The 60948-nt window shown below is 49.7% G+C and overlaps 1 protein-coding gene across 2 annotated transcripts; it reads right to left on the reverse strand.

Moving 5' to 3' along the window:
* Positions 1-28630: 28630 nt before the first annotated feature.
* On the reverse strand, positions 28631-60244 carry SMAD7 (SMAD family member 7). 2 transcript variants are annotated; one of them, XM_049900895.1, is made up of 4 exons: positions 58432-60244; positions 57110-57163; positions 50675-50746; positions 28631-30620 (listed from the first exon to the last, which is right to left on the reverse strand). In XM_049900895.1, exons 1-4 carry the CDS (start codon positions 59042-59044, stop codon positions 30082-30084), a joined length of 1278 nt encoding a protein of 425 aa, XP_049756852.1. In that variant the 5' UTR covers positions 59045-60244; the 3' UTR covers positions 28631-30081. The 2 variants fall into 2 exon arrangements, with proteins under 2 accessions (XP_049756852.1, XP_049756851.1); XM_049900894.1 differs by having other exon boundaries at positions 28632-30620; positions 50675-50749.
* Between the last annotated feature and the right edge of the window lie 704 nt (positions 60245-60948).

Genomic DNA, 60948 nt, shown 5'->3' on the forward strand with positions numbered 1-60948 from the left:
TGCCCAGTGGGGGGACCCTGGGAGGCAGGTGGATAGTCCTATTTTTCAGCTGTCAAGACTGAGGTGGAACATGACTTGGAGGCAGGGGATGAGACGGGGTTCTGCAATGGCTAGCTGCTGTTTGTAGAGCAGTCCCACGGAGCCCTGTCTGAAGGGTCCACCCAAGAGGCCCTTCCTGGGGAGGTAAATGAATAATTTCTTTTATAAGAATCAGCACATAGCTGGTTCCTGAGGCGGGGGTTAAAGATGTCCCAAATGTCCAACTTTCTAAAGTGTTCCATCACTCCATCATCTCTAATAACTACTCCCCCTCCCCTCAGTACTCTCCCTCCCATCTTTGGGTTCCATAATTTGCTGCAACATCTCACAGAATTCATGAAACCTATATTACAGTTCAGTAGTTTATCAGGGAAGTAACTTGGGATGGGGATCAACTTGGTAAGTAGCAGGAATAACAACTCAGGACGCAGTTCCTTGATCAGGACAGCTTCTTCTCGTCCTCTGCTGCCTGGCCCTGCTGCAGGCTCCTGCCACTAGGCCCTTACCAAAAAAACACCCACTGCCGCCAAGTTGATCCTCACTCATAGCAACCATGTAAGACAGAGTAGAACTTCTCCATAGGGTTTCCAACCCTGTAAATCTTTACGGAAGCAGACTACCACATCTTTCTCCCACAGAACTGCTGGTGAGTTCGAACTGCTGACCTTTTTGTTAGCAACCGAGCCCTTTAACCACTGCACCAGCAGGGCTCCTAGCTGGGCCTTGCTGGCAGCCTTCTCAGGCAAGTGTTACAACTCTTAGCTCTGTGGGGGCAAGTGTTAAAACTCTTAGCTCTGTGAGTCCTAAATCCCCCACCACAGCTGTCTCACTCCATATTGCTCTTGCTACTGCCTCTCTCTTGGTGTCTCCCTTTAATCCTAGCAGAATGGCAAAACTGGCCAATCCCCTAGTTAGGGTTTCATGCACCTTATTTACATTATTAGCAAGCTATCCAATCTCCTTGGTGGGCCATAAGCACCTCATTTGCATAGTCCCACCCAGTCATTTGTTGGGAGTTAAAAAGACTATGGGTAGAAGGGCCATATTAAGCCATTCACTGTACTGCAGGAGGCCTGTAAGGCCAGGACAGAATCAAGCCCTTTCTCCCGCAGAAGCAGAGTACTGTCTGGGTTTCCACAGAACCTCTGCTCAAAGCCCCTCCAAGACTCCAGAATAAAGAGCTACTGTGGCTTTAACCTGCTATTCAAAGCCCTTCACAAGCTGATCCCAATCTACCCCTCTATCCACACCACACTTCTTAGGGCTTCCTCTGATTAGTCTCCCACCCAGAGGTGTAAGTAAGGTATGGTGGGGAGGGTGTGTGCCCTGGGCACTGCTTGAGGGGTGCTAATGAGCAGTTTCTATTGGCCATGGCAGTTTCCATTGCCAGCTATGAGAGACCATTTAGCAATTTAAAAACTAATTGCCATAGATGCTATTTTCCATAGATAAGCCCTGCCACCACCCCACTGTGAATGCCACTCTTCCTCCTCCTCTGTCTGAAACTTGGCCAGTTTTCAAACCACCACTCCAGCTTCTGTCTTCTTACAGTGCACCCAGGACAGTGCCTGCACCTGTGGGCATGGGGCAAGCATTTCCCAAATGAACAAATGAGCAAGGGGCTGAATGAATAAATGCCTGGCGGGTTGGCCCTGGCTGCAACTGTTCTTTCTGTGCTCTGAACCCTTGAGGAGTCATTTAAGTAAAGGAGCTTTTCTCTGAGTAAAGTATAGGCCCTGGAAGTCAGGCAGAACTAAGCTGTCCCATTCTGGGCTCCAGCCAACCCACTGGGAGCTGAGATCTACTCTCCTGAAAAATGGGGAGGATGGACTAATGGACCACAACTACCACAGCCTCCACCAGACTGAGTCCAGCGCAACTAGACAGTGCCCGGCTACCACCAACAACTGCTTTGACAGGGATCACAACAGAGGGTCCCAGACAGAGCTGGAGAAAAATGGAGAACAAATTTCTAACTCACAAAAAAAGACCAGACTTACTGGCCTGACAGAGACTGGAGAAACCCCGAGAGTATGGCTCCTGGACACCGTTTTAGCTCAGTCATGAAGTCACTCCCAAGGTTTACCCTTCCTCCAAAGATCAGACGAGGCCCATAAAACAAAACGAGACTGAAGGAGCACACCAGCCCGGGGACAAGGACTAGAAGGCAGGAGGGGACAGGAAAGCTAGTAATAAGGAACCCAAGGTCAAGAAAGGAGAGTGTTGATAAGTCGTGGGGTTGTTAACCAATGTCATAAAGTAATATGTGTACTAACTGTTTAATGGAAACCCTGGTGGCGTAGTGGGTAAGTGCTTCAGCTACTATCCAAGAGGTCGGCAGTTCAAATCTGCCAGGCGCTCCTTGGAAACTCTGCGGCAGTTCTACCCTGCCCTATAGGGTCGCTATGAGTCAGAATTGACTCAACGGCAGTGGGTTAACTGTTTAATGAGAAGCTAGTTTGTTCTGTAAACCTTCGTCTAAAGTACAATAAAAAAGTAAAAATTTTAAAAAAGGGGAGGAGTTGGTCAAACCAATGATGGAAATTCTTTTAATCTGCAGTCTCTCTGCCTCTTTATCCCACACACTGTTTTCCACTATTATCCCAGACACTATTCTAAGAACATTAGACATGTTCTCTTTTGTCTCCTGCTTTTTGGCGTTTTGTTTGTTCATTTGTTTGTGTAATTTCGTTTTTTGCCTTTGTCAGATAAGAATTATCAAATGTTTCCTCTGGGTTGGGCGCTGTTCTAAGTGCGTGGCATGCAATAAGCCTTTTAAGCCCTACATAAACCAACCAAGTTACACAGCTCCCAACCCGGGTCAATTTTATTCCCAGGGGACATTTTGCAATGCATGAAGACATTTTTGGTTGTCACAACTGGGAGGAGGAAGGTGTTACTGGAGTATAGTGGGTAGAGACCAGGGATGTTGCTAAACGTACTACAAAGCACAGGACAGGCCCCTGACAACAAAGAATTATCTGGCCCCAAATGTCAATTGTGTCAAGACTGAGAAACCTAGCTCTAAGCCTTAGAGTCTAAGGTAAGGTCTATGATCATCATTCCATTTTACCATTGAGACAGCTGTGGCCCAGAGAAGTTAAGTAACTTTCCCAAGGTCACATAGCTAGTGGTTTTAACTCAAGCAGTCTGATACCACAGTCAACACTTTTGGCCGCTACACTCTTTGGCCTTGCCTTGTGACAGTCTCACTTCAGCCCTGTGGTCAGGATACACTTCCTTGTGGGCAGCCCTGTCTGATTACTCACAGCACTGAAGCCATCTCACAATCAGGGAGAGGAGTGGCCCCCTCAGCATCCAGGTGAAGGTCCCTGAGTGATTAGCCACATTCCACCACCCCAGAAAGCCTGGGATGACCTGAACCAAGCCTTCCCCTGCCCTGCAGCCTCGCTAACCTTCCTTCTCTGACATGGGCCATCTTTTGTGCAGGCCCTTTCTGGAGGGCAGACAAGGGTCAGGGACAAAGGCCATCCCTCCTTCCTCAATCCCACCCACAAGGCCCAGAGCTCTGAGCACACCACGGGGCCTTAGCCAGCCCTCTCTGTTTCACCTACAGCATGAGGACAGTGGGTTGGAGGTCGTGGGTGCAGACGAAGAGGGGGGACAACTGCTGGGCCGATGTGAGGTTAGAGGTGTCAGGCTGCCCCAGGCGTCACAGGGCCTGGGCTGAAGAGGAAGTAGCAGTTGAAATGAGGAACCTGCTGGGGCCTTCCAGACAACAAGGAGGAGGAAGAGGCCCTGTGCAGAGGGAAGGAGATGCCAGGACCCTCTCAGAACCTATCCCCAGCTTGGCCAGGCCTCTAGCAACTTGTGAGATGATTGGTCAGGGTGAAGGTTCCAAGCTGGACCAGGTGCAGGAAAAGCCAGCTGGCTCAGTGAGAAATCTCCCCACGTGCTGGCTTATTGCCTCTGGAGAGTGGGTGGCGAAGAGGGAGGCACCCCTCCTTCTCATCTAGTCTGATGAGCAGGACCTTGCACAATCCAGGGGTCCCAAGAACTCCTCCTATCCACCACCTGTCTGCCAGAGGATACAGTGGGGGAAGGAGGAAAGGTGGCAAGGAGACACAGGCAAAAACAAGATCAGGCCCTCCAGAGGGTGTGAAATTGAGGAGAAAAATCCACAAAGAAGAAACCAAGACAAGGATAGGAATAACGTTGCTCCCTGCAGGAACACTGTAGTAGAAGCATGGGGCCTCCACAGGCCCCTCCACTGGCCTATCCACTGGTCCCTCCACTGGTCCCTCCACTGGTTCCTCCACTGGTCCCTCCACAGGCCCCTCCACAGACCCCCCCTCCACAGACCTCTCCATAGGCCCCTCCACAGGCCCCTCCACAGGCCCCTCCACAGGCCCCTCCACTGGTCCCTCCACTTGTTCCTCCACTGGTCCCTCCACAGGCCCCTCCACAGACCACCCCCCACAGACCTCTCCACAGGCCCCTCTGCTGGCCATTCTATTGGCCCCTCTGCTGGTCCCTCCATAGGCCCCTCCACTGAGCCCCTCTCAGGCTATGGCCACCTGCCTTCCAAGGCTGCCCATTTCCAGGGAACAGTTTCCTCGGGCCTCCCTGGAGTCTTGCTCTGGCCTCTCAACCACCCAGAGAGGGCAGTCTGCTTCCCCTGGTAAAAGGTCAGATCATCTTGCTGCTTCCGGATACATCACCAACCTGAAAGTGTTCTCTCCCTGAAGTTAAGGACCTCCCTCCCACCTCTGCAGGGCCCTCTAAGGACATCCTTAAAGTATGAGAGAGAGAATGAAAGAGCAACAAGTAGTGCATTTAGTATGCTTTACATGTATTATCTCATTCATCTTAACCACGTGCTCATTGCTATATCCCCAGCACCTCTAACAATGCTGAACTCAATAAGCATTTGGTTAAAAATTAATGGACAACTCCTGAGAACAGTCAACTATACAAGACCCAGTGGGCAACATTTGCCCAAAAGCAAAGATGAGAAGGCAAGGAGGGGCTGGGAAGCTGGAGGGATGGAAATGGGGAAGGCAGGGTGGAAATGGGGAGAGTGCTGACACATTGTGGGGATAGCAACCAGTGTCATGGAACAATTTGTGCATGAATTGTTGAATGGGAAACTAATTTGCTGTGTAAAGCTTCACCTAAAGCACAATAAAATGTTTTAAAAAAATTATTGGACCACCTATAAGGTAGGAACTATCGTTATTCTCATTTTACAGGTGCTGAAACTGAGACACAGAGAGGTCAAGTTATTGTCCAGGATCACACAGCAGTTTAAGAGTTTGTTTTTTAATTGTGCTTTAGGTGAAAGTTTACAACTCAACTTAGTTTCTCATACAAAAATTTATACACATATTGTTATTTGACCCTAGTTGCTATCCCTATAAAGTGATAGCACATTCCTCCTTTCCACCCAAGATTTCCCACGTCCATTCAACAAGCTTCTATCCCTTTCTGTCTTCTCATCTTGCCTCTGGATAGGAGCTGCCCATTTAGTCTCGTGTATCTACCTGAACTAAGAAGCACACTCTTCAAGAGTATCATTTCATGTCTTATAGCCCAGCCTATTCTTTGTCTGAAGAGCTGGCTTCGGGAATGGTAAAAGTTCTGGGTTAACAGAGTGTCCAAGGGCCATGTCTTCTGGGGTTCCTCTAGTCTCAGCCAGACCATTAAGTCTGGTCTTTTTACTAGAATTTGAGTTCTGCACCCCGCTTTTCTCCTGCTCCGTGAGGGAGTGTCTGTTGTGTTCCCTGTCTGGGCGATCATTGGTGGTACCCGGGCACCATCTAGTTCTTCCCGTCTCAGGCTGATGGAGTCTCTTGTTTATGTGACCCTTTTGTCTCTTGGGCTGATCTTTTCCTTGTGTGTTTGGTGTTCTTCATTCTCCTTTGCTCCAGGTGGATTGAGACCAATTGATACATCTTAGATGGCCGCTCACTGGCTTTTAAGACCCTAGACGCCACTCACCAAAGTGGGATGCAAAACATTTTCTTAATAAACTTTGTTATGCCAATTGACCTAGATGTCCCCTGAAACCATGGTCCCCAGACCCCCGCCCCGCTACACTGTTCCTCGAGGTGTTTAGTTATGTTCAGGAAACTTCTTAGCTTTTTGTTTAGTCCAGTGGTGCTGACTTCCCCTGTATTAAAGAGCACATAGCTTTTATCCCCTCCTTGTTTCTCCTGGCTCCCTTAACTTTTCCTTTACAGCACTCATCACCATTTGTAATTTTATATTTTTTATATAAAATATATATATGTATGTGTGTATATTTTTTTATTCCTCAAGATGATAAGCTCCTTGAGGGCAGAGACAGGTCTCTTCAGATCACCACATCTCCTTATATTTAAACAAATATTTGTTGAGCCTACTAATAGCCAGGCCAGTATGCATAACCAAAAATCCAACCCGTTGCCTTCGTGTCAATTCCCATATGTTTGCATAAGAGTCAGTGAAAACAGAGTCAGGGTTTGGCTCGTAGACGGTGCTCAATAGATATTTGTGATTTGGATGAATGATGGGTGTGATGGTTAAGGTTGTATGTCAACTTGGCTGAGCTATGATTTTCAGTGGTTTAGCAGTTGTATGATGTTGTGATCACTTCCATGATGAGATTCGATATAATGTGACCACCTCCATGATGGAATCTGCTGTGAGTGCCAATCAGTTGCAAGGGAGTTTCCTTGGGTGTGTGGCCTGCATCGAATGTAAGTGGACATTTTGGCAAGTCTTGTGAGCTTTTGCTTGCTCTAGATCATACGGCTGGCTCCTGTTCGTCTGACCTTTGGTTCTGGCGACTTCAGTTAGCAGTTTACCTGCAGTCTTGTCTGCCAGTCTTGGGATTCTTTGATCTTTGTGGCCTGTGAGTAAGAGCCCTGCTCTCTGACCTGCTGATCTTGGGTTTGCCAGCCCCTGAAGTTATGTGAATCAGGAGATACCTCTATCCTGACCCACAGACTTGGAACATTCCAGCCTCTATAACTGCTTGAGCCATTTCTTGATATAAATCTCTCTCTATATATATATTTATACTTTTTCTGATTTTGCTTCGCTAGAGAACCTAGCCTAAGACAATGGGTAGATGGATAGCAGGATGGGTGGATAGTTAGGTAGATGAGTGGGTGGGTAGAAAGGTGGGTGGTTGGATAGGTGAGTGGATGGGTATGTGTATGGGTGGAGAGGGGGTTCTGGACAAAAGCTGACTGAGTCAGTCCAGGGCCTTGTTCTCCTGACAAAGCTACCTTCCTCCTACTACTTCCATACCCTCCTCTTCAGGCCCATCACATTCTGAGACCCACACCCACTTCACAGCCACTCTTCCCACATCAAGGCTGTCCAAACTTCCTTATCCTTCAGGGCCCTGTCAGGCCCCATCTCCTGCAGGAAGTCTTCCTAGCCTGTGTGGTCTATCCCTTTCCTGCACTCCTTCTATGCAGAGTTTTATGCAGCACAATACTTGATGGACATCCACTATCATCACCAGTCATTCTGGGTAGGCTTTCCTGACCTGATATCCAGATCCAGAGCCCTGAGAGGGCAGGGCCTTGGCTCTCTCCTCCTCTGCTGTCCCCAGGGGCCAGTAAGTGGCAGGGACCGGGTGAAGCCCAGGAGCAGTAGGGGCACTGGCAAGGCCAACTCCAGAGTGACTGCCAGGCCTGACCCTGTGGAGTTTAGGCCAGAGCCTCACCCCTTGGCCAGGCTGGGCTGAGCAGGCTAGAGGGCACAGGTGGGCGGCGGAGGGGCAGCCATAGCAGGGCCAGGGCATGGGTGCCTCCTCCCTTCCCAACCCTGCTGACCAGCCCCCAGGCAGGCTGGAGGCCTGTTTGCCTTGGCCCTGGGCCAGGGCCGCCCCGCCAGTGAGTAATGCGTGAGGACTGCCTGGCTCCAGTTCAAGGGAAACGGGCTGGAGACGGGGCCTCCTCGGCCTGAGAGGGGCTCAGTTCCGGGGGCAGCTTCCCAGGAAGTGCCTGCCGGCCGCCTCAGGACCACTACCGGACCTCCCCCCCCCTTCTCCCCCTCCTCCTGCACAGAGACCAAGGAAAGGCAGATCCTCAGTTCCCAGGAAAAGATCTTCAAGCATGGCCCAGAACCCAAGGAAAAGGAAACTGCTGGGCCCCCAGAGCCCACTGTGCACCCCCTAACAAAACCAACCATTCACTGGTCCACTGTCCAGTTTCTGAGCATCTACACTGTGGAAGGCAAAGCCCTGCTGTCATCAGTTCATGGGACTTCAGGGAGCCTGGCAGGGGCAGGCGGGGAGAGGAAGCCACAGCAGGAATGCTGGGGGCTGGTACTAGAAGCACTAGAGCTGGAGCAGGTTCTGAGTCCATCTGCCCACACCCCAGGTTCAGCGTAAGGAAACTAAGGCCTGAGAAAAGGAGTGACTTGCCCAAGACACACAAGGAGTTATGTGCAGCACAGGGGTAAGAGCCTAGGTTTCCTAAGCTTGGGGGTCCCAGCCCCCTGCTGCTTTGAAGCCCTGGTTTTAAAGCTGTATCACTCTCATGATGGAGAGCCACTGCCCAGAACATTTCTATCCAGAGACTGGGTCCTCCTGGGATGTGTCCAGGGGCTCCTGTAACTTTACAACTATGCCCCTGTTCAGCCGTCTCTGCCTGCTTAGCATTTGAGGAGGATACCATGTCCTGACCACCACCAGGAGTATGGACGTTCCTCTCCCTAACCACCCCACTATGTCCCCCACTGCCACCTACCTCTACCCAAGATCAGTCGTCCTCGTTGCAAATCCCAGAAAATGATTCTACCTGAGTTAAGCACAAGACAGAAGTCATGACAGGCTCCTCCATAGGTCACAGAACAAATGGTGGCTGGAGAACCAGGACCACAGGCTTCACAGCGGGGGTGGCTGCCAAAATCACTTGGCAAACTGCTTGAGAAGCACGCAGGCCCCATACTGAGCCCTAGATAACTTGTCTCTCCCCCGTAACAGCAGCACTGAGCACTAAATACTGGACCCTGCTGCTGGCCGTGTGGTCCCTGCTGTCCCCCAGAAATGGGATGTGGCCGCTGTCCACCACCAGAAAGATTGTCCTGCACTCCTGATTCTGTGCTCCCAGCCCCTGATGCAGAGACCAGAGTGGGAGCACCTGACTGGCCAATCCCAGGTCACACACTTATACTTGGCTGCAAAGGATGCTGGGAAAGCAGGTATCTTTCTGTTTAACCTCTCACTAAGACTTAAATAAAGAGAATTCTCCAAATCAACCAGGCAGAGAGCCCAGATGACATGTAGGCAAATCAACAATAACAAATGTCCTCTTAACTGCCTCTCCCCACCTCCAAGTCCTTGTCCACCCCATTCCTTGCCCATACTATCAAAAGTGAACATGTGCACGGAATGGCGCTGCTGAAGGGGCCTTAGGGTCTGAGATGTGATTGTATTGTGTGTAAGTGAAGTTCTCAGCATGGGGGCCAGCACATGGTGGGTGTTGAACAAAGCCAAGTTCTTCTCCATGCATGCTCGATGGGTGAGCTGAGGTAAGGTGACATGCTGCTCAGCTAGTTGGTGACAGGATCTGGGCTGGGTTACTTGACTCCTCTTTCTGCTTTCCCATGACATACAAGGGGATTATGAGAGAGGGTCATATAAAGTGCTGCAGGACATGATTCATTCTAACAGGAAACTGGGCAGCTTCTTGGAAGAGCAGATATTTGAGCTGGATATTAAAGGAAGAGATGGATTTCATGAGGGGCAGGAGGGAATGTATTCCAGGTCAGGTGCCTTTGCAAAGGTGTGGAGATGTGGACGCGCAGGGCTTTTACAAACAAAATAACTCAGAGCTGGTTTTACAAAGGGCTCTCTGGCTGCAGCTGGGAATATGGACCAGGAGGGGACGAGCATGGGGACAGAGAGAATGGCCAGGAGGCCTCTGAAGTGTTCAGCCTAGAGGCTGAGGCAGCCTGAGCTGAGGCAGTGGCAGGGGAGCCAAGGAAGGGAGTAGATTTGATACCCAGAATCTTCCAGGCCAGATTGAGAGAAAAACAAATAGGGAGGGGCAGAGGGGAAGTCCATTTTTGTGACCACTCTTTATTTTGAGTACTTTCCAACCTAAGGAACTCATCTTCAGCATTATATAAAAAAAAAAACTCTTGTGATCCAGAGGGTTTTCAAAGGCCACCAGGGCTTTCTTCATAGTCTGCCTTATTCAGAAAGCTGTACTGAAACCTGTCCACCATGGGTGTCTTAGTCATCTAGCGCTGCTATAAAAGAAATACCACAAGTAGGTGACTTTAACAAAGAGAAATTTATTCTCTCACCATCTGTTTTAGTCATCTAGTGCTGCTATAACAGAAATACCACAAGTGGATGGCTTTTACAAAGGGAAGTTTATTTTCTCACAGTAAAGTAGGCTAAAAAGTCCAAATTCAGGGCATTGGCTCCAGGGGAAATCTTTCTCTCTCTCTGTCAGCTCTGGAGGAAGGTCCTTGTCCTCAATCCTCACCTGGCCGAGGAGCTTCTCAGGCACAGGGACCCCGTGTCCAAAGGATGTGCTCTGCTCCTGGTGCTGCTTTCTTGGTGGTATGAGGTCCCCAGCTCTCTGCTTGCTTCCCTTTCCTTTTATCTCTTGAGAGATAAAAGGTGGTGCAGGCCACACCCCAAGGAAACTCCCTTTACCTTGGATCTGGGAGATGACCTGAAGAAGGTTTACAATCCCACCCTAATCCTCTTTAGCATAAAATCACAATCACAAAATCGAGGACAACCACACAATACTGGGAATCATGGCGTAACCAAGTTGATACACACGTTCAATCCACGACACCATCTAAGAGGTTAGAAGTCCAAATTTAGGGTGCCAGCTCCCAGGGAGGCTTTCTTTCTCTGTTGGTTCTGAGGGAAGATCTTTGTCATCAATATTCCCCTGGTCTAGAAGCTTCTTATCACAGGAACCTCAGATCAAAAGGACATGCTCTGCTCCCAGCACTGCTTTCTTGGTGGTATGAAGTCCCCATAACTCCCTGTTCGCTTCTCTCTTTTATATCTCAAAAGAGATTGGCTTAAGACACAATCTAATCTTGTAGTTTGAGCCCTGCCTCATTAACATAACTGCCACTAATCCTGCCTCATTAACATCATAGAGGTAGGATTTAGAACACACATCATACATCAGATGGCAAAATGTGGACAATCACACAATAGTGGGAATCATGGCCTAGCCAAATTGATACACATATTTTTGGGAGACAATTCAATCCATGACAAAGGTTGACACCGCTGGTATGTGAAATGCTGGTGGCATAGCTTCCAGCATCACAGCAACACCTAAGCCGCCACAATGCAACAAACTGACACAAGAGTGGTAGAAATGAATACTAGCACCTTTTAAATTCAGTTTCAATACTAGACAACCACGAAAGTGGTGTAAAAAACGCCCCTGATATATCAGCAAGTGTCATAAGCAGGCTGCAATCAATCTGTATAAGGTGACCTCATTCATGAAAATTGTATACATGCGAAGCTGAGGCCACATTCCAAAAGGGGGCATCTCAGACCCTCCACGGCAATTACCTCTGGGGAGTGGCATTGGAGGGCATAATTTTAAATGATGAGATTAGGAGTTATTTTTACTTTTGATGTTAAGTTTTTCAGTATTTTTAAAATTCAAAACAAATGTTATAAATAAAATAAAAACAACCGGCCATGACCACCACACATCATTCCATTACCAAAGGCCAGCAGCCTGGCCCCACTGTTCTTATTTCCCAGCATTATCACCTGCTCTGGAATTACCCTGGGCAGGGCCTTTGGGACAAGTCTCCTGGGCACTGTAATTTCTCTGGCTGCAGGGTGTCATTAAAAGAGCCGGTGCTGATGACCTGAGGCCCGTACACAGCAAAGATTACAGCCCCTGACAGCACAGGACAACCTCACTATCAGAGACATGCCCGGAGTCTTCAGGTGTCTGGGCGGAACCTGGGTCTTAGGATGTAGCTAAGCCTCAAAGAATAAAAAAATAGAAGCCAGGAAAACTACCCTTTCAAAGCTGCTGGCATCTCCAGCCTCCCCTGGGAACTCAGGGCTTAGAACAAGGGCTGTGGAGACAGGCAGACCTATGCTCAGACCCGCTTTCCCACTCTCTAGCTTTGAAGACCTAGGCAACTTATTAACCCCACCAGGCCTCCATTTCCTCCCTTTAAAGTGAGACAATGTCAGTACTTACCTCAGAGGGTTACCAGAAGGCTTCAGACAACATAAAGTGCCTGCCACATAGTTACCAGTTTAAAAAAAAAAAAAAACAGTTGCGATTGAGTCAACTTCAACTCATGGCAACCTCATGTGTGTCAGAGCAGAGCTGTGTTTCTTAGAATTTTCAATGGCTGAGTTTTCAGAAGCAGACCACCAGGCCTTTCTTTCGAGGCTATTCTGGGTGGACTTCTGGAGCCCTTGTAGCGCAGTGGTTAAGAGCTTCTCTGCCAACCAAAATGTCAGCAGTTTGAATCTACCAGCCACTCCTTGGAAACTCTATGGGGCAGTTCTACTCTGTCCTGTAGGGTTGCTATGAGTTGAAATCGAATTTTGGTTTGGTTTTTGGTAGACTTGAACCTCCAACCCTTCAGTTATCAGCTGAGCATATTAACCACCCAGGCACATAGTTAGCCTCCCATAAATGATGGCTGTTTATATTATCATGGTGATGGTTGTTACCACTACCCCCAGAGCTAGATTTTCACTTTCACCTTTTGGGAGAAAAATATGAGAATGCATTCTTTATTTTCACAAATATTGTAAAAGTAAGTACAGAGCCACTGTTTTTGGGGAAAGCTGAATTCACCTGTAACTTGAATGCATATATTTTAGTTGGAAAGTTAAATCGTCATCCAACATTTATTCATTTGAGGAATATTTGTTGAGCGCCTATTACGTGCTGGGCACTGTTATAGATGCTGGGGATATAGCAGTGACCAGAGCAAGCCCCTGCTGTCCCAGAGCTTACATTCTGCTGGGGGACTCAGGAAACAGGCAAACCAACAAATAAATTATACAACGTCAAACTTTCCACGTGGGAAGGCTGTGCCCTTGGAGGGCATCTGGCAATCACTCAAGGGGCACTGTTGGAGGAGGCACTCCAGTTCATGTCAGTTATAGCCAGTATTTAGTAAGCACCCACTATGAACCAGAGCTAGGTTTGTACTATGAGAGATTCAAATGAGTGTGAGGGCTGGTGCCCGACCTCACGGACTCCCAGTCATGCTAGAGATACAAGACCAATCTCCATAAAAAGAAGAAAGTAAGGAAGATTATGTCAAGTGCCTGAGTGTGTGGGAAAGGCCATGTAGTCCTTTGGATAGATGTCATGGATTGAATTGTCATTGTTGGTGTCAGGTGCCGTCAAGTCAGTTCCGACTCATAGCGACCCTATGCACAATAGAACGAAACACTGTCCGGTCCTGAGCCATCCTTAAAATTGTTGTTATGCTTGAGCTCATTGTTGCAGCCACTGTGTCAATCCACCTCATTGAGGGTCTTCCTCTTTTCCACTGACTCTGTACTCTGCCAAGCACGATGTCCTTCTCCAGGGACTGATCCCTCCTGACAACCTGTCCAAAGTATGTAAGACGCAGTCTTGCCATCCTTGCCTCTAAGGAGCATTCTGGCTGTACTTCTTCTAAGACAGGTTTTTTGGTTCTTTTGGAAGTCCAAGGTATATTCAATATTCTTCACCAACACCACAATTCAAAGGCCTCAATTCTTCTTCGGTCTTCCTTATTCATTGTCCAGCTCTCACATGCACACGATGCAATTGAAAATATCATGGCTTGGGGCCATCTAAGATGCATCAATTGGTCGCAACCCACCTGGATCAAAGGAGAATGAAGAACACCAAGGTCACACGATAACTATGAGCCCAAGAGACAGAAAGGCCACATGAACTAGAGACTTACATTATCCTGAGACCAGAAGAACTAGATGGTGCCCGGCCACAACCAATGACTGCCCTGACAGGGAGCACAACAGAGAACCCCCGAGGGGGCAGGAGAGAAGTGGGATGCAGACCCCAAATTCTCATAAAAAGACCAGACTTAATAGTCTGACTGAGACTAGAGGAATCCTGGCGGTCATGGTCCCCAGACCTTCTGTTGGCTCAGGACAGGAACCATTCCTGAAGCCAACTCATCAGACATGGAAGAGACTGGACAATGGGTTGGAGAGAGATTTTGATGAAGAGTGAGCTACTTGTATCAGGTGGACACTTGAGACTGTGTTGGCATCTCCTGTCTGGAGGGGAGATAGGAGGGTAGAGAGGGTTAGAAACTGGCAAAATCGTCACGAAAGGAGAGACTGGAAGGAGGGAACAGGCTGACTCATTAGGGGGAGAGTAAGTGGGAGTATGGAGTAAGGTGTATATAAGCTTATATGTGACAGACTGACTTGATTTGTAAACATTCACTTAAAGCACAATAAAAATTATTAAAAGAAAATATCATGGCTCGGGTCAGGCGCACCTTAGTCTTCAAGGTGAGATCTTTGCTTCTTCAACACTTTGAAGAGGTCCTTTGGAGCAGATTTACCCAATGCAATGCGTCTTTTGATTTTTTTTTTTTAAAGTGAAAGTTTACAAATCAAGTCAGTCTCTCACATAAAAACTTATATACACCTTGCTACATACTCCCAATTACTCTCCAATGAGACAGCCTGCTCTCTCTCTCCACTGTCTCTTTTCGTGTCCATTTCGTCAGCTTCTAACCCCCTCTACCCTCTCATCTCCCCTCCAGGCAGGAGATGCCAACATAGTCTCAAGTGTCCACCTGATCCAAGAAGCTCACTCCTCACCAATATCCCTCTCCAACTCATTGTCCAGTCCAACCCATGTCTGAAGAGTTGGCTTCAGGAATGGGTCCTGTCCTGGGCCAACAGAAGGTCTGGGGGCCATGACCACCAGGGTCCTTCCAGTCTCAGTCAGACCATGAAGTCTGGTCTTTTTATGAGAATTTGGGGTCTGCATCCCACTGCTCTCCTGCTCCCTCAGGGGTTCCCTGTTGTGTTCCCTGTCAAGGCAGTCAAAGGTTGTAGCCAGGCACCATCTAGTTCTTCTGGTCTCAGGATGATATAGTTGCTGGTTTACGCGGCCCTTTCTGTCTCTTGGACTCGTAATTACCTTGTGTCCTTGGTGTTCTTCATTCTCCTTTGATCCAGGTGGGTTGAGACCAATTGATGCATCTTAGATGGCTGCTTGCCAGCATTTAAGACCCCAGACGACATTCTTCAAAGTGGGATGCAGAATGTTTTCTTAATAGATTTTATTATGCCAACTGACTTAGATGTCCCCTGAAATCGTGGCCCCCAAACCCCTGCCCCTGCTACACTGGCCTTCGAAGCATTCAGTTTATTCAGGAAACTTCTTTGCTTTTGGTTTAGTCCAGTTGTGCTGACCTTCCCTGTATTGTGTGTTGTCTTTCACTTTACCTAAAGTAGTTCTTATCTACCAATTAATTAGTGAATACCTCCTCCCATCCTCCCACCCTCCCTCCTCTCGAAACCACAAAGCATGTTTTCTTCTCAGTTTAAACTATTTCTCAAGTTCTTATAATAGTGGTCTTATATAAATATTTGTCCTTTTGCAACTGACTAATTTCACCCAGCATAATGCCTTCCGGGTTCCTCCATGTTATGAAATGTTTCACAGATTCCTCATTGTTCTTTATCGATGCATAGTATTCCATCATGTGAATATACCATAATTTATTTATCCATTCATCCATTGATGGGACCCTTGGTTGCTTCCATCTTTTTGCTATTGTACACAGAGCTGCAGTGAACATGGGTGTACATATATCTGTTCGTGTAAAGGCTCTTATTTCTCTAGGATATATTCCAAGGAGTGGGATTGCTAGATCGTGTGGTAGTTCTATTTCTAGCTTTTTAAGGAAGCGCCAAATCGATTTCCAAAGTGGTTGTGCCATTTGACATTCCCACCAGCAGCGTATGTCTTTTGATTTCTTGACTGCTGCTTCCATCGCTGTTGATTGTGGATCCAAGTAAAATGAAATCCTTGACAACTTCAATCTTTTCTCCATTTATCATGGTGTTGCTTATTGGTCCAGTTGTGAGGATTTTTGTTTTCTTTATGTTGAGGTGTAATCCATACTGAAGGCTGTGGTCTTTGATCTTCATTAGTAAGTGCTTCAACTCCTCTTCACTTTCAGCAAGCAAGGTCGTGTCATCTGCATAACGCAGGTTGTTAAAATGAGCCTTCCTCCAATCCTGATGCCCTGTTCTTCTTCATATAGTCCAACTTCTTGTATTGTTTGCTCAGCATACAGATTGAATAGATATGGTGAAAGAATACAACCCCGACACCCACCTTTCCTGACTTTAAACCAATCAGTATCCCCTTGTTCTGTTCAAACAACTGCCTCTTGATCTATGTAAAGGTTCCTCATGAGCACTTGTGTTCTGGAATCCCCATTCTTCGCAATGTTATCCATAATTTGTTATGATCCACATAGTCGAATACCTTTGCATAGCCAATAAAACACAGGTAAATATCCTTCTGGTATTCTCTGCTTTCAGCCAGGATCCATCTGACATCAGCAATGATATCCCTGGTTCCACGTCCTCTTCTGAAACCGGCCTGAATTTCTGGCAGTTCCTTGTCAATATACTGCTGCAGCCGTTTTTGAATGATCTTCAGCAAAATTTTGCTTGTGTGTGATATTAATGATATTGTTCTATAATTTCCACATTCAGTTGGATCACCTTTCTTGGGAATAGGCATAAATATGGATCTCTTCCAGTCAGTTGGCCAGGAAGCTGTCTTCCATATTTCTTGACATAGACGAGTGGGCACCTCCAGCGCTGCATCTGTTTGTTGAAACATCTCAATTGACATTCCATCAATTCCTGGAGCCTTATTTTTCGCCAATGCCTTCAGAGCAGCTTGGACTTCGTCCTTCAGTACCATCGGTTCCTGATCATATGCTACCTCTTTAAATGGTTGAACATCGGCTAATTCTTTTTGGTATAATGACTCTGTGTATTCCTTCCATCTTCTTTTGATGCTTCCTACGTCGTTTAATATTTTCCCCACAGAATCCTTCACTATTACAGCTCGAGGCTTGAATTTTTTCTTCAGTTCTCTCAGCTTGAGAAACGCTGAGTGTGTTCTTCCCTTTTGGTTTTCCATCTCCAGCTCTTTGCACAAGTCGTTATAATACTTTGTCTCCTCGAGACACCCTTTGAAATCTTCTGATTGAATTGAATTGGGTCCCCCAAAAATGTGTGTCAACTTGGCTAGTCCGTGATTCTCAGTATTGTGTGATGGTATTTGTCATCTGATGTGATTTTCCTGTGTCATAAATCCTACCTCTATGATATTAATGAAGCAAGATTAAAGATTAAATGTTAATGAGGCAGGACTCAATCTGCAGGATTAGTTTGTGTTTTAAATTAATTTTGTTTGAGATATAGAAGAGAGAATCAAGCAGAGAGACAGGGGGCCTCATTACCACCAAGCAAGGTGAGCCATGAGTGCGTGTCCTTTGGACCCAGGATCCCTGTGCTGAGACACTCCTAGACCAAGGGAAGATTGATGACAAGGACCTTCCCCCAGAGCCAACAGAGAGAGAAAGCCTTTCCCTGGAGCTGGCCCTGAATTCAGACTTCTAGCTTCCTAAAGAGTGACAGAATAAACTTCTGTTTGTTAAAGCCATCCACTTATGGTATTTCTGTTACAGCAGCACTGGGTAACCACCCACTCCTTGAAAACCCTATGGAGCAGTTCTACTCTGTCCTATAGGGTTGAAATGAGTCAGAATCCACTCAACGGCAACGGGCTTGGTTTTTTGGTTTTAGTTAACTAAGACAGGCAAATTCCTAAATCTCAGTCCGGTAACACTTAAAGTCAGCTATGGGTCCACTGGGCAGCCACTCAGGGATCCAGGCTGTTTCCATCCGTGTCTCGTCATTTCAAAACATATCTTCTAGGTCCTGGTGGCAAAGAAGAGAGAGCTGGATCACATCCACCAGCTCTCCAGTGTTTTAGCCTACAAGTGACATGCGGCACTTCCACTCACAGCCACTGGCCAGAACTAGTCACATGGTCCCAAACAAGCTGCAAAGGAGGCTGGGAAATGTAGGGGAGGACCTGCTTATTGGGCTAGAACAAAATGACTCTGCCACAGGCCACTCATTACTGCAAGGATCTGGGCAGGCTGGTTGGAGGAAGTGGAGTTTGAAACTTACTGGACAGAGCTCCTGAGTGGTGCAAATGGTTAAGTGCTCTGCTACTAATGGGAAGATTGGTGGCTCAAACCCACTCATATGCACCTTGGAAGAAAGGCCTGGTGATCTGTGTCTGAAACTTCACAGCCCTGAAAACCTTGTGGAGCAGTTCTATATTACACACATGGGGTCAACATGAGTAGGAATTGAGTCCACGGCAATGGATTTGGGGGTTTTTGGTTTTTATTGGACAGAGCAAGTGAGTGCCATGCTTTGGATAAAAAAGCCTGCAGCCCAGTCATTGGAAAGAGCCCTAGGATGGACTTAAGGAGAGCTGCCAGGTGTGACTTTGCTATGTCCTGGCTGGGTGACATGGGCAAGTCTGGCTGGTTGACATGGGCAAGTCACTGATCTCTCCGAGTCTCTGTTTCTCCTAAAATGGGGAGAAGTAGCACTTTTATCTCCCAGACCGCTGGGAGGATTGGCTGCAATAATGTGTGTGAAAGGGCTCTCTGCCTTGGTGGTGGTGGTGTTGTTAGGTGCCGTCGAGTCATTTCCAACCCATAGCGACACTACGTACACCAGAACGAAACACTGCCCAGTCCTGCACCATCCTCACGATCGTTGTCATGCTTGAGCCCATTGTTGCAGCCACGGTGTCAATTCATCTTCCTCTTTTTCACTGACCCTCCACTTTACCAAGCATGATGTCCTTCTCCAGGGACAGATCCCCCCTGACAACATGTCCAAAGTCTGTAAGACGTAGTCTCATCATCCTCACCTCTAAGGTGCATTCTGGCTATACTTATTCCAAGACAGATATGTTCCTTCTTTTGACAGTCCTTGGTATATTCAATATTCTTCGCCAACACCACTACTCCAAGGCGTCAATACTTTGATCTTCCTTATTCATTGTCCAACTTTCACAAGTGTATGAGGCAATTGAAAACAGCATGGCTTGGGCCAGATGCACCTTAGTCCTCAAAGTGACATCTTTGCTTTTTAACATTTTAAAGAGGTCTTTTGCAGCAGATTTGCCCAATGCAATGCATCATTTGATTTCTTGACTACTGCTTCCATGGGGCTTGATTGTGGATCCAAGTAAAGTGAAATCCTTGATGACTTCAATCTTTTCTCCCTTTATCATGATGTTGCTTATCGGTCCAATTGTGAGGATTTTTGTTTTCTTTATGTTGAGGTATAATTCATACTGAACACTGTAGTCTTTGATCTTCATAAGTAAGTGCTTCAAGTCCTTCTCACTTTCAGCAAGCAAGGTTGTGTCATCTGCATAACACAGGCTGTTGATGAGCCTTCCTCCAATCCTGATGCCCCGTTCTTCTTCATGTAGTCCAGCTTCTCAAATTATTTGCTCAGCATACAGATAGAATAAGCATGGTGAAAGGGTACAACCCTGACACACACCTTTCCTGACTTTAAACCACTCAGTATCCGCTTGTTATGTTCAAACGACTGCCTCTTGTCCTATGTACAGCTTCCTCATAAGCACTTAATTGTGTTCTGGAATTCCCATTCTTTGAAATGTTATCCATAGTTTGTTATGATCCACACAGTCAAATGCCTTTGCATAGTCAATAATAAACAGCTAAACATCTTTCTGGTATTCTCTGCTTTCAGCCAGGATCCATCTGACATCAGCAATTATATTCCTCATTCCACGCATCCTCTTCTGAATCCAGCTTGAATTTCTGGCAGTTCCCTGTTAATGTATTGCTGCAGGCACATTTTAACGATCTTCAGCAAAATTTTACTTGCGTGTGGTATTAATGATATTGTTCGATAAGTTATGCATTCCGTTGGATCACCTTTCTTTGGAATAGACATAAATACGGATCTCTTCCAGTCGGTTGGCCAGGTAGCTGTATTCCAATTTTCTTGGCATAGATGAGTGAGCACTTAGAGTACTGCATCTGTTTGTTAAAACATTTCATTCGGTAGCCCTTCAATTCCTGGAGACTTGCTGCCAATGTCTTCAGTGCAACTTGGACTTCTTCCTTCAGTATCATCAGTTCTTGATCATATGCTACCTGAAATGATTGAACGTCGACCAATTCTTTTTGGTACAGTGACTCTGTGTATTCCTTCTATCTTCTTTTGATGCTTCCTGCGTCGTTCAGTATTTTGCCCGTAGAATCCTTCGATATTGCAACTAAAGGCTTGAATTGTTTCTTCGGCTTTTTCAGCTTGAGAAATGCAGCTTGTGTTCTTCCCTTTTGGTTTTCTAAGTCCAGGTCTTTGCACATGTCATTATAATACTTTGCTTTGTCTTCTTGAGCTGCCCTTTGAAATCTTCTGTTCATCTCTTTTACTTCATCGTTTCTTCCTTCTCCTTTAGCTACTCAATGTTCAAAAGCAAGTATCAGAGTCTCTTCTGACATCCATTTTGGTCTTTTCTTTCTTTCATGTCTCTTTAATGACCTCTTGCTTTCATCATGTACGATGTCCTTGATGTCATTCCACAATTCATCTGGTCTTCGGTCATTAGTGTGCAACACATCAAATCTATTCTTGAAATGGTCTCTAAATTCAGATGGGTTGTACTTTGGCTCCCTTGGACTTGTTCTAATTTTCTTTAGCTTCAACTTAAATTTGCATTTGAGCAATTGATGGTCTGTTCTGCAGTTGGCCCCTGGCCTTGTTCTAACTGCTGATATTGAGCTTTTCTATCGTCTCTTTCCACATATGTAGTCAATTTGATTCCCGTGTATTCCGTATGGTGAGGTCCACACGTGTAGTTGCTGTTTATTTGGTGAAACAATGCATTTGCAATGAAGAAGTCATTGGTCTTGCAAAATTCTATCATGCGGTCTCTAGCATCACTTCTATCACCAAGGCTGTATTTTCCAGCCACCGATCCTTCTTTGTTTCTAACTTTCGCATTCCAATCACCAGTAATTATCAATGCATCCTGATTGCATGTTCGATCAATTTTAGACTGTAGAAGTTGGTAAAGATCTTCAATTTCCTCATCTTTGGCCTTAGTGGTTGGTGTGTAAATTTGAGTAATAGTAGTATTAACTGGTCTTCCTTGTAGGCGTATGGATATTATTCTATCACTGACAGCATTGTTCTTCAGGATAGGTCTTAAAATGTTCTTTTTGATGACGAATGCAATGCCATTCCTCTTCAATTTGTCATTCCTGGCATAGTAGACCATATGATTGTCTGATTCAAAAGGGCCAATACAAGTCTATTTCATATTTCAGGTCACTAATGCTTAGGATATTAATGTTTATGCATTCCATTTCATTTTTTTACAATTTCCAATTTTCCTAGATTGACACTTCATACAGTCCATGTTTCAATTATTAATGGATGTTTGCAGCTGTTACTTCTCAGTTTGACTCCATCCACATCATTATGGTCAACTCTACTTTGAGGAGGCAGATCTTCCTCAGTCATCTTTTGAGTGCTTTCCAACCTGAGGGGCTCATCTTCTTGCACTAAATCAGACAAAGTTCTGCTGTTATTCATAAGGTTTTCACTGGCTAATTTTTTTCAGAACTGCCAGGTCTTTCTTCCTACTCTGTCTTAAAATCTGGAGGCTCAGCTGAAACCTGACTGCCCCATGGGTGACCCTGCTGGTATTTGAATATTGGTGGCATAGCTTCCAGCACCACAGCAACATGCAAACCCCCACAGTATGACAAATTGACAGACGCATGGGGGCTCTGCCTTGGTGAAAACTATTTAAATGCACATTCAATATTGTTATCTATGGAATTATCTATATGTTCATTAGGGTTCACTGCAGCCCTATGATATACATTCTATTCCTACGTTCAAGGTTGAAACCCAAGGGGTAGGTTGGATCTCATGCTTTTTCACCAGGGCCCACAACAGAAGAGAAACCACTCAGGGCCTCGGGCTGCTGCTCAAAGAGACACCACGAGCAACAACACATCCCCGAAGTGTCTTTTTTTCCCCAACAAGTCATGTCAATTTTTCATTTTACTACTTAGTATACATGGGCTTCTCTTGAGATAAAAATACCCATTTTCTTTCTCCCCTGAAGTTTCTACTAAAATGGCAGCTCCAGAGAGATTCCTCAGGTTTATTATCAGCTTTTCTGGGCCCTGGGCACAGTGCCCCAGGCTGAGGCTCACAGGCCCATGGGAGGACCCCAGGGCTGGGGGCTGAGGTCCTGCAGCTCTTGAATCCTGGTGAGGCTTGCCCCAGGGGAATCTCGCATAGGCTCCACAGTGCGCCCTCGCCCACCTCCTCACCCTCTCAAGCCTCTCACCCCCAGCCCCAGCCAGTAAATCGTCCCTGAATTAATCAAAGCGCTTGCACTGGTCCGAATTCACCAGGGGCCTCCTCCAGCGGCCACTTTGTGTTCGGTAGATTAATTGCAGCTGGGGGAGGGGAGGGAATCCATTTTTAGAAAATCATTACTTTCAGAAAGAGAGGGGGGCACTTCTGGCTGGGGGAAAACTGCTGAGCTAGCAACTCGGGCCTGCTGCTCCAGCCGCCAGGAAACTCGGGCTGTACAGGCTGCTCCTGGGCTCCCTCTTCCAGGCCAGGGCACCCCAAACTTCAGCCTTGGCTATACTGACCTTCTCTTCCTGCTGTGGTGTGGGCTCAGCAGTTTGCTGGTACCCTGGGAGGGAAGGGGTCACCCCAGTATTGACCATCCCCCAACACTTGACCGTTCTTTCAACCCCACTTCCTGCACAACCCAGTCTCAGCCCCTGCCTGCAGCTCCAGATTTGTTGTGGTTAGCTGCCGTGGAGTCAGCCCCAACTCATGGTGACCCCACGCACAACCGAACAAAGCACGGGCCAGTCCTGAGCCATCTCTGTGATCAGAGATGGATCAAACCATTGCGATCCATAGGGTTTCATTGACTGACTTTTGGAAGCAGATCACCAGACCTTTCTCCCTAGCCCACCTGAATCTGGAAGCACTGCTGAAAACTGTTCCACAGCATAACAACATCCCAGCCTCCACTGACGGATGAGTGGTGGCTGCACGAGGTGCACTGGCCAGGAGTCAAACCTGGGCCTCCCACATGGAGGTGAGAATTCTACCACTGACAATCAAACTATATGAAATTGCCGTCTTTCGCAGGCCAGAATGGGCAGATATCAGTAATCTCAACTTTATCATATGTCCAGCCCTTTACCTGTATTTTCTCACCAATCCCCATACTGGCCCCATGGGGCAGGTGTAATGCCCATTTGTTGTTTCAGAAGTTGAGGTTCAAAGAGGTTAAATGACTCGCTTAAGCCAGTATTCAAACCCAGGCCTACTGACTCCAAAGCCCATGCTTGTTTTCTATGCCCGGAGTCACATCCTGCCCCATATGTCCTCAACACCCAGGCAGTCTCGGTCGTGAGCTGTGTTTTGTTAGCGTGGTTGGCTGCAGAACATCAGCCTTGTAAAAGCTCCTCTGCAGGCTGGGCGTTGGGGGCTTCACTGACCCACCAGGATATCAGTGTTTGCTGTGGCCTTGGGTGCAATGGTGGCTCAGTGGTTAAGAGCTCGGCTGCTAACCAAAATGTCAGCAGCTCGAATCCACCAGCCGCTCCTTGGAAACCCTACAGGGCAATTCTACTCTGTCCTAACGGGTCGCTATGAGTTGGAATTGACTTGACTGCAACGGGTTTGGTTTTGGGTGCAAACTCAGCCTCCCCCACAAGCAGTATGGCAAATCTCTCCCCCGTTAGAGGGTCCAGTTCCTCCTGGGTCAGATAACATCTGCCCACAAGGTGCTGATGGGAACGCCTTAGAAACCCATTCCTAACATCTGGGAAGGCCCTCGGTAAGCGGGGCTTGTGGACAAATGTCCGTTGTTGTTTCTATTGCTCAGCGATCAGATCAGGTTGATCCTTCCAGACTAGAACTTGTTTTAGAAAAACAAGTGCCCAACACAGCCATTCCTTGACCCAGCCCTGCCCACAGACATTAGACAGCACAGAGGCTATGAAATCTGACTCTACCATTTCCCACCTGGGGACCTTGGGCAACTTAACCTCTTTGAACCTCAATTTACTCATCTGTAGAATGGGGATGATGATAATAATACCTACTTTAGGAGGGTTGTAAGGATTACATAAGACAATTTCAATAGAAAATGCTTGGAACACGGCCTAGCACATAGTCAGAACTCAACCAGTGATGGCTGATATTATTATTCCCAGACCAAGCAAAGCCCACAAATCTGTCTCTCCCTCCCTGGTTCATGGGACAAGAGCTGCCTGAGCACTGTGCCAGGAGTGGTTAGGGTCATGGATTCTAACCAGGGCCCCAGCTGAGATCCCAAAGCACTAAGAACTTTCGGTTCAGTAGAGGAGACGGAATTCTATACCAGCAAGGATGCTTTTAGAGTCCCTGGGTGGTGCAAATAGTTAAGCACTCAGCTGCCAACCAAAAGGTTGGCAGTTTGAATCCAGTCAAAGGCACCTCAGAAGACAGGCCTGGTGATCTAATTCTGAAAAATCAGCCACTGAAAACCCTATGGAGCACAGTTATACTCTGACACAGATAGGTTGGCCATGAGTCAAAATCATTTCCATTGCAACTTGTTTTTCGTTTAATGGTGCTTTAGGGCAGGAATTTTTTAAGGGGGTGGGGGCATGGAGCTTTCAGGAGGAAGCGTGGCCTGAGCTGAATTCTGAAAGAAAAGGAGAATGGAAGAATGAGCTGGAAAGCACTTGTGAAGGACTTGCATAAGAAAGGAATGTTTCAGAAACTGGATGCCTAGGACAAAGACAAAGGGTCTGTGTGTGCAGAGGGGATGGTGGTTAACGTGGTGAGGCTAGCAGAGGCAGATGGTGAAGGTAGAAAGGCCAAGGAGAGTCTAGAAGGCTCTGAACTGAAGAACGTATGTGCGAGATATTTGCAGTTTATAATTACTTGTCGAATGAGGCAAGGTAGACAAGATCTCGTAACAGAGGATGAGGGCAAGAGAGGTGGGAGAATCCAGGTTTCTGGCTGGGGCAGCTGAAGCACCCACAGGTGACAATGGATGAACCCACCAGAGTGATGTCCGTGCTCAAGCAGATGGTGTAGAGTGAGAAGAGAGCTGGCTACAGGCAGACCCCCTAAGACACCCCAACATTCAAGGAGTGAACTGGGAAGGGGCAACCAGACTGGAAAGAGAACCACGCTGTAAAACTTCCCTCCAACAGGAACACTTTCTCCTCCACCCTCCACTCATCTAAACATCACCAGGCTGAAAGCCCCGCCCCCTCAGAACACCTGAGGCCCTATTCCCACACCTGTTCCTGGGTACTCATCATAATCAGCCTTGTGCTGTTGGTGACCATCTCAGGTGTGTGGGGGTCTTGTCCTCTAGCATCATTTGAGGGCAGGGCCTGGGTTGGGGTTACCTCTGTGTCCGCCACAGCACAGCCCCTGGGCACACCAAAGATGCTTAGGGGCTGCTTGTGGGGTAATGGATACTCTGGCAAGGGGATGAAAGAGCTGACGCAGCACCAGCCACCCTACCAGAATCCACACCCCTACCTGCCCCCAGCTTCCTGAGGCTGAAAGTTAAGTCCACAATAACACAGGAGAGCACAAGGGTGTTGCTGCCACAGCTCTGCCTCCTGAATCCAGAGACCTTGCTCAAGCAGTAGGGCCAGGTCACAGCATGGTGGCCCACCTTCTTCCAACTTTGAGGAACTATAGGACTGGAGCCATGTGGGATCCCCTCAAATGGACATCACAGGGCGTGGGCCAACGAACCAGAACCATCAACCCATGGTCAGATCCTGAGCTCTCTGGCTGCTTCCTTGCCGAGTGACCTTGGACTAGTCACTGAACCTCTCGAAGCTTCCATTTTTGCAGGTCCTATCGAGGATTAAGTGATATTCCCTTAGACACTTAGCATCATGCCTGGCACCTGGTTAAGCATTCCATAGACAGCAGTTATTATTATTATTAAAGAGCTCTCTGGCATGCTGAAGCAAGTTGAAGCAAACTGAACCAACTTCCACACCTCTCTAACTTAACACCTTCCACCCTAACCCTCCTCCGCCACTACCACCTTGGAGTTAATTAGAACCCTCCTTGGGTGTCTTCCAGAGATAGGATTTTACACTTACTCCAGGTTACAGAATTAAAATAGAGGTGGGTTTCAGTTCAACTGATAAAAAGCAAAGAGCTGCTTCAAGACCATCTCAGGTGCGGGGGTCTTGTCCTCTAGCAAGGTAGTGAACTCCCCAATGGCCTCATATGTCCACACTGGCCCAGATGACCACTTGGCAGTAATGCTCTGAATCACAAATCTGTTTTAATATTTCTTGCTACTCAATTGTATTATAACTCCTTTTGATGAAATGGTGGTGCTACTGGGCTGTAGTGCTTTGTCTTATAATTTGGCAAAAAAGCTGGCAACCCAAGATAGCCCTCCAAAATGGGGTTTTGAAATTGTACCAGTTTGTGATATCTAAAATCATAAGAACCCTCATGTCATGGATTGAATTGTGTTCACCAAAAATACCTGTCTGCTTGACTAGGTTGTGATTCTCAGTATTACGATTGTCTACCGTTTTGTCATCTGATGCGATTTCCCTATGTGTTGTCAATCCTATCACTATGATGTAATGAGATGGATTAGTGGCAGTTATATTGATGAGCTCTCTAAGACTAGTGTCTTATGCCAACCCCTTTTGAGATATAAAACAGAGAACCAAGCACAGACGGGGGCCTATCGCCAAAAAAGCAGCTCTGGGAGCAGAGCGAGTCCTTTGGACCTGAGGTTCCTGTGCTGAGATGCTCCCAGACCAAGGGAAGACTAATGCATGACTAATGCATCACAAGGACCTTCCTCCAGAGCTGACAAAGAAAGCCTTTCCCTGGAGCTGGTGCCCTGAATTCGGACTTCTAGCCTACAGGACTGTGAGAATGAACTCTTGTTAAAGCCATTCACACTTGTGGTATTTCTGTTGTACCAGCACTAGATGACCAAGACACCCCGCTTCAAAAGGACCGCTTCTGGAGTGTGAGGGAAAGGGCAGAGGCATGAAACATGGTTTCCTTCTGGATCTAAGGTTCTAGACCCCATGACATAGACACCTGCGCAAGCCCACCATTTGGTGCCCAATTTGGACCCCCAAGCCTCACCTCTTCTGCAAGGTTTCCTGAATCTAAAATGCGGCTCTATTTAGGTCAGATTAATGAACAGAAATCCCAGGTCAGCTAATACAGGGGGTGTAGTGAAGAGGCACTCACTAACAGCAAGGGCCACCTTGGGCTGGGCTAGGCTAGAATAGTCAACTTCCTGTCGCTGGCAGCCAGACCCCTCTGGACCTGGCCAACACTCGACCCCTGCCTCCTAAGAGACAGAGCCACCCCCTTCATCTCCCCTAGGGCTTCAGCCCTCAGGGAGCCTATCTTGGAACCTAGCCCAGGAGTGGTCCTCCCCTGGGAGGCATAGTAGGCTCAGGATTTAATGCCAGTGGAGGAGCTAGCAAGCAGGAACAAGGTCCTAGGTTCTTGGAACTACCCCCCCATCTTCTCCTCCAATTCAGCCCCCTTCCCATTTCTCAATTCCACAAGCTTTTGCCATCGATTCTGACTCATGGCAACCCATGTGTTAAGAGTACAACTGCTCCATAGGGTTTTCTTGGTTGTAATCTTCATGGAAGCATATTGCCAGGCCTTTCTTCCAGCACCACTGGATGAGTTTGAACTGTCAACCTTCAGTTGTGCGCCATCAATTCCAACTCACAGCAACCCTAAATGACAGAATAGAACTGCCCCATAGGGTTTCCTGGGCTGTAATCTTTACAGGAGCAGATTGCCAGGTCTTTTCTCCCGTGGAACCGCTGGTGGGTTTCGTTATAAGCTTAGCGCTTAACCACTGCACCACAAGGACTCCTTTTTCAGTGAGTAGTCAAGTGCAAGGAGCTCTGGTGGCACAGTGGTTAAGAGCTCGGCTGCTAACCGTAAGGTTGGCAGTTTGAATCCACCAGCTGCTCCTTGGAAATCCTATGGGGCAGCTCCATTTGTATTCCTGTAGGGTTGCTTTGAGTCTGAATCGACTGGACAGCCAAGGGTGGGTGAAGCGCAAACCATTTGCACCAGCCAGGGTTCCCTGAAGTTGTCCCCATTACAAATTCAGGCCACTCAGGCAGCTCCACCCTAGGGGAACTGGCTAACAAGGATGGGAAGAGATGTCTGTGTAGCTATAGATCTTTCTAGTATATGGAGAACAGGAACTTGAAGACCCAGGAGCGTTTTGGATGCATCCCCTTTTGAGGCTCAATGTATACCTCTATGGCTCACCTCCCCACCACACCCTGGGCTGGGGAGACTTCAACTCAACTGAATTCTGATGGGCGCCCCTCCTGACCCACCTCCAACCAGAAGAAGAAAAAGGAGCTGGAGGACAACATGGAATCAAGTATACATTTTAAAAATTGTTTAATGGAACATAAACCCCTTTAGAAAAACATTCAGCTGGGTGATAACACCCATAGAAAAAAACACCAATCGTGTGTTGATCTTTTTTTTTTAATTTGGCATTTGTTATTTGCATTTATATTAAAGCAAAGTGCATCTTTATTTTTCTTGTTTATACACATTGCACAATACATAAATAATGATGCTTATAAAACGTCTTTATATTTACAAGTAATAATATATTTATATATAACATAAAATACATTTTTTTCTTTAATAAATCTTTTTTTTTTTTTTCCAGGTGTCCTTTCTCTCTCAAAGCACTACAATGCTAAATTTCCAATGAGAATGCTTCTCTTGTTCATTTAAACCTTTGTAGTTAGAAAAATAGCTTATGTTAAAGTCTAAACATGCTCATTGAGCTAAGAACAGTGTCAAAGTATCATACGAGTGTATGAGTTTGTAGGAGAAATGAAAGAACAGTTAGGTGTCAGCCTAGGAGGGTACCTTGGGTTCTGATGGACCAAATCCTTCTTGGTGGGAAGCAGGGCTGCAGGGAGGTCTCCTGCCAGGCCACGCCCCCTCGCTGGTCCAACACACAGTCTGTGGAGAGGACCACAGTGCTGAGCTGGTTTCTGAGTCCGGGAAAAACCTGATGTCACCGGGGCAAGGGAAAGGAGAAAGGGCCGAGAGGGCACAGAATGAGCAATACTGTGACGGTGGGCTGCCCCGGTGGCCCTCGGAAGCCCATCTCAGAGATATCCAGGAGCAGAGGGCCAGAACAGAAAGACACTATAAGGGTGGCAGGGTGGCAGAAGAGGCCTAAGACAGGGAGGAAAACAACTGGTTCTGGTTCAGACTCTAGCAGGGTTGCTTCTAAGAAGCCTGTGGACAGGCCCGTGTCCTAGGAGGGGAGAGTGGTGGGGCTGGGGCTTCCCCGGGCTGGGACAGAGGCTGGTTTCTGGCAGCTGCTGGGACACCCACCGCCAGCTTGCCCAGGTACTGACTCTGCCCCACTGAGCATGTCCAAAGGGCAAGAGAGACACAGCTTGGGGCTACAAACTGCTCAGCTGGGGACATCCATAAAAAATACAAAGAGCACGCAATTTCCCGCATCGGCCGTCATGCACACACATGCACACGGACTCACACTCACTCACTCACACGTACACTTTTGACAAGTGAAATGATGACCCGAAAGTTAAGAGACTGCTTCCCATTCATACAATGTGTTTGGTGGTGGTCTGCTTTTGCTTCCCCTTTAATATTGGGGTGTCCTGCCAACCATACCCCCCTCAGAAACCCCAACAATTCTTTTCATAAGCTATTTCTCGAAGAACAAAACAGAACATAAACAAGAATGACAGGGGGGAGGGGGAGGACAACCAAAGAGTTTGCATGAAAAGCAAGCACTCGGGAGGAAAACATTAGCAGCAAAGTAGTTTGAATTGTGGCCTGCTCGGCTCACGTTCTGTCCTCTCCCCACGCGGCTACCGGCTGTTGAAGATGACCTCCAGCCAGCACGGGCAGCTGCTGATGAACTGGCGGGTGTAGCACTGGCCCCAGCCCTTCACGAAGCTGATCTGCACGGTGAAGCCAGTCCACGGCTGCTGCATGAACTCATGGTCGTTGGGCCGCTGCAGGCTGTACGCTTTCTCGTAGTCAAACGCCTTGATGGAGAAACCGGGGAATACCTTGTGTACCAACAGCGTCCTGGAGTCAGGGTTGTCCAGTGTGGCTGACTTGATGAAGATGGGGTAACTGCTGCGGTTGTACACCCACACGCCATCCACTTCCCGCGTGAGCTGGATGCCACAGCCGATTTTGCTCCGCACTTTCTGCACCAGCTGACTCTTGTTGTCCGAATTGAGCTGTCCGAGGCAAAAGCCATTCCCCTGAGGTAGATCATAAAAGATGTCCAGGGAGGGCTCCTGGACACAGTAGAGCCTCCCCACTCTCGTCTTCTCCTCCCAGTATGCCACCACGCACCAGTGTGACCGATCCCCAGGTTCCAGAAGAAGTTGGGAATCTACAAAACAAAATGATGGACATCGTTGGTGGTGAAAGGGACTGGCCATTTCCTTGGCCTCCTGGAATCAAGACATCTATGTGCACACATGCACACCCATAACCAGCTCGTATGTGCACACATGCACACCCATAACCAGCTCGTCTCTCAGCACAAGACAAAAGGAAGAGGTGATGATGGTGGTACACGATGCTGCAAGCTCTATCATCCTTCCACTGAAATCCTGATTCCGCCGACAGAACAGTCCTGCATTAAGCACGGGGCTCGCTGTGTGTCTCTTTCCTCCACTCCACCCATCCTGTCTGGGACCCAAGACACCAGCACTGTGAGCCCACTGGGCCAAAGGAAACCTCGTTCTTACAGACCACAGAAGCCTGGGGATTCTAGGTCACTTGGCTGATCCTGGTTTTAGGGCTAGAAAGGGCCTTAGGGATGGACTCAAATTACAGACCTGAAAACTGGATGGAACCTTGTAGGCCAGCCGCTCCAGGCCCTTGTCATCCTGACCAGGAACCTAGGGCCCTGAAGGCCTGTCATGTGGGAACTGGCTGATGACACAGCCAAACCTAGAACTCACATCTCCTGGCTTGAGGTCCACCTACTATATGGTCTTCTCTGTGTTTCTTACCCAGTCTCAAATCAGTGCCTTGATCATAAGAAAGGTTTATCTGGTACAAACAGGGGCTTGCGGGGGGGTGGGGGGGGAACGGGACAAAAACATCTATCTTCCTAACAGAAAAATAAGCCTCAGTACGTCTGCAGCAGCTCTGTACACAAAGGGTGAATTCATGTCAAAATGCCAAATCACAACGTGCAGGTTGGTATTAATCCAGACGACCTTAACAGCTTCCTCCAGCCCAGACAGAGGATTATGTGTCTAACATGGTTATGACCATCCTTGAAGTCCCCTCTTTGCCAGCTTCCCCCAACCCTAAAGCCCCCCCTCCCTCTCCACCAGCATGTAGACTTTGCACAGCACGACTTTGCACAGAGCCATGCTGTTCTTCCTCAAGCCCTCCCCTCTCCTTCCTCCCTCTGGGGAAGCCCCACCCCAGCTTTCCTAGACATGGTTCTTCCCACAGGCGGCCTGGGAGACTGGGGTGACTCTGGCAAGGGGATTTTCTTAAACAGGCCCTCCAGGTCCTTTAAAAGGGGGTCATGTGGAGCGCAAGGGAGCCCCAGTGGCTGTCATTCTGACTCCTCCTTAAGCTGAAACAGGCGCGGTAGGCCTCAGACAGGGAGCCATAAATCTCCCCAGCTCAGCGGGCCTGCAGGAACACTGTGGTTTGTGGTGGCAGGGTGGAGACCGGAAGTCTTGTATTTGTTAACAAAAATGGGGAAAGGCAAGGGGAAAAAGAAGAAGGGAAGGAGCCCAGCAGCGGAGGCCTCAACCTACCCTCCCTGTAGCCCTGGGGTTCTCACTCTCTGGTGGCTGGTGGGGGGCACGAGGATGGGGTTGAGTGTGAGGTGTTTTTTTGCAATGACTGGGCTAATAGAGTTGTTGGTAATGGTGGGGTGGACTGGAGGACCCCCGGGTCCTGCTGCCCAGGCAGACTGGGTAACCCCATGTGGCTCAGCGCGCTACCTCCTTCCAACTTTTACAGACATGTTGGAACCTGGGAGGCAGTCAGCTCCATTAACTTTTTTTTTTCAAAGCAGCAGCCAGACTTGGATTGAGGTGTCCTGTGAGTAAGTCTGTACAAATGTGCACACTGCGGCTGGAGCCATGCCGACCACTGAGGCAGCCGCGGACACGTGCTGAGGGGCTGTCCCCGACAGCCCAGCCGCCTTCTCAAGTGCCTGCCCCAGACAGCTACACAAAAGGGGAAGCTTCTGGCTCATTCCTTTCCCTCCATCCCCACCCTGCTGAAAATCAACACGAGAAAGCTGGCCTGCCACCCTCTGTTGTACCCATAAAATACAAGTGTGTGTGTGTGACTGTGTGTGCCACCGAGTGTGAGCACTTACAGGAGTGTATTACATGAGTGGATGCGTGTGCGTCTGCGCACGCGCGCACACACACACACACAGAGGAACATATGGAAAAACAAGAGAGGGATGTGGGCTCCAAGCAGAAGGTGACTCATCAGGCATTAACTTGTTTCTGCAATGTATCCATCAACTGCTAATAAACTCGTGAGCACTGGCAATCTCGGAACTTTTTGCAGAGGGCCTTCAGTTCTGAAGATTACACCAAAGACCCACAAAAGCAAAACCAAGCCCACTGCCATCAAGATGATTCTGACTCATAGCAACCCTGTAACAGAGAACAGCTGCCTCCATAGGGTTTCTAAGGCAGGTAAATCTTTACAGAAGCAGACTGTCACATCTTTGGTGGGTTCGAACTGCTAGCCTTTGGTTTGCAGCTGAGTACTTTACCCACTGCGCCACCAGGGCTCCTTAAAGACTTACAACACCCATGGGAGTAGCATGCAAGCTCAGTGGAAAGGAAAAAGTCCTTTTCTGGGAGGCACAGGGTGTCTGCCCATTTTGGGGAGAAGGAGGGTATTTTGAAACGGAAGAAGCCCTCACTTACTATCTAAACTCAACAACAAACCTGGCCTGGACATGGAAGACTCAGGAGACCCTCAGTGGAGCCTCACAATACTTTGTTTCATGAGACAGCCCTGCTGAAACTTGGCACCAGCTAGTGGGAAGGAGGAGGAGGAGGTGGTGGTGCGGGCTGGATGGGGGTGTATTTGTGCTGGGATTGAGTTGCCCCCATGCTAGGCCGGCCACCTAGAACTGGGGTGGGGGCCTCAGGGGCAGACGAAGCTGTGCAGGGGGCTGGGCCTGAGGTCAGCTGGCCTCACCCCAGCCCCAGCGGCGGGAGGTGGAAAGGGGGAAGCATTCTGGAGGGTTTCTCTTTCATCTGTGCAGCCCGCCAGTCTACCCAGCAATTTGCTGCCAGACATCCCCTGGAAAAAGCCTTTTTTCTGTTGAGGTTAATGGCCCAGCCCAGATAAACGGCAACGTGTGGGTGTCCCTGTGTGCGAACAAGGTCCCTGAAAGCCTGTCCAGTGCCCTAACCTTTCACAGCAAGACCCCTGCCTGCTCTTCCCTCTCCCTTGGCCACATCAGGCTGCCTCTGCTGTCACCCAGTGGCTACTCACCCACCCACCTGAAATAGCAGCTCCACTTTCCACTTCCTGGACTACTTCTGAGCACAAAAACATTTTCTTCTGGAAAATCATGTAGCAATAGTGGAGCCCCCTTTAGCCCTAGTGTTCACATCACACCTTCTGGGAACCCCATACCCACACCGCATACCATGGTATAAACAGAGATCCCCTACTTTGGCCCAAATTCCCCACCACTTGGGCCTCAATTCTGGGAACCACTCAGCATCATCTTCAGAGAAACAGGGTTCCCTGAATTGGGCCCACAGCCCTCAAGAGTCTCCTCACAGAGGTCTGTGGACGCTTAGCTTCTGGGAGCTTCCCAGGGCTGCAGGGTTCTCACACAAGAGAAGTCTCAGTCATTACAAGGGCCTAGGCAATGGTTTAGGTTAGGAAGGGAGTCCCTGGGTGATGCAATCCATTAACGCACTCAGCTGCTAACCTAAAGGTTGGAGGTTTGAGTCCACACAGAGGTGCCTTGAAAGAAAAGTCTGATGGTCTACTTCTGAAAAATCAGCCATTAAAAACCCTACTAAGCACAGTCCTACTCTGACACACACACAGTTACCCATGAGTCAGAGCCGACCCAATAGTCACTGGTTTTTTAGGTTAGGAAGAGTTACAGAAGCCGGACTTCTTCAGCTTCTTAATCTTTGTTGCTGGTATTTAACCTCCCCCCCGCCCCCCCCCAAATCCCAGTCATCTAATTAATTGTCTTTTTCCAGTATTTCCAACAGAAAACTGTACACGGTCTTGTTTTAAAACTTCATGTGTTCACTTTAAAGCATCCTAAAGAAAAGCTGTGTTGTAAAAAGCTAATCAGATGTCTGGTCACATTTCTTTTTTTTTTTTTTTTCCTTTTTATTACAGTTTAGGGAATTTTTGGATCAACACCAGAAAACTGCTGAATCTGCCTAAAACTCCTTTAAGGTATTTTCCCCTTTCTTCCCTTCCCCCATTTCCCTTAAAGCATAAAGTCTACCCTTTAAAGGGAAGGGAAGGTGGGAGCTGAGAAGGAAAGGACTTTGCCCTTCATTTGCACTTGCATTAGAGAAGACCACTTAACAAGAAGTCTGCTTGCTGCCTCCCACAAAGAGTTATTTAATTACCCTGGGCATGAATGAACAGACCAGACCCTTCCGGAAGACCAAAGGCTCATGAATGAATCCCTCACCTGGGGTCTCAATGGCATGGGTGACCAGACCTCAAGGCCACATTTTAGGTAAGCAAGCAATTTTTCTCTTTAATTTTCAATTTGAAGGTGTGAGGAGATGAGGAAAGGGAAAATGGCAGGGGGGTGGGGGAGGCCAAGTTTAGTGCCTCAGTGGTACCATTTCTGGACTCCAGCTATGTATAAAGTCAACCATGAGGCCAGGGTGGCAGAGCTGTTCCGAAAACACCCAGTAGGATACTGAGAACATGGACGTGCACGAGAGTGGGTCCAGCTGGGCCTGGCTGTGTCCAGATACAGAGATGGTACTGATTGGGGGGGGGGGGTCCCTGAGACCCTAAACTTCAGGACAGGAACACACTTGAGAAACAGAACCTGTATAGAGCCCAGCAGCTGGTGTACACTGAGGTCTAATGGGCCCGACTGGTTGAGTACAAGGGAGGCTAGGGTAAAAGACCGGGGGCGGGGCGGGTCTCAACCTGCTCTCATCTCTGTGAGGCACTTGAATTATAATGGGCTATTTCTCTGCCAGAGCCCAATAGGCTCTCCCCAGTGGGCCAGGAGAGCAGAAGGCTAAGGATGGAGAAGTCAGGGGAAGAGGGGGAGCCTAGGCAGAAATGGCCTCTCATGCTGATTAGGACAAACAAAGAGCAGAAGGCGTAGATGCAGAAGGCTTAACCCGGCCGTCCTGAATCACAAACATCACTATACTCGTCAGCAGCAGGTCCAGGGTCCTCCCTCCCTAGGACCCAGGCGCCACCAAAGGTTGCCTCATCTTGTCCTTCCCCTACCTCAGACATCTCAAAGGTTAACAGCACCAGTCTACCCTGCTCCCCACCCAGGTCACGAAACTGGCTGTCCTAAGATCAGCCAGCCACTGAGATAAGAGGGCCAGCCCCGTGCCAATTTATCCAATCCATTCTCATCTCCCCCCAAAAATCTCAATTAGCAAGGATCCTTGCTGGGTGCTTGTTTTTAAGAGGTAAATGACTGAAAAATAAAGCAACCACCACATAAAACTTGTTGAGGTAGGTTCTGGAGTCCGCTTCAATCCTCCACACTTAGAACTTCACCCAGACCATTTCAGATTATCCCAGGGCTCTGCCAGGGTCCTTCAGCAACCAGGTAAGGCAAGACAGACAGCTTTAGGGTTTAGAGCAAGTTACCACCACCCAAGCTCCTTCACCAAATGGATCAGACAATGAATTCTGGTTGGTGGAAGGCTGGACTGAGAAAGTTGTATTATTTTTATACCTCTGCAACATCTCCACATAGGTGGCTAGATTTATGGGTGGGCAGAGGTGCCTTAGAGTCTTCCTTCAAAGGCTGGTGGTGTTCCCTCATGTCCATGGACCCAACCCTGGGTGAATTCTGGCCATAGTGCAGGCATGGCACACCACCCCCTGAGGTGAGCTGACAGGGGAAGAGGCAGTCAGACACACAGGTTCAAATCATCCCTCTGCCTTGTACCTCCCATGTAACTTGCCAGGTGACTTAACTTCATCCCTAAAAGGGGCTCACGGTGCCGCCTCATAGGGTTGTGGTGACGACTCGATATAAAAAGTGCCTTAGCTTATAGCTTGTGAGTGCTCCACTGGGGGTTGGGCTGGCTTAGACACTTAGGAGCGTCTTCTTCGGTTCTCCAGCTGCGCTAAAAACACCAACCCATCACCCACTGCTGTCAAGTAGATTCTGACTCGCGGCGACCCTACAGGACAGAGAGGAACTGCCCCAGCGGGTTCCCAAGGCTGTCATCTTTATGGAAGCAGGCTGCTACATCTTTCTCCTGAAAACACTGACCACCGTTCCCCTTTGCCCTCACGCGTTCCCCCAGGTGGGGGAAAGGTTCTGGGCAAACAACTATACTTCATGAGCATTTCCCTATATACCAGGCTTTGTTCTAAGTGGCTCATAACAATCCCATGAGGTTACATACTATTACCAGCCTTGTCTTCCATGGGGGAAACTGAGGTGCGTGTCACTTGCCAAAGAACAGAGCTGGGACTCCAGCCCAGAGCACAGGCTGGTGCAAGCCGAGGGTAGGCAGCCACCTCAGGCCTCTAAAGCCACCAGTCCCCAAGGGCTCCTCGCCAAATGCCTGAGGAAGAAACCAGCATCCTCCACAAGACACTTTGGAAATGCCACGCCTACTTCTAGAACTGAGCACAGGTCCGCCCTGAGTCCAGTCTCTAGGCTCACTTGTACCACAAAGCAGAGAAGGGATGCAGCCTCTTTGCCGGCAAGTTGCTTTGTGACCATGGCCAAGTGGCTTGCCCTCTCAGAGTCTCAGTTGGACTTGTCCATAAATACTATGAGAGTGGGCAAAACGGCCCCAGGTGTCCCGTCCAGCCCTGACAGTCTCTGGCTTCACCCAGTGACTCACAATGTGCTGGGTCTAGTATTAAACAATGCTGGTTCCATTTATTTTTACTACCTTCCAGAGCGGTAAGAAAATCACTTTGGGGCACAGGGCACTTTTTTTTTTTTTTTGCATTACATTTGCAACAATACTACTACTGCTAATAAAACCAAAAGGAAAGGAGATTTTGAGTCAGAACCAAACTTTTTTTAATTTTGAAAAGGTACAAACTTGCATCACTGACCTCAGAAAAAAGGTAGGTGCCCAAGAGGGGGCCTCCTTAATCACCCTCTTATTTCCACGGTCCGCCAGGCTTGGCGCCTTGACATTTCTCAGGCATTAAGACCCTCCCAGGTTCCTGGGTGTTGCAAACAGATTGCGCTGGACTACTAACCTAACGGTTGGTGGTTCGAACCCACACAGGGGTGCCATGGAAGAAAGGCCTGGTGATCTGCTTCTGTTAAGATTACACCCAAGAAAACCTTATGTGGCACAGTTCTCCTCTGCATCACATAGGGTAGCAATGAGTCAAATTCAACGCAAAAGCAACAGGTTTGGTTTGGTTTGGTTTACCCTCTTCCCCTGCAAACTCTCCCAAGCTTACAAATTTGGCAGGGCCTGATGCAAAATCTGCCACAGATCCTGCTAGTCAAGAAGGCCGATTTGTAGCTGTGTCCTTACAGCCAAATTATGAGTAATCAATTACTAGAGCTAAAATTTACTCCCCTGCTCCTCAACCTGGCCCCCCCCCGCAGAGCCCCTCAAACATCCAAGCCTGAAGCCCCCAGCCCAGGTGCCCCTTCTAAGAACAGTCCTTTGCCATCAGAAAACATAATTGAGGGTAGCACAAGGCAGAGGAGGGAAGCCACACAAATCAAACGCTCCTGTCTGTCTCGCCAGTCAGGCTGACGCGGCTTCCTGTGCCCCAGCGTTCAGCCATGCAAATTATAGTGTACCCAGCGGCCCGCCTGCCCCGGCCAGCAGTCTGAGGAGGCCAGCTCTGCCCGGGCTCCAAGAGAGGCCTCAGAGGAAGGGTGGGGACTCCCGACCTAGCCAGCTCCATTCATATTATTTACAGTAAATAGGCCTCTCTAATGATTTCTCAAGTTGGAACTTCAAGACTCTTCCACTTCATTACGCCCCATACGGTTCCCACCGTTTCTCCAAAAATAGCTCAAAAGCTGTCTTCAGAAAGGGGGTTCCGCTGTTGCATGCTGCACACACACACCTGCACCCAGAGTCTCCAGACCTGCACGGCATGACCTGCTTGCCTGCCTTCCTGTTGGGTAGGGCCCTGGCCACCCTAAGAAGTCCACTCCTAAGAAAGCACAAGAGGTATGACAACCAGCCAACCAGGAAGTCCATCAATGTCCAAGAGAAAGTCCAAGGCACATCTCTAATTGAACCTGCCTACCTGCCACCTGGAGGGAATTCAGAAATTCCCCAAACTCCCTAACTGGGTTCCTAACTGGGGATCCAGCACTAAACACTGAATAATACACACACTCACACAGAATCCAACAAAAGAATCTTCTATAAACCACCGAAAAGTCCCCCATTTTCTTCTTTATACTGACCACTTGTAAGTGTGCTGGATACATGTTAAAAATCTTAATATAAACCAGTCTGAAAAAGCTACATACTACACGATTCTAATTATATGACATTTTAGAAAAGGCAGAAACTATAGAGACAGTGAAAAGCTCCGTAGATGCTGGGAGTTCAGGGTGAACCGGGGAGGGATGAATAGGCGGAGCGCAGGCAAGCTTTAGGGCAGTGAAAATATTCTGTATGGTTCTGTAATGACAGACACGTGACATTATGCACTTGTCAAAACCCACATAACTGTATGACACAGTGAGTGAGGCCTAATGTCAACTATGGACTTTAGTTAATAAGAATCTATGGATATTAGTTCATCAGTTATGACAAATGTACTGCATGAAAGCAAGATGTTAATAATAGGAGGAACTCTGTGGGGAGGGGAGGGTTAATATGGGAATTGTCTTATTTTTTGTAAACCTAACTACTCTAAAAATCAAGGCCTATTTTTAAAATCTTAATAAAAATTGGTGCTAATAATCTAAAATTCCATAAGGACAAAACCCCCAGAGGTACGGGACAGTTTTGCTTAGCTTTGCAGGTCAGGATGCTCTGTGTGATCAAAGAACACCTCACTTTAATAAAGCCCCTGGCTACACTGACCTCCAGGTCCCCGAAAGGTATTAAAAGATCCAGAAGCAGGCCAGCCCTGCCCCCACCCCTCCCCTGCCCAGCTCCAACTCTAGAGAGTAGGAAAACTGAAGGAGAGGTGGAAAAATACAGGGAGAAACAAAAGTTCTCTTCATCTCGCCCCTACCCCAGCTCCCCTTGTTCCATAACAATTATGAAAACTGTTTGGACGGGATGGCATTTTGAACATTTACTGCATTCCGGCCAATAAATTCCTGCCCAGGATCTGATGGGAAAGCCTCCTTCTGGTGAGCTCCTGTGCTCCCCTCCCCCGCTCGCTCCCAGCCTTCATTCCGTCTTTCTTTACAACCCAATCCCTGGGCCTGGCCAGGCCAGGGCTGCACTGTACTATAGGGAAAAACAACCATAGGACAGACTGGAGACAGTGTGCAGACTGGAAAAGTTAATCATTACTTCTGTCTGCCTCCGTAATCTAATCTCTCTGGCTTTGACACACTCACGGTTCAGTCATCCTGGCCCTTTCACCCCCAAAGCACCCAGGACCTCCTAGGCCCCAGGCCTCCCTTTCCCCCCGCCCTTCCACCCCTGACCTCTAGTCAGGAGGCCAAGGGAGCAAAGGAATGAAAGCCCCCCCCCCCCCCCGCCCCCAATCCTGCGGCTGGAACCACAGGCCCCTGGAGTCCCACATACATGGTTGGCAGCTCTGCTTGCTGTGTGCCCCAAAAGTGTTCAGGAGGCCTCGTATAAAAGTGGGCTTGGGTCGGTCCCAGCACCGCCCCTCCCCCACCACCGTTCCTTATCCACACATGAACACAGACACAATCAGCGCCCCCCTCCAGCCCACCCCACCCCAGAGCTTACCCTCAAGCCCACCCAGCTTCGTTCAGGGGTTGACAATAAGCTCCCCTGCCCCATGTATCTGGTCTATAAGATACCCAAGCCAAGGAAACACTGCCTTCCCTGATGGCCCCCTGAGTACCGAACCAGAAAACATAAAATAAAAAGCCCACTGCCATTCCGACTCATGGCAATCCCATGTGTTACAGACTAGAACCTTCCCATAGGGTCTCCTCGGCTACAATCTTTATTACACAATCTTCTTTATGGAAGCAGATTGCCAGGGCTTTCTTCCATGGAGCCACTGGATGAGGTCAAACCACCCATCTTTGGGTCAGTAGTTGAGGAGAAATGGTTTGCAGCACCCAGGGACCTTTTCCTGAGTACAGGGTTCCTGAGTGAGGGGTTCCATCCCTGGGCTTCCACAAGGCTATGGCCCCCTGGAAACTGTAGATTTGCAAATCTGCGAGTTGTCACATGTATATGCATTTTCCTGGGGAATTATTTCTCAGCTTCCACCCCTTCTTGAGAGTTTGCAAGCCAAGAAACACCAAGAACAATCATCTTTTAATTTTAGAATGGAAGAGGCCATTGGCTACCGCCACCTCAACAGGGGCCTCATTCCTACACCACTAGCTCAGACCAAAGATCACAGATCACAGCACATGGGAACAGCAAGGGCCCTGGAAATCAAGTCCATGCTCTTTATTTTGCAAATGGGAAAACTGAGGCCCTGGAGACAAAACTGACTCACCTAAGGCCATGTGGCCAGCAGGTGCTGGAGCCCTCCACCCTCCGTAGGAGAGCAGGCTGGGCCTCAGGGACAGAAACCGGAGGATGGTTCCCTCCCATTTTAACTCTCTCCAAGCCCCTCCTGAGACTTGGAGCTTTGAAACCACTGCAGCTCCGGAGATGACACCATGCCCCATAGTCTAGGGTTTTCCCCAGGAAGTACTCCCCCCTCAGTGGGCTGTTCACTGTGACCCCACTGAGCTAGAGATGGGCCCATCTATTTTTAAGAACTGTACTGTGCACTCAGAAAATGGTGAGAACTCAACTTTTGCTTTTCTCCCTCTTGGTTACTAATTAACAAAGGTGAGGGGCAGTGCTGGCTACGAGGCTGACAAGGTTCCCAAGCGCTTTCCGAGCTGAGCAGCTTTTTATGACCCTTTCTTGCCTCAGACGTCCACTGAGCCTACTGGGAGAGGAGACACTTCCAACACTGAGTCATGAGAAGCAGTGGAAGGTGGGGAAGAGAGACAGGGAAAATATAACCTCCAAGTGGCTTTTCAGCAAGCACCCTAGAAAATGCAGAGAAAGTAAGTCCTCCAAGGAGCACAGTCGTGTCTTGGCATCATATTGTTTTTGTTCCTGCTGAAGGACAGTCCCAGGTGACACTCCGCACCCCCAACCCCCAAGATCAAAAAGAAAAAAGGCAGTGCAGAAATGAACAAACCCTTGAGCCACCAACAGTCACTAATCTGGTTATCTGAGATCTCAGCCTTCTGTCTGAAAGACAGCATCTCCCAGCTTTGCAAGATGAAATTGGAATTGGGACCAGTTCTTCCCCTTCTGCCGCGGATCAATCTCCAAGCCAAATCCACTCTCATGGACAGCCTTTCCTTGGGGGGGCAGTGGAAGGCTGCCGCCGAGGACCAAGAGGATTACTGAGGGAGCTCCACCAAGTGCTGGAGTCATCGATGGAGAAAGAGACAAGGGCAGGATAAGCGTGAAAATGAAACACCTTCCTGCTTGCATATTAGATTACTTGGTGTCAGCCCCAAACTGGGTGAGCCAGGGGCCCACACATGGGGCTGAGACTTCAGAAACGGGCTTGAACATCCAGATTTATAAATCAAAAAGCCAGGGTTTCATCCCCAGAGGGTCTTTGAGTTACAAAGGGAAAAGTCAAAAGCCTGGGCTTTGAAAGCATCCCACCTCCCCTCTGGCTGTCAGGACATTAAATAATTCCCTTCCGATGTTCCGCCACCTTCTGGCTGCGGCTCCCCTGAAGAGCCTGTGCTTGGGCCCTCACCTCCGCTCAGCTCTGTGCCCAGGTACAAGAGGTCTAGATGAGCAGAGGGACTGGGGGGTGGTTATACGCGTACCTCCTCTGCTGCCGCCACTCTTGCTGTTATCTCAGTCAACAACTGGGGCTGGGGCAGGGTGTGGAACCAGAACTGGAGAGACAGACCTCTGTTTATCTGCAAGCGTGGCTTATCTCAACTCTCAACAGACCACAAAACCAAAGCAGATGACAGAGAGCTCTGCCTATCCTGTGTGCCCAGACCACTACCCAGGGGCCCATCCCTACACCTCTGCCATGTCAGGTAACCCTCACCCCATCGCCTGGCTCCCCCAAACTGAGTCTGCAAGGGGCCTGGCTCCCTCTGTTCTGTAAAAACTCCCTGATGGGCCGGCTGCCCCCTGCCTGAATCCAGAAGGGGCCAACTCCTGCACAAAAGCCCTCCACCTCACTGATTCAACACACAGGCAGACAGCCGTTTAATTCTATCAGGGCTCAAGAACTGCATCCTCAGAGTCCAACACAAAACCTGGCACACAGTAGCTGCTCAATAAATATGTGTGAAATGAATGAACCACAGCGATGCTCTGGTTTCTTCCAAACACTTGGCCCAGCCAGCTCACCACCTGGCAAAAGGAGGCAAGGGTAAACTCACCTGGGAGGCAAGCACACCTTCCCTGGCAGGGGTCAGCCAGAAAGGCCAAGCCTTTGACCTGGGTGCCCTGGGGAGGTAGGAGGATAAATGCCCCGTTCCTGGGGTAGCCACTTCCCAGCCAGCCGCAGCAGATCCCAGGAGGTGTTTCCCAGCCAGGCACCGGCTCGGCAACCTCTGTGGGCACACCACCTGCCCACAGCATTCTGCTCTGGCGTCCTGCTCTGTTTGGACAAGTTACCCTCACCAAGTGCTCAACAATGCTTTTACACACCCCAGGGCTCTTGTTGTGTTATGAAAACAAAACAAAGCACGCTAAGGAAAAGAGCCGGGGAAGGGAGGTGGATTGAGTGGGGAGCGAGCAAGCCACACACAAGTCTCTTTCTTTCTGGTTTCCATCCTAGAGAGGAGAGGGCTCCTTGTCTCACGCATGCAGAACACACAAGAGTGACATTGCCAGAGAGGGGACTTAGAAACCCAAAGACATGTATATGGAAACGGTGCTGACTCATCCAGTATAATACCACCTCCTTCCCACACGGCTGTGGGGCTGTGGCAAGCCCTGTTTCTGGGGGAAGCTTCTGAGTGACAGGTGGGCCACAGAGGCTCCCTCCCCTGGGGCAGAGCACAGTTACGGGCTAACTGCAGTCTAAGCTAGAACACAGCTGTGCCAGGGGTATGCTGAGGCCGTTTCCTCTCCGCTCCTCACTGGTGCCCTGGAAAGTTAAGAAACTCCTGGAGGGGGGAGGGAGTTCAGTAGTTTGAAAACAAAGACAGCCCTAAGTTCAAACCTGCAAAATGCCAGGCACCAGACATTAGGGGAAGGTAACACTGGGGTGAAAAGGCTAAGCACTCCAGTAAGTCCCTACCTACCCACCACCAAAAAACATATAATTTTTTTTTTTTTTGCAAGTTAAAACTAAGCTAATGACGCTGGGTGGGGCTCAGTGTTGAGCACTGCACAGCCAAACCAAAATTAGCTTCCAGCCAAGAACTGCTTGGCCTCACCATTTGGGGAAGGAAGCTGAAAAAGTCATGAAAGACTCTTTAGTAAACCGGGAAATAAGGCTGCAGTTAGGATTTCAACTGAAGGTGACCCTTCTGGTAAAATATTTTTTTAAATAATAAAAATAACATGAAGTTCTCAAACAGCCTCTTTCTTAAAGAAAATGGCCTAAAAGTTCTCGTGGGAGTGGAAGGGAAGAAGAAAAATAAAACAAAACCAGGGCTAGATTCCCCTCAGCCACTACCTTTCATGAACAACTTTTTTCTGGAGTTCTTCTCATAAAAGGAATGATGCAATTTCCTGTCTTGTCCCAATATTTCCTGTTAACTTACAAGGTGAAAGTTATCACCCTGTTTTAAACAACTGTCCCTCAACTCCATAGAAAGTTCCTTTTTCCATCCAGTGCCCCCTCCCTTTCACTAAATCTTCCTATCTTCAAAGAGAAATACTATCATTTTCTACAACTTTAAAAAAGGTTGGTTGAAAAAACCTGTTCTCTTGACAGGATACTGAGCCTCCAACTAGAGTTCCACAGGAACTCAAAAAGGGATCCAGATACCCAAAGAGACCAGAGAGAGAGGAGGGTAAGGGGCTGGGGGACGGCTGAGCCCATAAGCAAGCCAATGTGTTTAGGTGGTGTTGCTGTGCCCAAGTGCATGTTGCTTTCTTGGTGTGTTAACCACTAAATTGAGAACTGTGCCTCAGCAGTTAATAATATCTCCCTGCTGAAAATAGCCAGGAGAGGAAGCCTCTCTGTGACAGTAGGCACGCAGCCAGCCTCTGGGCCAGCCATTCAATACTGAGTGGGAAAGATGGTACCGCCAGCGGTGACCTCCCAGCGGCTGCTCTGTACAGTATCCTCTCACAAGGCTCCTGCACAGGCAGGACTCCCGGGTGAGTTCACACACTGCCTCTGCAGGCCTATAACCAGAAAGGACTACACATCTGCCAGGGCCGCAGGGGCAGCCCAAGGGTCAACATCACCCAGCAGGGAGTCAGGTGGACCCCAGACTTTGGGAAGCATCCCCTGCCATGACTCTAGTTGACTATCATCATGGGGTGGCAGGGGTCTTCAGGAGCAAGCCATGCACGCCAAGGGAAAAAACAGCATCTGGGCAGAGTATGAACAAGCACTCACTTCCCCTGACAAAAAGGTCAGGCTTGGAATGGGGGAACTTTCCTCCCTCTTGTTTCTGCAGCCCGCATGGAAAAGAAAAGGTCAAAAAAAAAAAAAAAAAAAAACTAAGACCAAGATGGGCCTGCTCCTTCAGGTAAAACAAGACAGAGACAGGCTCCAGCCTGTGCCCCAGCCCATCAGATGTGCCCCCAGGAGACCGCGGAGGCTCTTTGGAAACAGGTGGCCGCAATCAGTAGATCCCAGGCACCTGCCACAAAGTTGTCTGTCTGTTTTTCCTCTCCAGGGCCATGCTTCTTTATTGATTATCCAGATATTTGCATGTACTTAAAAGCTATCACAGGTCACTTTCTAAAAACTGTGGTGAGACACTCATGAAACTAACCATTTGTACATTACCATGTTCACACCGTACGTTCACACTGCTGTGCAGCCATCACCACTATCTAGCTCCAAAGCATTTTCATTGCCCCAAAAGGACACCCCATACCACGGGGGTCCCCTTTCACAATGTTGTTCAAAACATCACAGCAAAATGGGAGAAGGTGCAGAGTTTATTATCTTCCCTCAAATGTGTCCACAATCAAACAAAAACCTCATTTAAGAAGAGGCTTGACGAGAAAGATGCTCAAATTCTTCACTAAGGGAACTTAGATGGAAGCTTAGGAGGACCCTGCACTGCTGCCAGAGAAACCACACAAGATCTGATCCAGCAGGAACACAGATCTCTCCATTCCCTACACGAGGGATCCCCAAACTTATCTGCACATTGCAATCACCCGGGCTTCAAAAAAATCCTGATGTGAGTCCCACTGACAGCGACTGTGATTTAGAAGGTCCCAAGTCATTCTAATGTGCAGGCAAGTCTGGGAAGCCCTGCCCTACACCTTTTCTTCTCCTGCCAGGTTAAGACAACTACTTTGAAAGCTTCAAGGTCTAGACAAGTGAAGAAAAAGCAGCCTTGCAATCCTAGTATTATAAAGAGCACTATCATGGTGCAGTGACCTCAACAATGAAGCAAAGGAAGCCAAATTTATCATGAATCCTTTGGCATGTCCTCCTTCAGTGGCCCACCGGCTCGGAGCTTGCTCACAGAGGGGCCTATGTCTAGAGGTGCCACAGCCAGGCTCTGCTTAGAAAGGCCCTAGTTTGTGTGTAAGGGGGAGGGGATTAGTGTACTGGTCTGTAGCCAAACGGAACCTGGCCTTCACCTGCCTCCACCCATGGCTGGCGGGCCTGTTGTGCTTCACCAGGGTGTGCAAGGCAGCAGCCCATCTAGTCTGGCCGGCAGAGCAGCCCAAATCTGCTCCAGAGGCTTCCAGTGCTGTCACCCTGCGTCTAACCCCTGCCTGACTGCCTCATTCTTTCCAGGACAAAACGGGTTTTATCAGCAAGCCTTTCTCCAGGTGAGTTCGTGACCTGGGGCATTGCAGAAGAGGCAGGCAGACACCCTCTGTCCCAGGCTGGTCCTCACCTAGGAGTGGGTGTGCGCCAGGTGAGCCGGCCCTAGCCCCAAGTCATGACGCTGGTGTTTACTGAGCTCATGGATCGTGTGCCTCGAGATGCAGACTGTCACTTCTCACAGTGGCCTTGGGGGTGGGGAGGGCAGAAGAAGGAGCTTGCTTGCGGTCACACGTGCTGGTCCTCCCCAGAGCCCATGCTCTTAGCCACCTGGATGAACTGCCAGCTGGGCTGAGCTCAACCCCCTGGCAGGAGGGGCTTCAATGAAACCACAAGCTGCTGGTTCCCAGAGGAAGGACATATTAAACACTGCAACAGGCACCCAGGCCCAGACTCCCAGTTTGCTATCACCCATCCAAGCCAGACAATAAATAATTGGGCACATGCAGCCGAATGACTTTCCTTAAAACAGGATGGAGCAATCTTCCCTAAGCTGCTTGGTTTGAAGCCCAAATTGACTGTGGACTGAGCCAGAGCCGCACATTGAGGATATAGAGGTATTTTTGAAGGCTCCCCTCTGAGGCTAACACAGATGCCAGCCGGGATCAGAGAGGAGGGGAGAGACATTCCTGAAGTGGATGCTGGCTGAAGGACACGCCCATCACCCAGACCTGGGAACTAGAAGCCGAAACTCAATCTTCAGACCTCAGCAAAGGAGCTGGTCACCCGTGGTTTGGTAGGACGTCGCTTCAATAAGCACGCCTTTGCACAGCCAAGAGTCAGGGTTCTCTCAAGCCCCCAAAAGATACCTCAGGACTTAGGTCTCCACTGCCACCCACTTCCCTCCTTGAATTCTGAATAACTAACTACAAGTGGCTGCTAGCCTCCAAGCCCTGCCCAGCTGGCTCCAGACATATAAAGGAGGAGGTGGCGGATGGGTGTGCAGCTGAATAACCTAGAGCTCTCAAGGGAGGGGGTGGTCCTTCAACCCACCCAAACCAGGACAGCAGACGGACTAAATGAAAGCCCCCAAAAACCCCAGATGGAGTCTGCAAAAGAGACAACTTCCCCCAGGGCCCTGTTTCATGCCTTTCAAAAGACAGACATACCCAATCCAACAATTTCACCCCCTACCCCCATAAGCCCACATCCTCACTGAGAGGCTGCCCTGATGTCACTTGACCCTGTGTGCGAGGGACTCGTCCCCCCCCCCCCAACGCCTTTCCCCAAGCCTGCCATAGGCATCTGTCTGTGAATGGGACAGTCTATCTGTATGTCTGCGTGCGCGCACACACACATAAGCACGTGCTCGCTCGCCCAGACAGAGCCATCCATCTGTCTCGGAGAGCCGGCTGTCAGAAATGTAAGCACAATCTCCTGGAACCGAGTGACTGCCTTCTAAAAACGTTTTCCCCTCTGAGGAAACGTGCAGGCATGGGGTGTGGCCTCGCAAGCCTGAGGAGGGGGCCCATCTCCATGCTGGAATTCCAGCCGCGCTCCTTGGTCGCCCACTCCCGGTCCTCCCTGCCCCCTTTCAAGGGGGCAGGAAAAGGACGGGCCAGCCCTGGAGTCACCCAGCATTTCTGGAGGGGCATTACTTTGAGCATGCCCCCACCCCCACCACAGAGGCACCACATTTTCACATTCGCCTTTTTTTCCCTTCCCTTCTTCCTTTGCCAAAAGAATCAAGATCTGGCTCTGCTGCCGACCTTCCTCCCACCCTAAAACTGAGCCCCATTCATGAAGGGCAGCTCTCAGCCAGGGCAGGACAGGAAGGAAATCAGCACACGGGGCCTGTGAAAGAGACACTCAGAGTGGTTATTTCTCGGGGCGGGGCGGGGGGGGGACCCTGCAGACCTCTTCACTGCACCCCACCTTGAGGCTCCACTTGCCTTCCTCCCCACCCCCTTGGCAAAGCAGGCCTGGTTTCTACCCTCCTGCTCTGCTAACCCGGTCCCTATCCACAGCCCTGCCTCCTTCAGCCACCACAACAACCCTCTCTGGGGCCACTGGCCTCATCCTCTGCAAGGCAGGCACACCCAGCCTCCCCCACCCCCCCATGGAAAGATCAACTTCTAAAAAGGAGGAGGTCTGGGCTTTCTCCATTCGCAAAACCCTTGGCCCTGGACCCAGGCTACTAAAATCCTCCTTCTGGGGCCATTCTTGCTACTCAGAATGTAGACCTAGATTGTCTCAGTGCCCATCCCCTCCCCTCCAAACATCCCCAACCCAGTGACATCTACCCAAACAGCCATTTCTACGACCTCCCCCTCACACACATTATTAATGCGCTGCTCCAACTCCGAACGGAAAGAAGAAAGAGCTCAAACTTTGAAGCCCTGGGAATTAGTAAATCAAGAGCTAAAATTCAAAACAAATGCTCTTTCATGTGGAGGCTCTAGGTTTTTTTGTGTGTGTGTGTGTGTGTGTGCGTGTGTGCAGTTTTGTTAAACCATGCAATCCCTTCAGACATGCCACCCCTCCCTAGCAGCCCCCCTCATTAATCTAAATGGCTGCAATTACCTGTTAGGGGAGGGCAATTAATAATTATTTTACCCCAGTTTCTTTCTAGAAAAGGTTTTGGGAACGGAAAGCCCACCCATCTCAGAAAGGGCTGGGTGGGTCCCAATGTTTAGCACTTGCAGACGGTAAGGAGGCGCTGGTTCAGCCAGTTCGTCATTTCCTCCAGCAGAGGAGACAGACAAGATGTTATCAATAAAACAAACCTTCCGAAAAGCACCCTTTCAAAAGCTACCACTTCCCTTGCTTATTTCATGTGGTTCAGAGGGGCCGGGGCTCCTCCCAGCACATCCAGAATTTAAAAGATACAACCATCTAACAACACCCCGAGTGTGCCATCCTGCTCAGATCCTTTCCTCTCCTTGGCCTTCTTTCTTTCAGGAACGTATTCAGCCTTACAAAACAGAGAAGACCCGATTCATAGGGTATTGCACTCCTTAACAGGTCTACCCCTAGTCCGGCTGCCCCCTCCCTGGGTCCCTTTTTTTCCTGCTCAATTCTCATTAGAAGCTTTAAGTAAACAATACCCTCTCTCTCTCAGATAACAGAGTATATATTGCACCGAAATAAAAACAAACAAGGGTCTCCCTAAAGACATCCTCAGCAAGCTCAGTTCCTGGAAAGGAGTGCCCGGGAGAAACCCGTCCCAAATGAATGGAGCCCAGCTTTGACGAGTGAGTCAAAGAGGTCACCTCGCAAAAGAGGGTGCACCACAGTCCCCCAACAACGCACTGATAGTTCCCATCTGCGCTGCCATGATTCCATACCAATGTCCAAAGTCAAGAAATGCCAAACACCCAGAACGCTGCAGGAATTTTTCTGTTTTTTAAGGTTACTTCCCCTCTTGCTTCAGCCAGTACTTAGAAAATCCAGTGATGACATACTGTGGGGTTGAGAAACACAGGTGGAAATGGGCGTCTTTCGAAAAAATGAAAATGCCTCCCACTTCCACTGCCAAAGAGTTTCTCTAAGTTTCTCATCATCCTCTAATGTCCCCGCAGGGGCAAGGATGGTCTGGCTTACCCACTTCACCTCATCCAATCCCATAATCCTCCTGAGGAACACTGGCATTCCAGACTCTCACTCACGTCTGTGAGCCCTGAGGATAACCCAACCCTCCTGGCTAACCGCAGTGTCACCTTCGTCCCCAAACAGGCGCTCCTGAGTCCCGCAGCTTAAGACATGCAGGGAAGCTGAAAGGCCATCTACTCTGAACCCATATCCTACCCTTAGGATCTGTCTTCAACAAATTATCAAAAGACGGATCTAGTCCCTTCAAGACACCATACCCACAGATGGCAAGAGCAAAAGAGAGTTTAAACTTACCAAAGTCACCAAGTGGAAGCCCCTCAAGCCAGGAGCTTCTCAAAAAACAACCACAAAGTACCGCACAGAACACAAGTAGTCCCCAATTGGCCCCCATGCCCCCATCTGTGGGGCAGGTCCCCACTGTCCTCACATGGAAGGCACTGAAGGACACCATCAAGTCACCAAGGATCCACCCAATATAACACATGCAACAATGAAGACGAATTCCAGACCGGCTGAGGTGGCAGGAGCCACCTCCATTCTGCCAACCTCCCATGATTTCAAGACAGCTTGGAATTGCCAAGAAAATAAGACAAAGCATCTTACCTGAAAGCCCCCCAGGGGCCAGATAATTCGTTCCCCCTGTTTCAGCGGAGGAAGGCACAGCATCTGGACAATCTGCTGCGGATCCAAAAAGGAGAGACGGATAAATATGCAAATAAATAAATCAAAACACCAAGATTAATTTTTAAGCACATTCTAAGCAGCATTAAAGGAGACCACACATTCCAGGCGGCTGACTCGCCGCCACGATGCTGATTAATGGTCTGCTCAGGCTTCGCTGCCCATCATAAGACAGACCACAGCACCTTGTCACCCGTCTGGGCTCTGGGCAGGCAGTTAATCATTAGTCAAGTCAGGCTCAATCACAGACTGGCTGGAATGTCTCTTTTATTACAAGTTCCCCATTGAGGAAATCAGGTAGTTCCCAAGGTCAAAGCAGGTTTAGGTACTACTTTCTCAAGCCTGGCTGCTATGTCTCCCCCACATCTTTTCCAGAGAAAATCAAGGGCAAAGCCTGGCTGAACCCAGAGGCCTCTCTGTCAGTCCCACGGGTAACGTCTCGCTCTTCTTTGTGAAGACCGACTTTCCAGTTCTTTAGGAGTTTCTTAAGACTGACAAGTACAGGAAAGTATTGAAATCTCAAGTGTAACTCAATGAATTTTTGGTTTTGGTATACACCTATGTAAGGAGCCCTGGTGGTACAATGGTTAAGTGCTTAGCTGATAACTGAAAGGTCAGTGGCTCGAACCCACCAGCCGATCCATAAGAAAAAAGACCTGGTGATCTGCTCCAATAAAGAGTACAGCCTAGGAAACCCTATTGTGCAGTTCTACTCTGTCATATAGGGTTGCTAAGAGCTGGAATCAACTCAACGGCATGCAGCATATACCTATGTACGGTTCCTGGGTGGGGCAAAAGGTTTGCACTCAACTACTAACCTAAAGGTTTGCAGTTCAAACCTACCCAGGTGCACCACAGAAGAAAGGCCTGGAGATCTGCTTCCACAAAGAGTACAGCCAAGAAAATCCTATAGAGCAGTTTTATTCTAACATATAGAGCAGTCACCAGAAGTTGGAAATCAACTTGACAGCAATACATATACACACACCTGCGTGACCACCACCAGAATCACGACAGAGAACATCTCAGCAAGGCTCCAAGCCTAGTGGACAGTGTTCTACGTCCTCCAAGGCCTCATCCAAACCTCCAAGCCTTTCCAGACGACCCCAGATCTGCAAGGATCCCTGCCCTCTGTTCCTATAAAATCTTTCTGGCACCAGAACTTGGAGTTTTCTTCTCCTGTCTTTATTGATCGATGTATTTATTCAGTTCCTATGTGCCCTAACTACACCATAAACTTCTCTACAACTTCCTGTCACCCTCAGGTACTCAACGCAGTAACCTAAATATCAATGCAGGTAATTCCAATTCCAGCCGAGAAACAGATTTTACACCTCCCTCCAAACAATTTAAAGAAAAAATGATGCCCGTGAACTACAACTAAGTAGTCCCACAAAACAAAAATACACAAAACCCCGTTAACTTATCATTCACTACTACCAATGCCAAATTTACTGAAGTCCATACAGAAATTCTGGTTCAGGAAAGGTGTGCCCCAGCTCCACAGCAAACACGCCAGGATGTTTCATATAACTTAAGTACAGCAAAGTACTCAAATCTCAAATTCGACGGAATCCAGTCATACAGCATCCAGTCCTCCCACCCCAGGCCACTAGCAGGATGTCTCTGAAGTGTGTATTACCAGTTTCTACTTGAAACAACTTGGCCAAACTGGCAAACATGGAAGCCAAAGCAAGGACCAGCCCTGAAGCAAGTAGCCCATGGGTGCCCTGTGGTGGCAGCAGCTGCCTCCATTTCCTGATAAAGCGAGGGTGGTGGGGCTCTAAGCTGGCCTACAGAAAGCCCCAAACCACCCCTGGGCTACTGCTGCCGCCCCTTAACCCTGAGATTCTCTCTGGAATCCAGGGCTCCTCCCTCTCCAGCATTCTCTCCCAGGCTGGAAGAGTAACTTTTCGAGAACTCTCCTGAACAGTATCAGGGAGGAAGAGGGGGAGATGGCGGAGTGGTGGCGGCAGGCAAGGGGGAGAGAGAGGACTGTGTGTGTAATCTCACTTTATCAGGGTAAAGTATAATTCCTAACAGGAATATACAGTTTTACAGGATACACTTAATCAAATGGAAAACAATAGGGGGAGGCAGGAAATGGAGTTACTTGCTAAATGGTGTATACCCTACACTTTCTAAACTACTTTGATGGCCTTCGCCGTGTGCTAGAGATAGGCTTCTCAACCTTGTCCTCCACCCACCCCCAAAAAGGAAGACACCCCCGTATTAAATGTGATGACTTATCCACAGCCACGCCCCATCGAGCTCTGGCTGGCGGAATCCCAGGAACAAGGTGTGTTTCAAAGGAAAAGCCCGGCATCTCCAGGCAGAGCAGGGACCACATCCAGAGTGTCAGCCGTCTCAGATCAAAGGTAAGCCAGCTCTGCACTGGCAACCACAAGCGTTTTTATGAAATGGTACTCTGCCCTTCTACAGCGCCTTTGATCTCCGGAGGGATTTACAAACATTAATTAGGCCTCCCTACCACCCTTGTGAAGTAGCAAAATATACCTGTTCAACATGCATCCAGGTAAACTGAGGCATCGCTGACTAGCCCAAGGGGCCACCCAGTGAGTTGGGTTGCACCCCTGGGAGCTCCTATCCCACGGCTCTTCCTCCCCAGTCAGGCCAGAGTCCCAACCCTCTTCCTTGGAGGCGTCTAGACTGAGACAGCCTTCAGCATCCAAACTGGCCTCAAGCTACCGCCAGGCTTGTAAAGGTCAATGGGGCCAGGTCTCCATCCCTCACCCATAAAAAGACTCCGCGAAGACAGATGTCCAAAGTCAGGGTCTCAACGTCTGCCTGTGTCTCCCACTCCCCAAAGCCCAGGCTGGCAGACACACAGAAACTCTAGCCATTCCTGGCTCTCTTCCGCCACCATTGCCGAACATTGTGAAGTGCTAGGTTCTACGGGAGAAAAAAAGGTGTTCCCTTCTCCTAGCAGCTCCATCCAAACCAAAGCCAAACTCCATTGCTGCGGAGTCAATTGTGACTCATGGCGACCCCGTGTGTTACAGAGTAGAACCGCTCCATGGGGTTTTCTTGGCTGTAGTCTTTACAGAAGCCAGGCCTTTCTTCCATGATGCCACTGGCTGGGTGGGAACTGCCAACCTTTAGGTTGATAGTCAAGTGCAAACTGCGCCACTCAGGGATCTAAGCAGCTTCAGCAAAATCCTCAAAACCCAAGCTGGAGGAGCAACCAAGAAATGAACTGTTGAGAACAAGTACAAGGTGAGGGAGTCAGGAGTCCCACTGAGCTTCTCTAACTAAGAGAATGTTTGCAGGAGAGCCAGGATACTCCTATCGAGTTAGCTGTAAGCTTCCTAAGTACTGTCTGGGACACAGGAGCCACACCACCATCAACAACAGATCCCAAGTGCCCCAGCTCTGCCATAAATAGTTCACACAACACACAACTCAATGAACTCTAGTTACAGAAAAGCAATCCACTGGATGGGAATCATCAGATTTTAGGGTGAGCACATCACCCTGGCTGCAGATGAATGAATGAACCAATGAATGAATGCGTACATCACTGAATCTAACCCATCCATCACCTGGATTTAAAACAAGGCCTGAAAAAGTTAACTGAGTGGCCTGAATTAAAACAGGGCCAGACTCCTCAACGAAACTTTGGAGACTCTTCTGTCAATGGCCACTGGCCACCTGGCTGCCTTGTCCAACAACGTCCCCATGCCCTTTTCAAGCCTTTCAGACATTCAGAGCTAGACACAGTAGGCAGAGTCCGCACAGCAATTCCCACCCGCAGCTTCCCGTGCCACAAACTGAGACCTATTGTTGAATGGCATGTTCTTATCCCTTATGGAATGGAGTTCCTGAGTCATAGTCAAAAGGCACAGCCACCTTGCCCTTAGATTCAGTTGTGTCTAACACTCCTTCCCAGAAGATCCTGCTGGTCTTGGTCCACCGAGGACCCAGGTGTACAAAGGCCAGGCCCTCAAGTGGCTTAACCCTAGCAAAATGGGGCTGCCTGCCTTTAGCCTTCAAGTTCCTCCACAGGCTGTGGGGTACCAGGCCCAAGCCTGCTTCTCATGGTCTCTTCCCAAGAAACTTCACAAAAGGATTCCCTTAGTTGTACAACTGGTTAAGAGTTTAATAGATGTCCACTGAAAAGCCTTATGCCTGGTTCTCACCCCAAGACCAAAAATTCAACCTAGGGCTTAGAAACTTAAGAATGTAAGGGCTGATCTAAATTCCTAAGCCAAAAACTCTTCCATATACAAGGTGGGGGTGAACACCTGAGGCAACACCCCATCTGTGGGTCTAGCCTCAGTGCTCCTAGCCTCAATGCCATCGAAACCATCCCTGAACTTCCAGACCTGTCCCAGGGCTCCACTAGCCCCAGATCTGCCTCAGACACCCCTAGACCTGTCCTGGAGCCCCTCCACCCCTACTCTTGTCCCCAGGCCTCCGCCAGTCCCAGACTTGGCCACTTTCCAATGCAACAGGACGCACTCTGCACTCTTTCACGGGGGCTTTGTCTGTTACCCTCTCGTGTTCTTACATAACAGAGTCTTTTTTCATTCCTTTTTTTGTTTTGTTTTAAACAAAACGTTTTGGGTGAGTAACCAGCTGTTTGAGTTTCCGATTAGCAGGTTAATCACTTCCTATTGGCTGATCTGGGGGATTTTTCTCCCCCTTGGAAATGGCACATTCCCTTCTTTGTGCCTTCTCTGTTTACACACATTTTGCTACCTAATGTCAACACTTGCTAATGAATAAATATATCACTCCACTCTCTGAAAATGAGGTCCTGGCCTGGCAGAATGACTGCTTAAATCCTGCTAATAGATTTAGCCCAGTATCTGTCTTTACAGGAAACCCAAGAGAATGTGGCCCTTCTTGTCTATGGACTGAGGAGGTTGCTGGGAACACAATCTTTACCTCCAGGGCCAAGATGACTGTTCTATTTCTTGCTCTCTTAAGGAAAACCTGCAAATTTGCATATGGAAGGAAAAACAAACAAACAAAAAAAAGGGCAGAGATGGACCCTTTGAGGACTAACCTCACGAAAAACTCTTGAGTCTTATTTAAACCAAAAAGCCTAGTCAAGTCACACTCTTTGGGAAAACAGAGCTTGGTAATTTCTGTTAGCGTTTGTTCCCCATACAGAGAGCTGGTTATCTCCCTCATTAATGACCATTTATCTGGTGTTTTGTAAATCGAAAGCAAAATATCACGTTTTGCAGGCCACTTATTAGACAGGCAGCGGAGCAAGCAGCAACGCCTTCCCAACTTGAGGGAGCCGGTGAGTCCTGGGAGGGCTGGCTGCAGAGTATGGGCTTCGCGTACACCATTCATTAAAGTATTTAATTTATGACAACGCCCCAGCAAAACTTTTAATTAGTGGGGGGAAAGGCCCAACAGCCAAAACTCAGGAGGCGGAAGAACTTGTAGAATTCCAGAAGCTAAATGGTGCCCAACCCTTCACTTCTCCCAGAACCTTGGCAAAAATAAAAATGTCGCCACCAGCTTTACCACCCTTAGGCATCAGTAGATAGGCACACAGACAAAAGTTACAATCCTTACTATCAGTAAATGAATTTCACAGGACAAGAAGGGGCTCCTAGAAACTGGGGTTCCTCCCTGTCGTCATCCGCACATCTCAGTTTTGCTGACCCTCTTCCCCCTCCCACTGTTAAATCCACCCGGTGAGCCCCGTGCTGCCAGCCAGAAGCTGAATGCAGACAACCACAACAGAGCTGGTGCCAGTCTCAACTGGGCTTCTGCCCTGGCCCAGGGCGATTCAGTTACAAAGCAAAAGGCATGCAGAGCTATGCTAAAAACTTTTATGGCCCCAACCAAGAATTCTGAGAAACCCCTGGAGAACGCTGACTTGGAGGTGACTAGAAGGGTGAGGGAAACCAATTAAGGGTGCTATGGCCTTTACTTCTTAAACTTTCTAAAACCTTTCTCCAAAGTCTTTGCTTCCATCCAATTAGCCATTCTTCCCACTGCCTCTCCTGGCGCTCATAAAGCAGTCTCCAAATTTTCCCATCAACCTGTCCTATTTGGCTCCCAAGACCCTTATGCGTGGATCAAGGCTTCCACGTGCTAAGGCCACGCCAATTTCGGTGATGGAGTGCAAACACGTAAAAAAGGAACACAATGTAAAGCTCATCTAGGAAATACCTCCGTAAAAAAAAAAAAAAAATCCAGTCACAACAAAAACTGAGAAAAATCCACCAAATTTCCAAAAGATGAAACCTATATAACCAGCTTGCCATAACCCATCCCTCTCTCGTCCACTGCCTAGAAAGAAAACCCGAGTCCTAGAAGCTCCGAATCTAACTTCAGAAAGGAAGGGTATTTTTAAAAGCATCTACTCACCAGTTGGTTTGAGAAAATCCATCGGGTATCTGGAGTAAGGAGGAGGGGGAGACTCTGGAATTTAAAAAGTAAGAGAAAATAAAGGCCGCGCCATGAGAAAGAGAGATAGAAACTTACGATAACAGAGGCATTCTTTGAGCCCAACTGTTTGTCTTAGCTGTGGGGGTTGGAGGCAGGGCCGCGAGGCGGTGATTGCCTTGATATTTAGCTGTCAGATAAACAAAAGAGGCCGCCTGGCGCCAGCCCCGGCGCTCCGCTCCTCCACGTCTGCGGCCGTCGCCGCCGCGTTCGGCCAGCCCGGCTGGAAACCACCGGCTTGGCCGCGGCTTAACGGGGCATCGCACTGCACAGTTCAAGGGCGGGGGGCGACAAGGCACCCTCCGAGCACCCCCCCACCCCCGGGCGCAATTTCCCTCCGCCCCCGCCGCCGGGCTCCCCTGGCCCAGCCCACCCGGGAGGCGCGCCCCAAAAGTATTCTAGTGAACTCGAGCGGGAGGGAGTCTGGAGGCGCTGGGCTCTGATGACCTAGGGTGTACCATGGCCCACCCCGGGCACAGACGTGAAGGAGTGGAGGTGGCTGAGAGGATAAAGGGACGGAGGCTCCGGGTCTCAGCCGCGCAGCCCAGGCCCCAGCGCTGAAAGGGGCAGCAGCAACACCGAGGCGCTGGGGGCCAAGTTAATAGGCATTCTATGCTTTTCTGTTCTGGAAAAAGTAGGGAGACCCAACTTCGCCTGACTGTTTTTGTTTCACTCCCGTGCTGGCAGAGTTGGGGGGGATTATCAAGTTCGGCCTCCCATCCTAACCGTCTTTGACCCCGAGCCCCAAAGCTGAGCGCCCACGGCAGAATCGGGGCCACTTGTGCCCGTCGTGACTCTCCTTGTTTACTAAGAGAGAAAAGACTTTGCAGCCTTTACAACTCCTTGCTTCTCCCAGCCTTCCTTGGCGGGCTTGGACCGAGGCCAACTCGGCCACACACCTCAACGCCTTTCCGGGTGCGGGATAGGGGTGAACCCCCCCTCCCCCACCTTTTCTCTGCATCCCCTTACTGATGCGGAAATGAGGGTGCCTAATTTCTACCCGCAGGTCTGTGCAGCGTGTGCACGAACAATGCCACAGCCTCCCTCGGGGCAACAGATAAGAACCTGGAAGGGAAGCCCCAGGGAATGTCCCTGTCCCTTCTCTGCCTTTTCCCAAGTCTCCTGCCAGAAGGGGATGCACACTTCCCCCTGGAGAGGTGGCTGCAAAAACACACAGCGCACTGGGGCTTTTATTCAACCATCTGAGCGCGGGGGTTGAAGAGGGTGGTCGCAGAACTTCTTACCTAGTTCGCAGAGTCGGCTAAGGTGATGGGGGTTGCAGCACACCAGCTCAGGGTTGATTTTCCCGTAAGATTCACAGCAACACAGCCTCTTGACTTCCGAGGAATGCCTGAGATCCGGCCACCTGAACACTTTGCACAGCAGGAGGGGGAGCGAGTAAGCCGAGGGCGGCTGCGCGGGCTGCGCGCCGGCGGGCGCCCCCGGGCCCAGTCTGCAGTCAAGGCGGCCGGGAAGCAGGAGGCACGCGGTGCGGGTCCCGCCGCGGGACTCCACGGCCTGGAGCAGCAGCTCCAGCTGCCGCTCCTTCAGTTTCTTCAGCACCGAGTGCGTGAGCGCCTTCAAATCCGCCTCAGCGCCCCCGGCTGCGCCGGCGCCCGCGGTTGGGGGATGGGGATGGTGGTGACCTTTGGCACCTCTGACTGCCTTGCCCATGCAGCAGCCAGCCCTGCCCGCGCCGCCGCCGCCGGCCCCATGCGCCCGGGCGTCCGTCGCCCCTTCCCCCCTCGGCTCTCCTCCTCCGCCGCCTCCCCCCGCGCCCTCCTCCTCGTCCTCGCCGCCGGGCGCACGGCTCCTCCAGAGACGCCGGACGAGCGCAGATCGTTTGGTCCTGAACATGCGGGGCGAGGAAGCGAGGAGAAACGTCGTTTGCCGGCTAAGGAGCGAACATGACCTCCGCACACCATGAAGAAGTCGGGCGCCGAGTTGGGGCAGCAGGCGCAGGCGACAGCAGCAGCAGCAGGGGCCCGGGCAGGAGCGGCGGCGGCCCGAGGGGCGCTCCGTGGCATGCGCCAGTCTCCCAGAGGCCGGGGCGCGCGCGGGGGCCCGGGGGCGCCCGCCGGAGCTCGGGGGCCTGCGCTCCGGCTGCCCCACCCCGCGCGGCCCGCGCCCTGCGCGGCTCTCGGGCCCCGGCGCGCCCCGGAGGAAAGCTGCCGCCGCTTCCCTGGGGGCGACCAAGCCTGCCCCCGTCGGCGCCTCCCCAAATAGAGGCCCCCCCGCAGCGGCTCCCGAGTGTCGGGCTCGCCAGCCTCGGCTTTCTACATAGAAGATCCGCGGGGGCAAAAACCGAAAGGCGTTCGGCCGGGCTGTTGGAGGGAGGAGAAAGCCTCTTTCCCCCTTGCTAAGCAACTTAATTTGGGGGTGGGGAGAAGCAAGCAATTAAAAAAAAAAAAGCAGGCACGGGATTTATTTTTTTCCTCTATATCCTTAGTAACCGGATCTCCTCGAATTCCGTGCACACGAAGACTCAGGGGAGGGGCCGAGTGGACTTCACCCCGCATGAAATAAGAAGGCTCGCTCAAAAGCTAAGAATGTAATATGCAAAACCAAAAATGAAAAACACAACCTCCTCGCACCCCGGAGGTCTCCGGCTGGAACTGGGATAGAAAAAAAAAATGTTTACAAAGTAGAACAAGATGTTTGAGGGGTGGAAAACCGTATCCACGAGTTACATCCCCCCTTCTTTCCTTGCACAGCCCCGCTGGTCTTCCTCTCCTTATCTTCTGCCAAAAAAAAAAAAAAAATCGTGTATTTTTTAATCCACAGAAAGCTTTGGCTCGGTGGCTCCAATCCTCCGCATCTGGGTATTCGAGGGGAGTCTGGTCTTGCCTCCTGCGCTCCCGGGGGCCCTAGGCGGGACTTCCTCGGGCTGGCGGAGGCGCAGGGGAGAAGATGCTGCGGCCGCGGCGGCTGCGCCTGGCGGAGCTGACAGCGCGGGGGAGGGCGGCGCGGCGGCGGGCCCCCAGCGGGTCGGCGCGCTCTCGCCCTCCCGGGGCGCAAGCTGCTCGCTAATGCGGGGACCGCCGGCGCCCCCTCCCCTGGCCGCTGCTGTCCACCGAGCCTCCCCGCATGGGCTGCTCGCCCCGACTCGGCGGCGGCAGGAGGCCCCGGTGTCCTCGCGCCGCCTCCTCCTCCGAGACTCTCCTCGTCGCTCCCCGGAGCCTCCTTGTCCCCCGTCCGCCCTCTCCTGGCTCTCGGGTCCTGCTGCCGCCGCCTGGGGTTCAAAGTGCCGCACTCCGGGGCTCCGCGGCCAGGCGCTCGGCGGCTTGGCGCCGGCGGGCTGGCTCCGTCTCGGGCAGCTCTCCCCGGCGCGGCGAGCACACCAAGCGCGGCGCCCTGCTGCCTCGGCTTGCTCGGCTCAGGGACAGGGTCCTCCGTGCGCCGAGCGAGCGAGCGAGTGTGCCCGGGGCTCGCCGCCTCCCGCAAGGCCTCCCGCCCCCGCCCCCTTCCTCCCCCTCCCTACCCGCCCCCAGCGCCGCCGCCGCCACCGCCTCCTCCCCGCCCCCCCGCCCCCCCTCCGGGCCTCTGCTCGGCTGGTTCCACTGCGCAGTGGCGCGCCCGGCTCCGGCCTCGTCACGTGGCCGTCTAGACACCCTGTCGCTTTAAAAAAAAAAAGCGATTGTGTTTCGCAAACAACAGATCGGGTTTCTAAAAGCTATTTCTCACCCCCCCCCCCACCATTGCCACCCCCTCCCGGGTCTGAAGGGGGGGTGGGGGAGGGCGTGGGGCGCAGAGGCTCCCAG

Source organism: Elephas maximus, chromosome 11 (assembly GCF_024166365.1).
Source record: "Elephas maximus indicus isolate mEleMax1 chromosome 11, mEleMax1 primary haplotype, whole genome shotgun sequence".
Lineage (NCBI taxonomy): Eukaryota > Metazoa > Chordata > Mammalia > Proboscidea > Elephantidae > Elephas > Elephas maximus.

Bases quoted from the DNA above. Each gene is read 5' to 3' on its own strand.
- SMAD7 (XM_049900894.1), bottom strand. From the start codon at position 59,044: ATGTTCAGGACCAAACGATCTGCGCTCGTCCGGCGTCTCTGGAGGAGC. The intron at 50,750-57,109 runs GTGAGTAGATGC...TTGGATCCGCAG, and splicing joins GGATTTTCTCAAACCAACTG to CAGATTGTCCAGATGCTGTG. The intron at 30,621-50,674 runs GTAAGATGCTTT...TTTGTTTTGTAG, and splicing joins GGCCCCTGGGGGGCTTTCAG to ATTCCCAACTTCTTCTGGAA.